General features: G+C 37.3%; 3 protein-coding genes and 1 long non-coding RNA gene across 4 annotated transcripts; all 4 read left to right on the top strand.

Annotated features, from left to right (window-relative positions):
- The first annotated feature begins 5,040 nt into the window (after positions 1-5,040).
- Positions 5,041-6,330, top strand: LOC110870008. Its single transcript, XM_022119204.1, has 2 exons — positions 5,041-5,949; positions 6,028-6,330. The coding sequence occupies exons 1-2, from the start codon at positions 5,041-5,043 to the stop codon at positions 6,328-6,330; spliced, it is 1,212 nt and encodes a 403-aa protein (XP_021974896.1).
- A 16,461-nt stretch (positions 6,331-22,791) lies between these two features.
- LOC110871121 lies at positions 22,792-23,944 on the top strand. Its single transcript, XR_002553493.2, has 3 exons — positions 22,792-22,910; positions 23,454-23,507; positions 23,816-23,944. It is a non-coding gene; the product is annotated as an uncharacterized LOC110871121 (long non-coding RNA).
- An 838-nt stretch (positions 23,945-24,782) lies between these two features.
- LOC110870007 lies at positions 24,783-30,657 on the top strand. The gene is made up of 3 exons (XM_022119203.1): positions 24,783-25,914; positions 30,167-30,220; positions 30,529-30,657. Exons 1-3 carry the CDS (start codon positions 24,783-24,785, stop codon positions 30,543-30,545), a joined length of 1,203 nt encoding a protein of 400 aa, XP_021974895.1. The 3' UTR covers positions 30,546-30,657.
- Positions 30,658-31,495: 838 nt separating this feature from the next.
- LOC110870006 lies at positions 31,496-40,855 on the top strand. The gene is made up of 3 exons (XM_022119202.2): positions 31,496-32,627; positions 40,410-40,463; positions 40,768-40,855. Exons 1-3 carry the CDS (start codon positions 31,496-31,498, stop codon positions 40,782-40,784), a joined length of 1,203 nt encoding a protein of 400 aa, XP_021974894.1. The 3' UTR covers positions 40,785-40,855.
- Positions 40,856-72,089: the final 31,234 nt, after the last annotated feature.

The raw sequence follows: 72,089 nt of genomic DNA on the forward strand, positions 1-72,089 counted from the left end.
GCAAGTGGAGCTCAAAATCCATTTAACAACAATGACTACTATCGGAAAGCAATTTATCATCAAGTTGCTCAACAACAACAACAACCACAAACTGCTCATGCTAGGAAGGAGATTGAAGAATCATCAAAGAGAGCTTGTATGGTGAATCGAGATGATAAAAATCGTCAAACGGATTCAGTTGGGACAAATATATTTTAGCTGATAGTAAGGCATGTCTAATAGATCAAGCTGATGAAAAGTTACCAGAAGGTTTTAGTTGGGAGAACTTTAGTTGGGATACTTATTGTTCGGAAAAGCAAATTTTGCAAGCCAAAGCTTTTGTTGCTAGAGTTGCTGAGGATAGTGATAATGATGATGATTATTATTCAAGAAGAATGGAAGAGCATTTAAAGTTAATGGAGGAGAGTGACAGTGATGATGAAAAAGCAAAAAAGAAAAAGAAGAAAGCTAAAAAACCAGTCAGCAGTGATGATGAAGAAGTTCCTGTAATAAAGTGAAAGGTAAAAGAAGTTCCAGCTTTCAAAGTTGATGCAGAAGCTGATGCACAAAAGATTCCAGTGAACTGTGAGAATTGTGAAGCAGTAAATGTAGGATCGAGTCGTGACCCAAACGAGTCAATCAGAAGAGCTCTCGTCTGTTTCAGAGGAGGAAACTAAGAAACATGCTTGTAAAACAGCTGAATTCACTTTAATTTGCCTTATATATTGATATAAACCAGTTTACAATCAAACGGCACTTCGGCAGCACTTCGGTACCAGAAACATGAACAGTTACAACTGATTTCGCATGGAACCTATTTATAGAGGAGCTAATTTCGCATGAAACATGTTCCAAACGGAATAATGATTCCAAACGGAAACTAATTCCGTACGGAATTACCACAGCACACTTTCATGCGGAATTACTCACTACATGCGAAATTACATTTTATCAAACAACGTGCCCTGATCTAACATACATACAAGACTCGATACAAGACGAAGTCGACAGACACATGCACCAACAGACTCCCCCTCAAATGTTGACGAGTCTTTAGTGTCGAGTCTTCAACGTCTTCAGTCTTTATCAGTCTTTGGGCTCTTTCCAGAATTTCGATCTAGCTCTTGCCTCACTTTAACTATCTTTCACAAATCTCCCCCTCGGATGATGCTCTATCAATTTCTGGCATTTCCAGGATCAAATTCCTAGCTTTTGCCTCTTCAAATTCTCTCTCTCTAACAGACTCCCCCTCAACTCATACTGGGATCGTAGTCTGGCTTGAACTGGATCAGGATCGCAACCTGGCTCTATATTCTCAATCAGAATCCAGGCTATCCTGCACATCCTCTACCCAAAACATAAAATTTACAATTTTAATCAATTTGGCAAACTGTAATCTTAGTTTACCACTGGTAGAATCAAACTTCAGAATGATTTATCATTTTAAGAATCTTGATGACCACTTGCAAAAACTACTTTCAAACAAAACTCTTCCCAAACCTGTTCGTCATGTTTTGCACTTGGAATTTTGAAAAACAGCTTTTCATCATCAGTTGTCTAAAATCTTTTTGACTTTTTCAAACTTTATGCTAAACCACACTAAAAATCTTTTTGAATTTTTGAGATGAAATGCAGTTCAGTAAAGAAATATTTACAAGCAATATTTTTGTGAGTTTGTGTAAGAGGATCATATCAGTTTATTAGAAAAATCACCAACACCGTTAAGCTTTAAACATTAGAGTTCTAAACAATTCACTTAGATTGTCAGTATACTGATCCACTTAAATTTTCACACAAAGTTCAACTATTTCGAGATACAAGATTAATGTCTTAAACACTTAAACTTATCCGCGTGTCCCACCACTTGAATATACTCCCGTTTCCAGATCACAATATTCAGTCTTACAGGTGAGTATACCTAGATGATATCTGTTAAAGGGTTAAATGCGAAACCGTGAGAGCTCAGGTCAGAACTTCCGTTCAGCAGAGAGATGACGACTCGACTTTCGGTGTGTTCCCTTTAGAGAATCTTTTCTTCAACAGCACATGATTAGCATTTTGCAATGTTTCATCATTTTTGTACTGAGGGCAACGCTATATTTCAAGCAAGCAGAAAGTATTATACGGGGACTAGGCCATTGCTTCCGCAAAATCAGAAGTCCCGGAATAATACCACAGATATCACTGAGTATAAAGACCTAGTATCTCAGAAAGATGGATCTTTCAAACAAGATTTTGGGGGTTACCCATATATTCAAGAAATGTTCCCCACGATATAAGCAAGCTTGAAATTTAGATTTATATCTCATCACAATCTACGAAAAGTGCAAAAACCTACTGACACATCCGCAGTGAGATTGTTTATCACATTTTTAACTTTCTATTTCTTTAGCATGTTGTGATAGTCCACTGATGTACTATCATTTCCTCTTTTTATAACAAAACTCATTTTTAATTTTATCATGTTTTTGGCTTTTTTCAAATTTTCAAATATGAAAGTGTTAGTGCACGATGTCTAAAGCCTACGTCTTAGTCTAGGTCATGTTTGTATAGGGTTTACAGGGGTCTAAAGTGTAATTATGTGTTATTTGATGTAATTCCACTTGAAATGACACTTTGTCATTTCAAGCGAAATCAAATGTTTGTAATTCCGCTTGAATGACATGTGTCATTTCAAGCGGAATCTGATGCCTATATATAGGTTATGTATGTCTCTCATTTGGCACGGAATCACAAGTTGTATACCGAACTGCTGCCGGATTTTCTAGTGAAATATTAATGAGAAACGTGTATTAAAGTGATATTCTCTGTTTTCTACTCAATTCTCTCTGATTCAACACTGTTTGTTTGTTTCCGCCACTCAAACAGTGGTGTATTGACGTTAATTGACTCACTTGATCGTCAAATCGATCCTACAATTGGTATCAGAGCCAGTTATGAGCCAATACACCTGAATCAGGGCATTTTTTCTACATTTTTTTTGGATTTCTGGACGTTTGAACGGACAAAATGGACTGAGTTTCTAGTATTGTGTGTAAAACTGTATTTTAACAAACCCTTGAGAGAATCAGATCAAAATTCGAACTAAAACTAATAAAAATGGACTGAAAATCTTATTCTGCTTGAACGAAATCGTTTGATTCCGCTTGAAAATTTGTGGTAATTTCAAGCGAAATAAGATATTCCGCTTGAAAAAATCTGATTCCGCTTGAAAATTGAAGTAATTTCAAGCGAAATAAGTGATTCCGCTTGAAAGTCATCGGATTCCGCTTGAGTTGGTTATTCCGCTTGAATAGTCACTTGATTCCGCTTGAAAGTACTGATTTCGCTTGAAACTTAATTCAGCTTAAAAATACCTATTCCGCTTGAAAACCTAATTCAGCTTGAAAATTATGGTTTTTTTGTGAAAGTCCATTTCGTTCGTGACATTTCGTTTGAAGTTCATTTCGTGTAGAAAGTGTTTTCACTTAAAGAGACCAGTTTTAAAACTTGAAAATTTTTTTGGTAAACTGATTTCTTAGTAATGGAAAATCAAGATTTTTATAACTTCTTTGCGGGCAGTGGAATGACCGCAACATAGAACCCAGCTAGTATTGTTCAGAACGTCAATATGGAGAATGAGTTGGGAACGATGCAGAAACCACCCAAGCTGATGAATCTAGATGAATATGCAGGTTGGTCTGGGAGATTCAAAAACTGGGTTCAAGCAAATCACTTTGAGTGCTGGATGAAGATTGAGAAGAAGTATGTTCCACAGGTAGATGGTTTGGGTTTGGAAAAGGGAATTGGAAGTTTGACGCAAACTGAACAAGATGACTTCAAAGCTGAGAAGAAGATGATAAGCATTCTTCAACAGGCAATCAAAGAGGATATTTTGGTGTTGTTGCAGCATGAGGATAATGCACAATCTATTTGGCAGTCGTTGCAATTAAAATTTCAAGGAAGTGTGTCCATGATCAAGAGCAAAAAGGCCTTGATAAAGAAAGAATTTAACATCTTTATTGGCATGAAAGGTGAAACTACAAAACAATTGATTGAAAGATATTGCCATTTAGTAGTGGAGATGAAGAGGTTGGCAATAACCAAGACTAATGAGGAGTGGATCGATAAATTAGCTGATGCATTGCCATATGACGAGTGGGGTACTTATTTAATGATGTTGAAGAACAATTCAGATTTTGTTAATCTGAATCTTAGTTCGTTCATTGAAAAGATTGAAGCTCATGAGTTAGAGTTGCTAAAGATTAAAAAGATGAATTCTGCAAATGTTCAACATGATGTGTCTCTTTATTATAAAGGCAGCACTCCAGCAACTACAAATCTAAGCCCGAAGATTCAAACAGCGTTCAGCGCAGATTCAACATCGGGTGCTTCATCTAGTACTCCAAGCAACAACAAGCCTTCACCCTTTGCTAGTTTTGAGCCAAACTTCAAAGCTTCCGAACAGATGTCACCTCAAAACTCATCTAGCTCAAACAATCAGGCATATGTTTTTGGGATTCAATGCAATACTGCAGTCAACATCAAGAACGGGAATGAGTTTACTGAAGCGGCTGCAAAACAGCATATTTCATTGTTAGCTTCCGTGTTGGAGTCATACGAGAGTTTAGTGGCAGGTAAGATCGGAAATCCTGATATGACCAAGGAGGACTACGATCAAATAGATCCGAAGGAGCTTGAGCTTATTGACATAAAGTGGGGTATGGCTAGTTTGGTGAGAAGAGCGTAGCGTTTTATGGAAATTACTGGTAGAAACAGTCTTTCTGGACCAGATCAGAAGCTCGGTTTTGATAAGTCTAAAGTGACTTGTTTTAAGTGCAAAGAAAGAGGGCATTTAAAAGAGAGTGTCCGAACAGAGAGGTCAACAATCACCAGAATCCTTTTACCAACGACTACTATAGACAGGCGATCTATCACAAGCCAAATGAACAACAAGTCGTTCAGAGACCTCAGATTTAGTACAAGCCAGAGAAAGCTCTCATAGTCAACCAAGATGACGAGAAAGTAGCTGAAGGTTTCAGCTGGGATAAACACATTCCGGGCAGTGAAGGAAGAGCTATGATGGCTGAGATTGTAGAAGAATCAGAGAGTGTTGTTGAGCCAGAAGTAGTTAATGAAGAGGTGTCTGTGGATAATGTGGCTGATCTTGAAGAAATTGTTGCTGAAGTTTATTATTATCAATCTGAAAAGGAGGTATTAGCCAGTTCTTTAAAATCTATCATGCCTCCTAAAGTGTTTGATTCTTTTGCAGGTTTCTTCGAAGAGCCAACAACTGGATTATGTCCACGGTATGAGGTGAAGAAAGATTCTGTTGAAGAGATGATCGATGTAACCAAAGAGATGACAAAAGAAACATTGAAGGAGATTGCTGACAGGGCTCTAATGGGGAAACTAAAAGAGGTAGACACAGAACGTGTAAAACCAGAGTCTGTCAGTACCGAGTCAGTACAAAAGGAGTCAGATGAGGAGTCAGGAATTGAGGAGGTCAAATTCGAGGGAGTGTCTGAGTCAAAGTCGGATGGTGTCGGTAAACAGGAAGTTAAAACTGATCATGAAGAAAAGATTGTTGAGAAACTTGATTCAATTTCTGAAACCCCATGCCAAAACTGTTCAAAGCCCTATATGGAGTGTCTTGAAAAGGACACAAAGTTTCAGGAATTGAAACAACACGCTGATATGATTAAATTTGATCTAAGTCAAGTTAAAGAGGCATATGATACACTGGCTAGATCTATTAAAATGATTCAAAAGGAAAGTGTTGAAAATGATAAAGCCACGAAATTATTAAAATCGACAATTTTTGATAAACAAGTGGAAGTCAATTTTCATTTAGACACGATTGCATCATTAAAAAAAGAGTTAGAGTTAACTAAAATTGAGAATGAAAGAATTGATAAAAAGTTAATGAGTTATGTTGCATCTTCTTATGTCATTGAGCAAATTGTTCCACAACAACCAAATGCAACACCGGTCTTTAATAGCGTTCCTCCCCCAATGTGGAATCATTACGCTCGGAAGTATCCAGATGGGGTGGAAGCTGCATTGAAGCTCAAACTGAGGACAATTGAGGATGAGTTGCCAGAAAGTATTGATGTTACATTCTCTCCATCCGACTCGGACAATGAGTCACAGGTCATCAAGACCGTTGTTGACCAAGTGTTAGACGAAGAGAGTGATAACTCTGAGGCTGAGTTCATGAAAACTCATTCGGAAAATTCTGTGTCTAATTCTGAAGAAGAGGGTAACTTTTTAGACCGATTCATACCAAAATCAGACAAAGTCGAGAATGATGATCCGATCATGGTGGTTTACACAATGATTGGAACTGACAAGCTTTATTCTGATTTTTAGTATCCTCTTCAGAATGCAAAGATTGAAAATGTTGAAAAAGTGTTCAAATTGGTCGAAATTGACATTGCTGAGGTGAACAACAAAGAATTCTTTTCAAAACCCAAAAAGTCATTTGTTAAGTCAACACCTAACAACTCGGGTAAGAAAGAGAAGGAAGGGAACAAATTTCGCATGAACAGAACTTCTTCATGTTCATCAGATCTTCATCAAGAACACCTCCGATTACGTCACGTTGATTAGATTTTGAGTGTTCTTTGAAGAGATCGAGTCGAAACTCTGTCTGGTTGTCGTCGTTATGTAATAAAACGTTGTTACGTCTTCGCGCACGATTATGGTTTGATTTATCGGTTTCCGAACGTTAAATCGAATTCACCGCAGATCTAGTGATCGTTTACAATCCGATCCTGTACTCACAAGTGGTATCAGATCTAGTGATCGTTTATGATCCGATCCTGTACGCACGTTGTTTAATTTCGAATCAATTCTATTCTGAAAAGAAAGAATTTGATGTCGAAAATTTAATGGAAAAGTGAAAAATATTTTTGGAAAGATGGGAGGGAAAAGGTAACAACAAGAAAAATGGAAACAATCTTAAAAACAAAGGAATTGGTTTTGAGAAGAAAATAGTTAAGAAAAATTTCAAGCCAAAGGATAACATGAATGATGTTTTCGTTGTTGGACCAAGTGTTGATGCTGAAAAGGAGTATATTTTTAGTCAAAAAGCCATTGATGATTTCAATGCGGCGAAGAAACTGAAAGAAGAGTCGTTCAAATCAACTTTTTTCGAGTATGACAAAAGAGTTTGCTATCGCTGCAATGAGATCGGTCACATGGCCAAACAATGCAAGAAAGTTTTTGAAAAACCTGTCTTTGAAAAACCTGTTGTGCAAAAACCTTGACCTAAATCTCCAACTGATAAAAAGGGTAAAAAACCTATGATTTCACCAATTCGCATTTTGAAGAGGGGTGAATCTCTAAAGTCAGAAGATAAGCCGAAATCGACCTTTGAGGTTGGCGAATCTTCAAAGATTCACAAGACTTCAAAGATTTATCCAAAAACGAAAGCTTTTGAAAATCAATCTTGGGTTGTGAAATCAAAATCATCGGTCGAGGAGAAAAAGATGGAGAACATTTTGAAAAATGAAACAAAAGGTTTTAAAGATGATGTAGAAAAGCTTGAGTTTGAACTTGATAAACTTCTTGAAGAGTTTCCACCGATTAAAAAGGAAGGGGTAAAACCAAAAGTAAAAACTGATGTTCCAAATGTCATTTTTAACTTGCCAAAGGTTGATGTGACGTGTGACATAGTTTTTGGTAGTGTTTCAGCTGTTAAAAAGTCACGCGCATCATTGTTTAAGTGAATTGCTATAATGTTTGCAGGGGTTGCCCAGGTCGATAATTTCAAAATGGATAATGGACAGCGGAGCCTCTAGACACATGACTGGAATGCTGGCGTTAATCTATGATGTGAAATCTAGTAATGGTGGATACGTCGGATTCGCTGGAAACCAGGGAGGAAGGATTGTCGGTCAAGGAACATTAACAAATGGAGTTATTTCGTTTGAGAAAGTGAACTACATAATTGAACTTGAAAACAACTTGCTCAGTATTTCACAAATTTGTGACAAGTCTTTTACCGTACATTTCACTAAAAATGAATGTCTTGTTTTAAAACCTGGGTTTAAAATCCCTGAGGATATGGTGCTGTTGCGCGCTCCACGAGAAAATGACTTTTATATTCTTGATATGAGTGTCGCAACACCAACAGATCATCAGAAACAATGTTTTGTGACAAAAACCAAAGCTACTGAAAAAGAGTCAATTATGTGGCATCGAAAGATGGGCCACATTCATGCTAGGAAAATGAATTTTCTTGTTCATAATGATTTGGTTGAAGGTGTGAATTTGAAGAATTTTCACTTGAATGATGAATGTGTAGCTTGCAAGAAAGGAAAGCAGATAAAGAAGTCACACCCACAGAAGCTGTTGAATTCGATCAGAGTACCGCTCGAGAGACTCCACATGGATCTCTTTGGGCCGGTTAATGTAAAGAGTATCAGTGGTGACCTATACTGTCTTGTGGTTACTGATGACTTTACAAGGTTTTCATGGGTAGTGTGCATGGAAAGGAAAGATCAGACGTTTGAGTCACTAATGTTTTTATTCAAGAAGATGGAGACGCTGTATAAGCTGCCGATCAGAAGAATAAGAAGTGATAATGGAAAGGAATTCAAAAATAATCGAATGCTCGAGTTCTGTAACAAGAAAGGGATTCTTCATGAATTCAGCGCGCTATACACTCCACAGCAGAACGGAGTAGCTGAAAGAAAGAATCGTACCCTGATTGAAACAGCTCGAACGATGCTTGCCGATTCCAAGTTACCGATATTCTTCTGGAGTGAAGCAGTTGCATCAGCGTGCTATACTTTGAACCGAGTGCTCACCATCAAGAAATATAAGAAAACATGTTTTGAGCTTTTACATCGTTATAAGCCCAATCTAAAGTTTTTGGAGCCGTTTGGATCTCCATATACTTTTATAGATGAAAATGGAAAATTCGGTGCTAAAAGTAATGATGGTTTCTTTGTAGGTTATGCGAGCCCGTTGAAGAGGGTGTTTGTGCCATGCCTGGGAAAAGTAATACAAGTTCAGCATGTAGATTGTCAGAAGCACACTGCTCCACCACAACTTCCTGGACAAAGATTCTTGTTCGATTACGACAAACTCTGGGAGTCGTTCCAACTACCGATTCAGCCGAGTGATGAGGAACTAGCAATTTTATATCAATATCAGCAGTCCATGTCACAAGAACAAGTGCCTAGACCGCTAGTAGTTTCTCAGCCCACCGGGGGTACAAACGATCATGAGGCAGGTCCAAGTGGAACGACACACGAACCACCAGAGGAACCAGCTCCAATATTTGACAATTCTGACGACTCAGAATCGGAATCTGGTCCGATTTTTGACGAGGAACCAAATGTTGAAACGACAGAAGCTGAGAATCACACCGGTGATCTATACATTACGAACTTGCAATCGGACGTTACTGTGCCTGACACTGCTATGCCACGAACATTGTCTTATCATCCTTTAGAGCAGATTATCGGTGACCTACAGAGTGGTGTGAAGACGAGAGATCAAATCAACCGAGCACTTACCTGTTTTTATTCATCTGTTGCTCCTTTACAGGAAGAATTCTCACTTAAATGTTTTATCTCGCAGATTGAACCCAGAACGTATAAAGAAGCTTTGACTGAAGACAGCTGGGTGAATGCTATGCAGGAAGAGCTGCAGTAGTTCGAGAAACTGGGTGTTTGGAGATTAGTAGATCTTCCTGAGAATCATAAATTGATAAAGACAAAATGGGTGTTCAAGTGTAAAAGAGACGATAGAGGAGTCGTGGTTCGGAACAAAGCACGATTGGTTGTACAGGGATTCAATCAGCAAGAAGGCATCGATTATGATGAGGTTTATGCGCCTATTGCTAGACTTGAGGCTATTAGGATCTTCCTGGCGTTTGCGTCCTGGAAAGGATTCAAAGTGTACCAACTTGATGTGAAATCTGCATTCCTGTATGGAAGAATCATAGAAGAAGTGTATGTGGGACAACCACCGGGTTTCACTGATCCGCTACACAAGAACAAAGTCTATCTTCTGGATAAGGCGCTCTACGGACTTCACCAGGCCCCGAGAGCCTGGTATGAGACGCTTTCCCAACATCTGCTGGCCAATGTGAAGCCGAGGAGGACGGCGATCTGATGTGATCTGCGTTACGTTGTCAAATTTTCTGTACAGTTTATTTTCTGCTTTCGATAAAAACAAAAACTCAAAAATATGTTTTTATATTTTAGGGGGAGAAAGTTTGCAGAAAAAATACAAAAACATGATAAAATTTGAAAAATCCAAAAACATTAGAAAAACTGAAAAAGAGTTTGTGTATAATAGGGGAAATGATAGTACATCAGCTAGACAGATACAGTACACTAAATAAATGTAATGTTTAATATGTGTTAAGCAGTCTCGCTGATGATGTGCCGATAGGTTTTTACAAAATTAGTTGATTTGTTTGGGATATAAACATAAATAATTAGTTGTTTTTACGTGGGGAACATCTCCAGGATATATGGGTAACCCCCGAAATCTTGTTTGAAAGGTCCCCCTTTCTGAGATACTAGGTCTTTATACTTAGTGATATCTGGGGTATTATCCCGGGACTTCTGATTTTGCGAAAGCAATTGCCTAGTTCCCGTATAATACTTTACACATGCTTTACTCATAAAGCCCCCCCTCAGCATAAAAAATGATAAAACGTTGCATAATGCTAATCATGTGCTGTTGTAAAAAAGATTCCCTAAAGGGAACACACCGAAAGTCGGGCCGTCATCTCTCTGCTGAACGGAAGTTCTGACCTGAGCTCTCACGGCCTCGCATTTACCCCATTACAGATATCATCTAGGTATACTCACCTGTAAGACTAAATATTGGGATCTGGATACGGGAATATATACGGAGGTGGGACACATGTAAAAGCTAAGATCTTAAAACACTAATTCGTATCCCGAACAGATTGAAAATTGTGTGAAAATTTAAGTGGATCAGTATATCGACAATCTAAGCGAATTGTTTAATGCTGAGTATGTAATCTAAGCTTAACGGTATTTGTGTCTTGTCGGAAACTGATATGATCCCCTAACACGCTCACAAAAATATTGTGTGTACACTTTCCTGCTTATCATTTTCTAAAATCCAAAAAGATTTTTATTTTCATCTTATTTTCGACAACGGACGTTGGGGATTAGATGATCAAAGTCTTATGTGTAGAACATGTCTGAATCATGAGGGTTGGGTAAGCAGAAGATTCTGAAAAATGACTGGTATGTGTTTGAAAGTTTGAAAAGTTCAAAAGTTCACTAATTTCAGTTTCAGAAAGTCAGCAAACTTCATAAACTGGTCAACCAAGGTCATTAACTTGGACTTGGTAGGCTGAACAGTTGACCAAGGTCATTAACTTGGACTTGGTTAACTGGGTGTGTCGGGAAAAAATTGAAAAAATTAAAAATTTGAAATTTTTAAAAATGTAATTTCGCTTGAAACGGTTGATTCCGCTTGAAAAGGCTATATCGCTTGAAAGGTGTTTCTGCTTGAAACTGCTTCAATGTTCATTTCAAGCGAAATCAGGTGGTCTATAAATAGCCAGCTGATTCCGCTTGAAAAATTCATTGTTCTTATTCCGCTTCAAAGGTTTGGTCAAAGCGATTTCGAGCGAAATCTCAAAACCTCTGATTTACAGCCGTTACTCTGTCCGATTGTTGTTAGATTTCGTGTTTTTAGTTGGTTTGCTCAACTATAAACATGGGAAAGGTGAGAAATCTGGTCGATTTGACCCAGATCTTGTTTATTATTGTTTGCCGGCGATGTTCAGAACTCAAAACGTAGATCTAGGGTGTGTTTGTTAACTAAAATGAACGTAAATCATATTAGTGTAGTCAGAATGTGTTGTAGATCATTTTTAGGGTAATGATTGAACCAGATCTATGGTTTGTACATGTTTGACGATGAACAGATATTTTGAACTTAGATCTAGGTTGATTTTGATGGTTATAATGGATAAAAATCATACCCTTGTGGTCGGAATTCACTGATGAACAAACCCAGTTAAATGATTTCATCATCAGAAAAGATTTGAAAATTTGTTCATGATTATGTTTGATTCCGCTTGAAACTGTTTTTTAAAACAGTTGATTCCGCTTCAAAGAGGATGTCAGTTCAAATAGGGTATTCCGCTTCAAATGGGTTTTCAGTTCAAACAGGGGATTCCGCTTCAAAGTTATATTTCGCTTGAAATGAATTTTTTTTAAAAACCAAATGAGTTCGCTTCAAACTGACTTAAGTGATTTCGATTCAAAATGTTATTCCATGTAAATGTGTGATTTCGCTTGAATGATGTTTGAGAAGAGAAATTTTTCAAAGTGTTTGATTTATTTATATTGTGTTGATTTTCAGGCTTCGAATGTGATTTTTGATCCATTGCACAACAGTTGTTGTGATTTTTGTGAGAAAAAGATTCCAAAGTTGTCTGATTTCAGGAGTATTCTGGAGTTTATGAGGAGAGTGCCAATTCAAAAAGCATTGACGAATCAACATCTGGCATTTAAATCTCATATCAAACGTTTTGGAAGCATGCAACATATGATGAAAAGAGTAAAGTGATCAATTCGGTTGTTAAGCAAAATAATGAAAAGAAGCCGATTATTATTTCAGAGGCACTTGTACGTGAAGTATTGAATTTTCCTGATGATGAAAACTCTCCGACGAAATTTCCTGAGAGGATGGTCAAAGGCTGTATGCTGCGGATGGGTTATGATGGTGCTCTAAATAGTGCTAATTACTTGAAGTCAAAGTTTACAAAGCCTTACAAGTTTCTAATTCATTCGGTACTACAGGCTCTAAGTCATTGCAAGGGAGGTTATGATGCTATGAGAGACTATCGGATGCACATGGTGACAGCTCTTGTATTGAACAAGAAGTACAACTTTTCACATATTATGTTTCATTATATGGCTGAGAACATTACGTCAAAGAGTAAGACTTGGGTGTATCCAAGATTTGTTCAAATGATGATAGATCATGCATATCCTGACCTTGAAAGAGATGAAAACAACGATCTGTTGGTGCTATCCCACATGAGTAATGATTCTTTGAAACAGTTAGCCAGATATCATCCAAATCATCCTGAGCCAAAGAAAAAAGCTGAATTTTTTGGTTTCATCAAATATCAGAACTATCAAGATCCAGATCCAGTCAATCATCAGAACTGGAGGAATGAGGAAGAGATGAAAGAAGCTGGTTATGCTAATGAGTTAAAGATACTTGAAGAATTCAAAGGAACTCGAAATGATTGGTTCGTAAAAGAACAGAAAAAGAGGGGCAGGAAAGCTACTCCTAAAGCACAAATAGAAGAGGGTTTGTCTTCTCAACCCAAAAAGCGTCAAAAGAAAGTTGCTAAAACTATGCTTATTGATGAACCTGATGAAGAAGAACCAGAACCAGAACCTGAAGTAGAAGCTGAAGCTGAAAATGAAGCAGAAGCTGAAACTGTAGTGAATGTGGGAGTTGATGTTCGTTTATCTCCTAATTTTGATAGATTGTTGAAAAAGCTTAATGTGTTTAATGCTCAGAAAGATAAGGCAGTTGGTGAGAAAGATGGTGACGATGGTGATAAAGATTCTTCAAGTTCATCCGATGAAGAAATTGATGAGACAGAGCGTGAAAAGAGAATTCAAGCTGAGATTGCTAAAGAAAAGCAGCTGAGAAAAAGGAGAAGAGAGGAGAAAGAAGATGATGTGTATATTCCATCACCTGAGGAAGTAATAGAATCTCAAACGCCTCCTTCTGGTGGAAGAAAGAAAGCTGGTGCAAGAAAGAAAGTTGTTACTCCAAAGATGAAAAAGCCATTGAAGATCTTGTTGAAAAAGAAGCCTACCCAAGAACCCAGTAAACCACCATCACCACCACCTGAACCTACACCACATCAATCACCAATACATTCACCACTTCATCAATCACCCCCAAAACATCAATCACCACCAAGACAACCATCTCCTATTTAATCACCACCACATTTTACACCACCACATCAAACAACATTCCAAGATCAACCTTTACTTACTTCACAACAAATATTCCAAACACCACCACCTTCACAACCACATGTTCAAACCACACCTGGTTCTTCAGGGTACAAAAATTTTCCAAACATTCCTATGAACATGGGTATGGGTCTTGATGAGATTGGAGATTTTGATTTTGTGAGTAATGTACAAGTCAAGAATGTAGAAAAGAAAGTTGATGTTGTTGTGGTTGAAAACAAAAGATTGGCAAATCGTGAGAAGATTCTCGAGATGCGTGTTAAGAAAGCTGAGTCTGATAACAAATCGTTGCTGAAGAAAATAGAAGTAGATCAGACTGAAATTGATATTTTGAAGGTTAGAGTAGCAGAGTTGGAGGAAGAAAAGGCACGCAGAGATGAACAAAACAAGCACCTTAAGTTGAAAAACAAAGAACTCGAGGCTGCCAAGGCGATGAAAGAGCATGAGCTGTATATGATGAATAAAGTGATTGAAAATATGCTCGGGAAGTCGATTGAACAGAGGTTTGAGGAGATAGAGGTTGAAGAGCTCAGGGAGAAACGCCAAGCTGAACTTGATGCCGAAATGAAGTATAAGGGAAAGGGTGTTGAAGGCTCTGAAGTTACAGAAAGATCAATAATTCAAGCTATTGATCCTGAGTCTTCTATTCAGAATCCTATTCCTATATCTCCTATATCAGCTATCTTTGAAGAAGATGTGTTACTTGAAGATCTTGGTAATGATGATGAGGAAGAGGAGGATGATGACGAAGAGGATGACGATGAAGAGGATGATGACAAAGAGGATGATGATGAAGAAAAAGTATTTTCTACAAGTAGTCATAGTGATGACGATGATAATGATGATGATGATGATCAGGGTGGTATAGGTGTTACTATTACTGAAGCATCAAATGAAAAGAATGTTGATGACTATATGAATGATGATGCAAATGAAGTATCAGAGGGAGCTGATGGAGAGGGGGAGCAAGTAGGTAATCAAAATGTGGATGAAGTTGAAAAGCTAATTCTTCGTATTGAGCCTGATGTAGAAGAGGGAGAAATCAGGCATACATATACTTTGGATGAAGTTCTGAAGATGTTTAATGTGAATGAAGACGAATTCAAGTTTGATTATGAGGAAGAGTTGAACGCGTTTGATATCAATCATCAACCTGAGTATGAGTACAAGTATGTTGAAGAGGCAGATGTCTATGATAGGGTTGAGGTTGAGGATTGTACTGATGAAGATAGTATGAATGAAGACACTTCTGAATTTCCAACTCTGATGGAATTTTCCAGTCAAGAGAATAGAGATGAGCTGAGGAGAAAAGTTGCTGAGATTTTAAAAGATAAGAACTTCGATGGTGCTACAAAAGATCTTCAGAAAGAAGAACGCAAGAAGTGGTTCGGAAATAGTAATGAAAGGAAGTTCAAGCGTCCTTTGAAGTTTTATCAAAGAGATAGAGATGTTTCGCTGGGAGATATCATTAGCTGGGGATTTCTACCTGAAGTTAATGCATATGTTATTAGAAGAGAATGCGGTGTACAGTACTTTGAACGTTTGTATGATGTTATGTCCCTACCTTGGTGGGATGTAGAGGAGTTGTCAAAGGTGAGAACCTTGGGGTATCCGGTGAGAAAGAATGATGCTGCTATGTGGGGTTTAATAAAGTTTGAAGCTCTGAAAAACTTCAAGCACTGGAAGCCTCATTACCCAAAGAAAGTAAGAAAAGTTAATCCTGAAACTGGTAATGAAGAGACGATCTTGAATGTAAAAAAGCCGAGAGTGATGAAGAACATACCAGTGCCAAAGATGGAACAAGAGTTCTACAAAGGTTTTATTGGTTGGGTGTACAGCTGTATATCGACTGAGGCTGTGATAACCTACAGAGCTGGGAATGAAGTCAGAGAGATCTTTGTTTATGACCCTATGTGGTTGGTAAACTGTTCGGCAAAAGATATTGAATGTTTATTTCTCAACAAGATCTGCTTCCAAGCTGAAGATAGAGAACAAGCTATGCAATTTCAGAAAGTTGTATCTGTTTGCTTCCAGAAGGGAATTAATTCTAAGAACAAATGGTCGTCAAAATGGTGGTCGCTTGAGGAAAAAGAAAAGTTGAAAACTGAAAAAGAAAGAAAGAAACTGGAAGAGAACAAAGGGAAGTGGATGAGGATGCAAGCGGAAGAAGAAATGAGAGCAAAGAAAGAAAACGAGAAGCTGAAAAATTTGCTAAGGGAAAAAGCCTAAGCCAAGAGAGGAAAAGTTCAAATCGCTGTGAAGACTTGAAGACCAGACTGAAGACTCCGGCTGTATCCAAGGGGGAGTTTGTTAGTGCACGATGTCTAAAGCCTACGTCTTAGTCTAGGCCATGTTTGTATAGGGTTTACAGGGGTCTAAAGTGTAATTATGTGTTATTTGATGTAATTCCGCTTGAAATGACACTTTGTCATTTCAAGCGAAATCAAATGTTTGTAATTCCGCTTGAATGACATGTGTCATTTCAAGCGGAATCTGATGCCTATATATAGGTTATGTATGTTTCTCATTTGGCACGGAATCACAAGTTGTATACCGAACTGCTGCCGGATTTTCTAGTGAAATATTAATGAGAAACGTGTATTAAAGTGATATTCTCTGTTTTCTACTCAATTCTCTCTGATTCAACACTGTTTGTTTGTTTCTGCCACTCAAACATTGGTGTATTGACTTTAATTGACTCACTTGATCGTCAAATCGATCCTACAGAAAGAAATCTGAAAAGAAATTGTACAAGCAAATTGACAACCGATAACGAATTGCTTTAAATCTCCATCCACTTGGCATAAACAATCAGAACTCCCTCTTTCAACAAACTATTTTCCCATTAAAATTTCAAAACACTTAAGTTTATTTTAATCAAAATGGTTTTTTCGGAAAATTAGTTTTGTTTTAACCACTTGTAGGTTAGGGGAAAACTCATCACATTGTCCATTTTTAACCATTCGAATGAAGATTACATCAAGTTCAAATTAATGACCTTGATTAATCACTTTGTCAGAACAAACCTCTGTACCACTTGTAAATAGGCACAATCAAAGCTGATTATGAAGAATGATGCCGATTCCTGCTCCACTCTTACCAACTTGGGAGCTCTGGCAAGTCAGGATTTTAGTTAGGAAAAACTTTCCCCCAAGCCTGACCAGCCTTGGGAGATTCAGGAACACATCTATCCCACCAACATTTTGATTTGTAAAATTCTTTAGCACCCTTTACTTTCCCATCAACCATCTTTCCATTAAACACCTTTTCAGCATCAAATTTCTTTTTACCAACAAAGAATTGATCTGAAATTTCAACCTTTCCAACTTTCGACTTTAGATTTTCCTTTAACAATGGAAGAAAATTTTCATTGTTCACCTCTGGAACGGAATTCACATCACTTTTCTCATTTTTCTCAACAAATGACTCCTCTGATTTTATGGAATCAGATTCATTGTCAGAATTACTCTCAGATTTAACAACCCATTTTTGCTTGTTCATATCACCTTTTCTTTTGTAAAACCATTTTGAACTTTCACCTTTTTCAGAAATAGAATTTTCAAACAGTTTATCCTTTTTCAAAAATTGTTCTGTCTTATCAACAAATTTCCTTCTTGAATCACAGTTAGAAGAAACTCCCTGTTCTTTGTAGTTGGACTTGGGACAATTCCAAGCTATATGCCCAACTTCTTGGCATTTGAAACAGGTTCTTCTGTCAACTCTTTTAGCAAACTTTCTCACATTCTTCTTCACTTCAGCAAGAAACTCCTGGTTTGACTGTTTCCAGAATGGTTTCTTCTGTTCATCCTCTGAACTTCCACCTGCAACCAATTTTGTTTTTGGTTTAAGATTTTTCTCATTTTTATAATTTTCTGGAGAAATGAAACCAAGACCTTTCTTTTTGAAATTACTGTTATGGTTCGGTTTCTTTTGAAAACCATAACCACAACCGTAACCCATTTTCCTGTTAACTCTTTGTTGAATTCTTGAAGAAGTGTATTTGTTAGGTTTTTCATCAAGATTTAAATCTTTTATTTCAGAAATGTTAATTTCTGTTAATTTGAAAACCTGTTTGATCATTTCAGTTTTGACACTTCTTATTGGAAATTCCTCATCAGAATATAATTTGTCTGAATCATTCAAAGTATAAGCTACTTTGATTGAACCATCATTCAAATTAGATTTTAATAATAAGAATTCCTTATTGTAAACCCTTTTAACCGGTGAACTCGGACTCTTTTCTGACGAACTCGAACTTTCAGACTTAGACTCCGGTTTTGACTCTTCATCCATATCCAACACCTGATCGACCACTTTCTTTAATAATTCAGACTCATGATCAGTGTCAGACGCTGTGAATGTGACATCAATATTGTCTGGTAATTCATCAATGATTTCAGACTTTAACTTGATGTTGAGAGCCTTATTTACACTTCCTCATTTGGCTTTCTGGGAGAATAACTCTCATAGATCGGGGGCGGACATCTGTTATACTTGACACTGTGTTTCTTACCAATATCAGTATCTTCAATCTTTTTCTCCTTGAATACCTCGAGACCTGCAACAGTAGGATAAACACGATCAATCAGATAATCACATGTTGTATAACTCAACAGTAATCGTTTACTCCTTTCACTCTCTATCTTCTCAAGTTCCAACTCCTGCTTTAGCTTAGCACAGTCTTCAATATACTCATTGATGATCTTCTGCTTCATCATTAATGTTGAACTCATTTTTTCCATTGCATTTTCGATTTCTGAATTCGTCTTTTTCAGTCTATCAACTGTTTTATTCAGAACATTGTATGACTCTTTCACATATTTTACATCAGACAATAAATCTTCTTTCACCTTTTCTAATTCAGCAATCTTCTTATCTTTCTCTTCACAATGTTTGCAAGACTCTGAACACTTCACACATGGTTTTTCAACTTCCACCACTCTTTCAACTATCTTTTCAACCTCGACAGTCTTTTCAACTTCAACGAATTTCTCAACTTCAACAATTTTTCCTATTTCTACGATTTTCTCTACTTCGACAACTTTTTCGACTTCAACTATTTTCTCCACCACTTTTTCCACTTCAACAACTTTCTCTACTACTTTCTCAGTTGCTGGTTCAACATTTGCTTCTCCAGCTTCTGTCTTTGCCTTTTCATCAGCTAGCATTTTTGCTGCTTCCAGCTCTCTCCTCAATCTGGCAATCTTCTTCTGATTCAGAATCTCAACTTTATCGGCAAAAAAGAAATTAAAATTGTCAAGATCTATGCCTTTTCTTGCTTTGTTAAGATGTTCTTCCTCATCATCAGTATCAACATCACTTCCTAGATCTGGAAAAATCTGGATTCTTTTCTGACTAGCCTCATCTTCACCCAGAATTCTAGCAACAAGACCTGAACCTGGTGGAATGTATTTATCCTAGCTGAAACCTTCTGCAACAAATTCATCATCTTGATCAATTATACCAAACAAAGCTCTTTTCTCTTCAATGGGTCGTGCATGAGCAGTTTGTGGTTGTTTATCAATTTGTGGTTGTTGATCAATCTGATGAAAAATTGATTTTTTATAATATTCATTCTTTCCATCTTGTCTTTCATTTGCTTCTTGGTTTTTGCATTCTCGTTTAAAATGTCCCTTTCCTTTGCAACGGAAACAGGTAACCTTTGATTTGTCAAAACCTAACGGAGATGTAGCCATTCCTCGAAACTCATCTCTACCAGTAATTTGTTGAAACTTTTCTGCTCTCCGACAAGCACTAGCCAAACACCACTTCACATCCATCAACTCAAGTTCCTCAGCATCAATTTGGTCATAATCTTCTTTTGTAAGCATCGGATTTCCAATCTTGTCAGCAATCAAACTTTCATAAGATTCCAACATAGCAACGAGTGATGCCATGTGTTGCTTGGCTATTTCTGGAGGCAATTTCTGACCATTTTGAATGTTCAAAGTAACATTGCATTGAAGATTTGCTGAGTTTTGCCTTTGAGAACTTGATGTTGTATGATTTGGATTAAAACTTGAAAAAGAAGACGAAGATCCACCACTTTGAGTTACATTACTACTCTTTGTTCCAGATGAACTGCCAGCACTGAAACCAGTTTGGATCTTTGGGCTGGGACTGGGAGTAGTCTCAAACTTGTTTCCTCTGTAATACAAACTGACATCTTGTTGAGCACTTGGATTCGTCATAATAGGTTTTCTGAATATCCAACTCATGCTCCTCAATTCTCTGAATAAATTGTGCCAAATTCATATCCTGAGACTTTCTCATGTGTTTCAAAATCATCAAATAAGTTCCCCATTTATTTTGTGGTAATGCTTCGGCTAATTTATCAACCCATTCATCATCATCTTTCTTAATGTCCAACCTTCCCATTTCCAATACCAGATGATAATTTCTATCAATAGTCTGCTTTGTTGTTTCATGGTCGAAAGCTGTAAACATATCAAATGATTTCTTCAATAACGCCTTTTTGTTTTTGATCATATCTGCGCTTCCTTTGAATTTCTGAATCAATGCTTCCCAAATCGACCTAGCTGTACCACTATGTTGGAGCAAAACGAAGATATCTTCTTTAATCGCTTGTTGAAGAATACTGATCATCATTTTCTCACTTGTAAATTTTAATTTGTCACTCTCTGAATAGTCACTAATAGCTTTTTCAATTCCACGTTCATTCTTTGGTTTTTCATAATCCTTTAACAATGGACACCAAGCATCAAATTTATAAGCCTGCACCCAGTTCTCCAATCGATTTTTCCATCCCTAAAAATCCACAATGTACATGAGTTTTGGCGGTTTCTGATAAGTTCCCGTCTCGTTCTCACTGTAAAGTGTTTCAGTAGGAGTAACTGGAGCCACTGGTGTTGCAAACGCATTGTAAAATTCTTCAGCCATAATTCGGTAACACGTTTATCAAAAAACAAATTCTTTTCAAACGAAATTACTGCTTCAAACGATATTACCTGCACAAACAACCTTCAAACGGAATTAACCTTTCACACGAGATTAAACTTTTCAAACGAAAATAACTAATTTCGTTTGAAGTTAAACCAGTTTCAAACGGAATTATCAATTCCGTGCAGAATTAGTTTCTGATTCAAGCGAAATTAACTTCACACCTTAATTCCGTGCGGAATTAAGTAACAATTCTCAAACGAAATTAGCCAATAGAGTAATTCCGTGCGTAATTAAAGAACAATTTCAAGCGGAATTAAGATGATGTCATCATTTTCGAACAAAATTTCATGCGGAATTAAGGATTTTATCAGTTTTAGATCCAATTAATGTCCAATTTTCTCAAGGCTTTGTTAAAACACAGTTTTGCATGTTATATGTGAAATTCAGATCATTTTAACCGTGAAAAGTTGTTCAATTAAGAAAAGAAGGTGTAGAAGAAAAAGAATGAGATGAAATCCAGCTGAAAATGGCAGAACTCCTCCTCCTGAGCTCTGATACCACTTGTAGGATCGAGCCGTGACCCAAACGAGTCAATCAGAAGAGCTCTCGTCTGTTTTAGAGGCGGAAACTAAGAAACAGGCTAGTAAAACAGCTGAATTCACTTTAATTTGCCTTATATATTGATATAAACCAGTTTACAATCAAACGGCACTTCGGCAGCACTTCGGTACCGGAAACATGAACAGTTACAACTGATTTCGCATGGAACCTATTTATAGAGGAGCTAATTTCGCATGAAACATGTTCCAAATGGAATTATGATTCCAAACGGAAACTAATTCCGTACGGAATTACCACAACACACTTTCATGCGGAATTACTCACTACATGCGAAATTATATTTTATCAAACAACGTGCCCTGATCTAACATACAAAATACAAGACTCGATACAAGACGAAGTCGACAGACGCATGCGCCAACAGTAAAGAAGCAAAACAGTACTTTGATTCACAACTTGAACAGATTGAAAGAGTCCTATGATGTTCTAAACAAGTCAATGAATCTGTACAATCAAACAAGTAGTGAACAAGCAACAGCCATGAAAACACTTAAAGGAGCGTTCATGATAAAGCAAAAAGTTGTCAACAATTACATTAAAAAATGTGCTGTTCTTGAACAGAAACTGGAAACCCAAAGGATTGAAACAGAAAGAGTAAACAGGTTGTTAAAAAGTTACTCATGTACTTCTTATGTCATTGACAGGATTTATCCAACCGTTGAAGGCATGAAAGCTTTTGAAAAAGAAACATCTGAAGAGAAGACTTCCGAAACAAAGAAGGATACTGTAGTAAAGATTTCTGGTAAGAAACAAGGTGTCAGTTACAACAAGTGTCCACCCCCTCTTGAAAATGGATGTTCGCCACGAAATCCAAATTCAAAAAGAGTCGAAAAGGCAACCAACTTACAGTGGGAGTCTGAGCCTTCAGTTAATTTGCCAGAAAATATTGATGTCACGTTTACATCATCTGACAGTGATCATGAGTCCGAGTTAATAAAGAAAGTGGTCGATCAGGTGTTGGATAAAGATGAAACCGAGGAGTCAAAGTCAGAGTCAAAATCAGAGTCAAAGTCTGAATCTGACACGTCAAGTTCAAAAATAAAAAATGTAACACCCCAAAATATGCAATTTATTTATGTTATTTGAAATGTCTAGACAAGTTATATTTAACCTAGTTAAGTAGTTATACTAGTAACTTGATAGGAAGAAAAGTTAAATGATAAATAAACAAACTAAGAAAGTGAAGGGACTAAACTTGTTAAAAAGAATAAAAGTTTTAATTAAAACAAATAAAGGAAAAAGGGAAAACACAAAACACACGTACTGGTGTGTTTGTGGGATCGATCAGGAGGGAGAAGCCAAGAACAAACCCTAACTTTCAGAAAATCACAAGATTAGGAAGGAATTAAGGGCCTAAATTGATGCATGAGCTCCAATCTTTAACTATCTAAGCTTGTTCAACACAAGGTAAGTCGAAAATTCTGAATTGATGATTTGTAGAAAGTGGGTTTTAACCCAATCATGAAATCATGTGGAAATCTTGTGTAATTATGAGTTAGGAATTCGTAATAGACTGAGGATTTTGTATAATTTTGATTGTTTGGATGATTAGGGTTCATACCCACTTGTTGTAGGAAAAAGATGAACATGATGAATTATGATGATATGTTTATGGAGGTGAATTGATACATAATCTGAATGTGATAGAGAAATTAGATTAGTTAAGATGGTGTAGGATGAAAGAAAGTCATGAACTTGATTGATTCTTGTTAGATTAGAAGGTGAATAAGTAGGGTTATGCAATAAATACTTGTACTTTGTGCTTTGTTGATAATGTGCACATCAAGTGTTTGACAAAATGCCTCAATGAAAATGCTAGTCATATAAGCCATAAACTTTGTGTGAATTGAACATGTTTATGAAGCATGAGTAAATTGTATGATGTTTTATCGATTGATATGTGTAAATGAGCATGAAACATGAATTAAAAGAATGAATGGTTATATGTAGGCGTTAAGGAAGAAAGTTCGAGTCAAGTGAAGCAACAAGGGGATCAAGACCGAGGTACGCTTCTTGTACAAATTTTTGGTTTCATTATAGATATGTGTTTATCAATAATGTGCTAATTCGAATCAAATATGGAGAAAGATGTATGCATAGACCCTTCTCTTGAAAGGGTCGAATGATGTTATTGTAAGTTTAGAAGGAATGGTATGAAGTTCCGTTGGAACATTTTACCGTGCAAGGATGAAAGAATGTAGCAAAGCACAAGTTGTGAATGTCACATTTGTTTCTAGCCCGTAAGTTAGATTCTTGGGTTAAAGAAAGTAATTTTTTTGTTCTAATGAGTTTTTGATGTTGTGGTCATGTAGGTAAATCTCATGTCTAGCTATCAAGCTCTGCCCGGTTCGAACACGCCTCAAGCCCGTCAAGCGTTCCGCATTTTGTAAAAGTCAATGTTTAATACTTTGTCACTTATGTTTTCGTCTAGTAGTTAAACCTAGTTTATTATGTTTGTCTTTTGAAAAACTTGTCGTAAGTACGTACATAAACTTAATGGTTTTGCAAGTAAAATATGGTATGTTTTGACGTGTATGTTGTGTCTTTCGAATGATTTTGGATTATGTAAAACAGGGGACCGCTCGTTTTTCAAACGGGTCATGCCCAATTTTCGTTAGAAAAGTACGTTGTTATTTAATAAATTAAAAAGAAAATTATGGACGTTACAAGTTGGTATCAGAGCGTAGGTTTGAGTGATTCAAGCATCAAATGCTTGAACTCAAACCGGAAGCTCATGTGAAGTGTGTGTTCGATCCGCGGCGCGAAGCAAGTAAGTACCTTTAAAGTTGATTTTGCATTATGAATGAGTTAGCTAGGGAATGATAGGAAAATCATTATGGGATGATGTGTAAAAGTTTGGGATGAAACGGACTGGTTCGGGTTAAAACGGGTTGGAAAGATGGCTGCAAAATAAGAAATTTATCATAGTATGCTGGGCGTCACCGTAAGCTACGGTGGCTACCGTAGCTTACGGTAGACACTGGGACAAAACTCCTCTGCCGTAAAGCAGTAGCTTTGCACCGTAAGAAAAATAATGCCACCGTAAGTTACGGTGACACCGTAACTTACGGTGGAGACTGTTTTCAGCCTACATCAATTGTGATGATTTGTTTAATGTTTTCTATCGTACGTGAAGTATTGTAAGCGTTATAAGAAGACTCTAAAGAATGATAGTATGCATGAATGTTAACTTTCAAAGGAAGTTATGTACTATTAGAATGATTATATGATGGAAAGGATGATTGAATGTTTGAAATAAGGAATGATGCTTATGTGTAGATGACAGATACGAATGAGGATGAAGCGACACGACAAGAACTGCTGAAAACTATGATCTCGGAAGAGATTGGAAGGGCAATGCAAGCAAGTATTCCTCATTTAGCCCAAGAAGTAGAAAGTCATGTGCTAGAAGTGGTAGAATCAATGATGGCGAGTAAGATGGACGAGTTAAAGGGAATGATTAATGTAATGCAAGAAAAGAAAGGAACTCGCAAGTGCACATACAAAGAATTTATGGCGTGCAACCCGTTACCATTCAAAGGAGAAATTGATCCTATAGCATGTCAAAGGTGGATTGCAAGTACGGAAGCGGTGTTCATAAGGAGTCATTGTGAAAAGGAGGATCAAGTGATGTTCGCCACCGGTTTGCTACAACTCCGAGCTAAGGATTGGTGGGATGTTTATAGTAAAGAGCTTGGGGAAGAAAAAGTTCAAGTCTTGACATGGCAAGAGTTCAAGGAACCTTTTCTGAAGTACCACTGTCCGCAATCTGCCATTGACAAGATCCAAGAAGATTTCTTACATCTTCGTCAGAAAGATGAAACCATTGATGAAATCACCAACGTTTTCCTTGACAAGCTGAAGTTCTGTAAAGATATAGCAGGAACGGAAAGAATGAAGATAAACCGTTATTACGGTATGTTGAAGGCTGAATATCGGGAGTTCATAATTCCCGCTAAATGTGAAACTTTGAATGAGCTCATTGACTTGGCCCGAGATAGGGAGATTGAAATAAGAAGACAGGCAGAAAGAGGTGAAAAGAGAGTATCTGAGAATGTTTCCAGCTCGATCCCTTCAAAGAAACCAAAATTTCAAGATCAAAGCAAGAAGGATAAGGCGAAGGGTAGTATTCCGAAATGCAAAACGTGCGGAAAGTTACACACGGGGGAGTGTTTGAAAGGGAAGAAGGGCTGTTACAATTGTGGTCAAGAGGGACACCCATACTATAGGTGTCCAAATCCTTCCAGAACGTGTTACAACTGTTTCCAACCGGGTCATATTAAGGCTGAGTGTCCCAAGCTTCAACAGAAAACCGATAAGGAAGCAAGAAAGGAGGAAGCCCCAAGAGCTAAGGGGAGGATGTTTCAGATCACAACCGAAGAAGCGAAGGACCACCCGAATGTTGTATCAGGTATATTCTCATTGAACTCGATGCCTACGTACGTGTTATTTGATACTGGTGCCAGTAGATCGTTTGTATCCAGTGAACTAGTGTCACACCCCTCTTTTAGAATCGAAAGAATGCATGTACCATTAGAAGTAGAGATAGCCGATAGTAAGAGTTATTTGTTGCACGAAGTTTGTAGAAATTGTGAAATAATCATTGAAGACGAGAAGTTTGCCATTGACCTTATTCCCATGATATTGGGGGAATTTAAGGTTATAGTTGGCATGGATTGGCTAGCTAAACATCAGGCCGAAATTCAATGTGAGAAGAAGGTGATTCATGTGTTAACATCGGGAGGAAAACGAGTAAGCATACAAGGGGAAAGGAATATCAATTTGAAGCTTTGTTCTATAGTCCAAGTATACAAGTACGTACGAAATGGAAGCAAGGCATTTCTAACTTATGTGGTGGATACTAAGCAGAATACCCCTAAGATAGAAGAGGTTGAAGTCGTGAATGAGTTTCTCGATGTTTTTCCAGAAGATTTGCCGGGGCTTCCGCCGGAACGTGAAGTAGATTTTAAGATTGAATTGTATCCCGATGCCAAACTGGTAGCCAAGGCTCCTTATAGGTTGGCCCCAACTGAAATGCGGGAGTTAATGGTACAAATACAAGAATTGCTCGACAAGGGATTTATACGCCCGAGTGTGTCGCCATGGGGAGCGCCTGTACTTTTTGTCAAAAAGAAAGATGGTTCGATGCGCATGTGCATCGATTACCGCGAGTTGAACAAGCTGACGGTGAAAAACCGATACCCATTGCCCCGAATCGATGATCTCTTCGATCAGTTACAAGGGGCAAGTTGGTTTTCAAAAATAGATTTGCGGTCCGGGTACCATCAGTTAAGAGTGCGAGATGAGGATGTGGCAAAAACGGCTTTTAGAACGCGATACGGGCATTACGAGTTGTTAGTAATGTCCTTTGGATTAACGAACGCGCCTGCCGCGTTCATGGATCTTATGAATCGAGTTTGTCGGCCCATGTTAGATAAATTCGTTATAGTTTTTATCGATGACATCCTGGTTTATTCCCGAAGTAAAGCCGAACATGCATGCCATTTACGTGAGGTTCTTGAAGTACTTCGCAAGGAGAAATTGTACGCGAAATTCTCCAAGTGTGCTTTTTGGCTTAGAGAGGTACAATTTCTCGGTCATGTGATTAATGCGGATGGTATCTTAGTAGACCCGTCAAAGGTGGAAGCCGTTATGAAATGGGTACCTCCCAAGAACCCAAGTGAAGTAAGAAGCTTTTTGGGTTTAGCAGGCTATTATAGGAGGTTTATCCAAGACTTTTCTAAATTAGCCTTGCCGTTGACCAAGTTAACCAAGAAGGATGAGAAGTTTTCATGGGGTGCAGATCAAGAGAGGGCGTTTCAAACCTTGAAAGAAAAGCTGTCGAGTTCCCCGGTACTAACCTTACCTGATGGAACGGAAGACTTGGTGGTGTTTACGGATGCGTCACACCAAGGGTTGGGATGTGTTTTGATGCAAAGGGGTAGAGTCATTGCCTCTGCTTCTAGGCAATTGAAGACACACGAAAGTAATTATCCAACCCATGATTTGGAGATTAGCTGAAGTAGTGTTTGCTTTGAAGATATGGAGGCACTATCTATACGGTACGAAAAGTGTTATTTATTCTGACCACAAAAGCCTTAAATACTTTTTCGAGCAAAGGGAATTAAATATGAGGCAACGAAGGTGGTTAGAACTTCTTAAAGATTATGATTGTGAGATCCTTTATCATCCGGGTAAAGCTAACGTAGTAGCCGATGCCCTGAGCCGAAAGGATTACCCGCCTCCAATTCAAGTAAAGTCCATGAAGATGGTAATTACACCTCGATTTCTCGAAATGGTTAAAGAAGCCCAAATCAAGTCACTAAGCGGAATGGATTCTAAAAAGGAAAGAACAAAGGGGTTTGTGGATAAATTCGAAGAAAGATCCGATGGAACTAAAACCATGTATGGTCGTATTTGGATACCTCGGTTTAGCGAAGCAAAGGGTGCATTACTCGAAGAAGCTCACAAATCCCGATTCTCGGTTCATCCTGGAGCTACAAAAATGTATTTGGACTTGAAGAAAAGTTATTGGTGGCCCGGCATGAAGCGTGATATTGTCAAGTATGTTGCCAAATGTTTGACATGTCTGCAGGTAAAGGCAGAACATCAGAAACCATATGGGAAGTTGCAACCGTTAGAGATTCCGGTATGGAAATGGGAAGAATTGACGATGGACCTAGTGACCAAGCTTCCTAAGACAAGGAAAGGTCACGATGCTATATGGGTGATCGTAGACCGCCTCACCAAGAGCGCGCACTTCTTACCCATTCGGGAAACTTTCTCTTCCGAAAAGATGGCGGAGATCTATGTTAACGAGATAATATCACGACACGGAGTTCCTGTATCTATTGTGTCGGATCGAGATACCTGATTCACATCTCGATATTGGCAAGGTTTTCATGAAAGTATGGGTACAAAATTACATTTCAGTACCGCCTACCACCCCCAAACGGATGGTCAGTCCGAGCGAACCATTCAAACACTTATCGACATGCTGCGAGCATGTGTGATAGACTTCGGGGGAAGCTGGGATGACCACTTGCCGTTGGTGGAATTTTCATACAACAATAGCTACCATAACGACATTCGAATGGCACCATATGAATTGTTGTATGGAAGGAAGTGTAGAACTCCAATTTGTTGGGGAGAGGTGGGGCAGAGAGAAATTGCACCCAATGAGGTAGTGGCTAAAACTAATAAAAAGATCGATCTTGTGCGAGCCCGTTTAAAAGCGGCTCAAGATCGACAAAAGGCCTATGCAGATCAAAGGAGGCGACCCATCGAATTTCAAATAGGTGATTATGTGTTATTAAAGGTTTCCCCATGGAAAGGTATAATCCGTTTCCGTAAGCGAGGAAAGCTAGGTCCCCGCTACATTGGACCTTTCAAGATTTTAGCCCGGGTTGGAAAAGTAGCATATCGGTTGGATTTACCGCCAACATTAGATGGAATACATGACACATTTCATGTGTCACAATTGAGAAAGTGTTTAGCGGATGAGACAGCATATGTGCCCCTTGACGATATCGAATTGGATGAAAAATTGAATTATATTGAAAGACCGATAGCTATCAAGGATTCCAAGGTAACACACCTTCGGAACAAAACTATACAGCAAGTCTTGGTGCAATGGCAACATCGGAAAGGATCGGATCTTACATGGGAAATTAGAAGACGAAATGAGGGAGCGGTACCCGACATTATTTGGTACGTGTTAAGGTTTCGGGGACGAAACCTCTTTTAAGGGGGGTAGACTTGTAACACCCCAAAATATGCAATTTATTTATGTTATTTGAAATGTCTAGACAAGTTATATTTAACCTAGTTAAGTAGTTATACTAGTAACTTGATAGGAAGAAAAGTTAAATGATAAATAAACAAACTAAGAAAGTGAAGGGACTAAACTTGTTAAAAAGAATAAAAGTTTTAATTAAAACAAATAAAGGAAAAAGGGAAAACACAAAACACACGTACTGGTGTGTTTGTGGGATCGATCAGGAGGGAGAAGCCAAGAACAAACCCTAACTTTCAGAAAATCACAAGATTAGGAAGGAATTAAGGGCCTAAATTGATGCATGAGCTCCAATCTTTAACTATCTAAGCTTGTTCAACACAAGGTAAGTCGAAAATTCTGAATTGATGATTTGTAGAAAGTGGGTTTTAACCCAATCATGAAATCATGTGGAAATCTTGTGTAATTATGAGTTAGGAATTCGTAATAGACTGAGGATTTTGTATAATTTTGATTGTTTGGATGATTAGGGTTCATACCCACTTGTTGTAGGAAAAAGATGAACATGATGAATTATGATGATATGTTTATGGAGGTGAATTGATACATAATCTGAATGTGATAGAGAAATTAGATTAGTTAAGATGGTGTAGGATGAAAGAAAGTCATGAACTTGATTGATTCTTGTTAGATTAGAAGGTGAATAAGTAGGGTTATGCAATAAATACTTGTACTTTGTGCTTTGTTGATAATGTGCACATCAAGTGTTTGACAAAATGCCTCAATGAAAATGCTAGTCATATAAGCCATAAACTTTGTGTGAATTGAACATGTTTATGAAGCATGAGTAAATTGTATGATGTTTTATCGATTGATATGTGTAAATGAGCATGAAACATGAATTAAAAGAATGAATGGTTATATGTAGGCGTTAAGGAAGAAAGTTCGAGTCAAGTGAAGCAACAAGGGGATCAAGACCGAGGTACGCTTCTTGTACAAATTTTTGGTTTCATTATAGATATGTGTTTATCAATAATGTGCTAATTCGAATCAAATATGGAGAAAGATGTATGCATAGACCCTTCTCTTGAAAGGGTCGAATGATGTTATTGTAAGTTTAGAAGGAATGGTATGAAGTTCCGTTGGAACATTTTACCGTGCAAGGATGAAAGAATGTAGCAAAGCACAAGTTGTGAATGTCACATTTGTTTCTAGCCCGTAAGTTAGATTCTTGGGTTAAAGAAAGTAATTTTTTTGTTCTAATGAGTTTTTGATGTTGTGGTCATGTAGGTAAATCTCATGTCTAGCTATCAAGCTCTGCCCGGTTCGAACACGCCTCAAGCCCGTCAAGCGTTCCGCATTTTGTAAAAGTCAATGTTTAATACTTTGTCACTTATGTTTTCGTCTAGTAGTTAAACCTAGTTTATTATGTTTGTCTTTTGAAAAACTTGTCGTAAGTACGTACATAAACTTAATGGTTTTGCAAGTAAAATATGGTATGTTTTGACGTGTTTGTTGTGTCTTTCGAATGATTTTGGATTATGTAAAACAGGGGACCGCTCGTTTTTCAAACGGGTCATGCCCAATTTTCGTTAGAAAAGTACGTTGTTATTTAATAAATTAAAAAGAAAATTATGGACGTTACAAGTTGGTATCAGAGCGTAGGTTTGAGTGATTCAAGCATCAAATGCTTGAACTCAAACCGGAAGCTCATGTGAAGTGTGTGTTCGATCCGCGGCGCGAAGCAAGTAAGTACCTTTAAAGTTGATTTTGCATTATGAATGAGTTAGCTAGGGAATGATAGGAAAATCATTATGGGATGATGTGTAAAAGTTTGGGATGAAACGGACTGGTTCGGGTTAAAACGGGTTGGAAAGATGGCTGCAAAATAAGAAATTTATCATAGTATGCTGGGCGTCACCGTAAGCTACGGTGGCTACCGTAGCTTACGGTAGACACTGGGACAAAACTCCTCTGCCGTAAAGCAGTAGCTTTGCACCGTAAGAAAAATAATGCCACCGTAAGTTACGGTGACACCGTAACTTACGGTGGAGACTGTTTTCAGCCTACATCAATTGTGATGATTTGTTTAATGTTTTCTATCGTACGTGAAGTATTGTAAGCGTTATAAGAAGACTCTAAAGAATGATAGTATGCATGAATGTTAACTTTCAAAGGAAGTTATGTACTATTAGAATGATTATATGATGGAAAGGATGATTGAATGTTTGAAATAAGGAATGATGCTTATGTGTAGATGACAGATACGAATGAGGATGAAGCGACACGACAAGAACTGCTGAAAACTATGATCTCGGAAGAGATTGGAAGGGCAATGCAAGCAAGTATTCCTCATTTAGCCCAAGAAGTAGAAAGTCATGTGCTAGAAGTGGTAGAATCAATGATGGCGAGTAAGATGGACGAGTTAAAGGGAATGATTAATGTAATGCAAGAAAAGAAAGGAACTCGCAAGTGCACATACAAAGAATTTATGGCGTGCAACCCGTTACCATTCAAAGGAGAAATTGATCCTATAGCATGTCAAAGGTGGATTGCAAGTACGGAAGCGGTGTTCATAAGGAGTCATTGTGAAAAGGAGGATCAAGTGATGTTCGCCACCGGTTTGCTACAACTCCGAGCTAAGGATTGGTGGGATGTTTATAGTAAAGAGCTTGGGGAAGAAAAAGTTCAAGTCTTGACATGGCAAGAGTTCAAGGAACCTTTTCTGAAGTACCACTGTCCGCAATCTGCCATTGACAAGATCCAAGAAGATTTCTTACATCTTCGTCAGAAAGATGAAACCATTGATGAAATCACCAACGTTTTCCTTGACAAGCTGAAGTTCTGTAAAGATATAGCAGGAACGGAAAGAATGAAGATAAACCGTTATTACGGTATGTTGAAGGCTGAATATCGGGAGTTCATAATTCCCGCTAAATGTGAAACTTTGAATGAGCTCATTGACTTGGCCCGAGATAGGGAGATTGAAATAAGAAGACAGGCAGAAAGAGGTGAAAAGAGAGTATCTGAGAATGTTTCCAGCTCGAGCCCTTCAAAGAAACCAAAATTTCAAGATCAAAGCAAGAAGGATAAGGCGAAGGGTAGTATTCCGAAATGCAAAACGTGCGGAAAGTTACACACGGGGGAGTGTTTGAAAGGGAAGAAGGGCTGTTACAATTGTGGTCAAGAGGGACACCCATACTATAGGTGTCCAAATCCTTCCAGAACGTGTTACAACTGTTTCCAACCGGGTCATATTAAGGCTGAGTGTCCCAAGCTTCAACAGAAAACCGATAAGGAAGCAAGAAAGGAGGAAGCCCCAAGAGCTAAGGGGAGGATGTTTCAGATCACAACCGAAGAAGCGAAGGACCACCCGAATGTTGTATCAGGTATATTCTCATTGAACTCGATGCCTACGTACGTGTTATTTGATACTGGTGCCAGTAGATCGTTTGTATCCAGTGAACTAGTGTCACACCCCTCTTTTAGAATCGAAAGAATGCATGTACCATTAGAAGTAGAGATAGCCGATAGTAAGAGTTATTTGTTGCACGAAGTTTGTAGAAATTGTGAAATAATCATTGAAGACGAGAAGTTTGCCATTGACCTTATTCCCATGATATTGGGGGAATTTAAGGTTATAGTTGGCATGGATTGGCTAGCTAAACATCAGGCCGAAATTCAATGTGAGAAGAAGGTGATTCATGTGTTAACATCGGGAGGAAAACGAGTAAGCATACAAGGGGAAAGGAATATCAATTTGAAGCTTTGTTCTATAGTCCAAGTATACAAGTACGTACGAAATGGAAGCAAGGCATTTCTAACTTATGTGGTGGATACTAAGCAGAATACCCCTAAGATAGAAGAGGTTGAAGTCGTGAATGAGTTTCTCGATGTTTTTCCAGAAGATTTGCCGGGGCTTCCGCCGGAACGTGAAGTAGATTTTAAGATTGAATTGTATCCCGATGCCAAACTGGTAGCCAAGGCTCCTTATAGGTTGGCCCCAACTGAAATGCGGGAGTTAATGGTACAAATACAAGAATTGCTCGACAAGGGATTTATACGCCCGAGTGTGTCGCCATGGGGAGCGCCTGTACTTTTTGTCAAAAAGAAAGATGGTTCGATGCGCATGTGCATCGATTACCGCGAGTTGAACAAGCTGACGGTGAAAAACCGATACCCATTGCTCCGAATCGATGATCTCTTCGATCAGTTACAAGGGGCAAGTTGGTTTTCAAAAATAGATTTGCGGTCCGGGTACCATCAGTTAAGAGTGCGAGATGAGGATGTGGCAAAAACGGCTTTTAGAACGCGATACGGGCATTACGAGTTGTTAGTAATGTCCTTTGGATTAACGAACGCGCCTGCCGCGTTCATGGATCTTATGAATCGAGTTTGTCGGCCCATGTTAGATAAATTCGTTATAGTTTTTATCGATGACATCCTGGTTTATTCCCGAAGTAAAGCCGAACATGCATGCCATTTACGTGAGGTTCTTGAAGTACTTCGCAAGGAGAAATTGTACGCGAAATTCTCCAAGTGTGCTTTTTGGCTTAGAGAGGTACAATTTCTCGGTCATGTGATTAATGCGGATGGTATCTTAGTAGACCCGTCAAAGGTGGAAGCCGTTATGAAATGGGTACCTCCCAAGAACCCAAGTGAAGTAAGAAGCTTTTTGGGTTTAGCAGGCTATTATAGGAGGTTTATCCAAGACTTTTCTAAATTAGCCTTGCCGTTGACCAAGTTAACCAAGAAGGATGAGAAGTTTTCATGGGGTGCAGATCAAGAGAGGGCGTTTCAAACCTTGAAAGAAAAGCTGTCGAGTTCCCCGGTACTAACCTTACCTGATGGAACGGAAGACTTGGTGGTGTTTACGGATGCGTCACACCAAGGGTTGGGATGTGTTTTGATGCAAAGGGGTAGAGTCATTGCCTCTGCTTCTAGGCAATTGAAGACACACGAAAGTAATTATCCAACCCATGATTTGGAGATTAGCTGAAGTAGTGTTTGCTTTGAAGATATGGAGGCACTATCTATACGGTACGAAAAGTGTTATTTATTCTGACCACAAAAGCCTTAAATACTTTTTCGAGCAAAGGGAATTAAATATGAGGCAACGAAGGTGGTTAGAACTTCTTAAAGATTATGATTGTGAGATCCTTTATCATCCGGGTAAAGCTAACGTAGTAGCCGATGCCCTGAGCCGAAAGGATTACCCGCCTCCAATTCAAGTAAAGTCCATGAAGATGGTAATTACACCTCGATTTCTCGAAATGGTTAAAGAAGCCCAAATCAAGTCACTAAGCGGAATGGATTCTAAAAAGGAAAGAACAAAGGGGTTTGTGGATAAATTCGAAGAAAGATCCGATGGAACTAAAACCATGTATGGTCGTATTTGGATACCTCGGTTTAGCGAAGCAAAGGGTGCATTACTCGAAGAAGCTCACAAATCCCGATTCTCGGTTCATCCTGGAGCTACAAAAATGTATTTGGACTTGAAGAAAAGTTATTGGTGGCCCGGCATGAAGCGTGATATTGTCAAGTATGTTGCCAAATGTTTGACATGTCTGCAGGTAAAGGCAGAACATCAGAAACCATATGGGAAGTTGCAACCGTTAGAGATTCCGGTATGGAAATGGGAAGAATTGACGATGGACCTAGTGACCAAGCTTCCTAAGACAAGGAAAGGTCACGATGCTATATGGGTGATCGTAGACCGCCTCACCAAGAGCGCGCACTTCTTACCCATTCGGGAAACTTTCTCTTCCGAAAAGATGGCGGAGATCTATGTTAACGAGATAATATCACGACACGGAGTTCCTGTATCTATTGTGTCGGATCGAGATACCTGATTCACATCTCGATATTGGCAAGGTTTTCATGAAAGTATGGGTACAAAATTACATTTCAGTACCGCCTACCACCCCCAAACGGATGGTCAGTCCGAGCGAACCATTCAAACACTTATCGACATGCTGCGAGCATGTGTGATAGACTTCGGGGGAAGCTGGGATGACCACTTGCCGTTGGTGGAATTTTCATACAACAATAGCTACCATAACGACATTCGAATGGCACCATATGAATTGTTGTATGGAAGGAAGTGTAGAACTCCAATTTGTTGGGGAGAGGTGGGGCAGAGAGAAATTGCACCCAATGAGGTAGTGGCTAAAACTAATAAAAAGATCGATCTTGTGCGAGCCCGTTTAAAAGCGGCTCAAGATCGACAAAAGGCCTATGCAGATCAAAGGAGGCGACCCATCGAATTTCAAATAGGTGATTATGTGTTATTAAAGGTTTCCCCATGGAAAGGTATAATCCGTTTCCGTAAGCGAGGAAAGCTAGGTCCCCGCTACATTGGACCTTTCAAGATTTTAGCCCGGGTTGGAAAAGTAGCATATCGGTTGGATTTACCGCCAACATTAGATGGAATACATGACACATTTCATGTGTCACAATTGAGAAAGTGTTTAGCGGATGAGACAGCATATGTGCCCCTTGACGATATCGAATTGGATGAAAAATTGAATTATATTGAAAGACCGATAGCTATCAAGGATTCCAAGGTAACACACCTTCGGAACAAAACTATACAGCAAGTCTTGGTGCAATGGCAACATCGGAAAGGATCGGATCTTACATGGGAAATTAGAAGACGAAATGAGTGAGCGGTACCCGACATTATTTGGTACGTGTTAAGGTTTCGGGGACGAAACCTCTTTTAAGGGGGGTAGACTTGTAACACCCCAAAATATGCAATTTATTTATGTTATTTGAAATGTCTAGACAAGTTATATTTAACCTAGTTAAGTAGTTATACTAGTAACTTGATAGGAAGAAAAGTTAAATGATAAATAAACAAACTAAGAAAGTGAAGGGACTAAACTTGTTAAAAAGAATAAAAGTTTTAATTAAAACAAATAAAGGAAAAAGGGAAAACACAAAACACACGTACTGGTGTGTTTGTGGGATCGATCAGGAGGGAGAAGCCAAGAACAAACCCTAACGTTCAGAAAATCACAAGATTAGGAAGGAATTAAGGGCCTAAATTGATGCATGAGCTGCAATCTTTAACTATCTAAGCTTGTTCAACACAAGGTAAGTCGAAAATTCTGAATTGATGATTTGTAGAAAGTGGGTTTTAACCCAATCATGAAATCATGTGTAATTATGAGTTAGGAATTCGTAATAGACTGAGGATTTTGTATAATTTTGATTGTTTGGATGATTAGGGTTCATACCCACTTGTTGTAGGAAAAAGATGAACATGATGAATTATGATGATATGTTTATGGAGGTGAATTGATACATGTCACACCCCGATCTCCACGTGTCACCGGTGGGCCCGGTGTGGGGTACAGTGACGTGGTTGGCATCGTCATAGACAAACAACACAATATAATAATGCACAGCGGAAGCAGAATAGATACATTTCAACTTTAATTAAATGTAATAATAACATCATAAGTAGTTGAAACGAATCCACAGGCGGATCAAATAAAAATAAGATAAAATTGTTCAACAGTTTATTTTGTCGTCCGAGCTTGCGAGACTATAGTGGACGCTCTTAGGAAACAGCCAGCCTAGTTCGTATAGTACCTGCACTTAACCTTTTGGGAAAATACGTCAGTTTACACTGGTAAATACAAATCGACTGACTCATTTTGAAAATGATTGAAAATTGATTTAAATGCACATGGCATAAATATTTTTATTAACTTGGGATAATTATGCAATATAAACTTGTGAACGAATTACATGTTACTCGTACATTTGGTGGCCCGGGATCTGCTGTCCGGGCTAAAGATTAAATGACACACCACATTAAAGAGTTATACACGCCGGGTGTACGCCTACACCCCGTGCTCTGGTCGTGGCCATCTCGTAAGATAATGCCAAGGATATCCGGGACACGGTCAATAACCCCCCAAAGCCTAAAGTAAGAACAAGATTGTTTAAACGAGTCGCACAAACTATTCAAGACTGTACACCCATAGGGTGCAGGATTTGTGCGCTCGATCAAGCGGTATTTTAAATACCGTACCCCAAGCCCGTATAGGGAAAATAAGTCAAAATGTATTTACCTGAGCAAGTATGAATCACAAATGGTAAGTGTACGTAGCTTTTACTAGGCCTCCTAATCTGGAACAAAGGTTTATAATAACCTATTAGATTCCTAACGGGTCTTTTATTTAAGCTTAAGCTTTGACCGGTTAGTTTTAAGGATGATACGGTACAAGCGCACGATTAAGCGAAAGACCGGATAGAATGTGATTTAGACCCGACAAGTTTGAATACTTGTGTAATATGGGTATACTAAATACATTCTGGATTTTGAGACAAAAATGATAACGTTTGACCCGTTTCGGTCAATTTACGCAAACTAGTTACGTAAACCGAACCGAATGCTAAAAGGGCGTTACGGGTAGCCAAAAGAGTCAAATGCAAGTTCCCTGAGATAATATGCTTTAAATATGATATAATATCAGTAAGTTATGTTCTATTATGCCCCGACTAATTTCAAACTCAATTTATGCCTTAGAAGGGCATTTTGGTCATCTAAAAGATTATAAAAGAGTCAATTTAGAAATCTGAGTTTCGGGTCTGGTTTATACAGTAAATATACTTCACTTAACATATTATAACAGTAGGGTATGACCCATATACCAAACTTATCATTTAAAATCAAACTATGCACCGTAGGGGTATTTTAGTAATTTCACAAGGGCTAAAACTGCCAAAACTGGAAATCTGAGTTCAAACATTTATACTTACTGTTATTATATGAAAATATACTAATTACATCAGTAGGTATGAGTTTTTTATGTTTAAAATGAGTATAACGCTTACTATGCGTTAGAAATGTTAAAAATGCGATCTAGGGCCGTTTCCGGGTTTTCAAAAGAAAGCTGAGATTTTTATATTTCCAGAATGCTCAAAATAATTTATTTAACATATAAAATCAGTGGAAAAAGGTTTCGGGTCAAAAGGATGTATAAAACTCATTTTATGGCTTAAACGGTCAAAACCGGCATTAACCGAATCGACTAAGCGATCTAAGATACGATCAGCCAAAAATTAAATAAAAATCATCAAAAATCCCAAAATATTATATAACATCAGTGGGTAAAAAGTTTTGTATCAAAACGTGGCCTGAAATAGGTTATACGCGAAATGCGCCGTTTATGTAACTTTAAGATATAGTTTTACGATATCGGCCATAACTCAAAATCTGGACCACTAACTGATCTCAAATTTTCGGTGCAAGTTTATATATTAGAAATAAAGATTTCTACTCTTTTACTTTTCCAAAAATCACGTTTTATATCAAAAAGGGCAAAATAGTCAACTTTAAGCATAAATCGGAAACATGCAAATGAATCGGCTAAACATAGACTCAAGCAATAAAAATTCCAGAAAGTTTAACCAAAATAAATGTAGTAAAAAATAAGCTCCAATACAGATCTCAAACATGCATGTACGGATCCGAATCGATAGTCTACGAAAAAGTCGTTTTACAAGACTTTCGGTTCCGATTCGTATTTATACTAAAGATTGTCGAGTTGTTTATGATAAAACACATTCTTATGTTCATTATAAGTTATTTATGATGATCAAACTGATTGCATGTCATCTACATTATCATTTAAGCTATTTTTCGCAAAAACGATTTCTGTTGACCTTTTAGAAACATCTTTGACTCGACAATTAGCATGCATAAAGTGGGAATCAGAGAATACCCTTTTGAGGGTTTGTTTCCCATATAAATACCAACATATATGTGGTTTCAATTTGAGAAATGACAGAGTAAAACTCGTTTAATCGAAAAGTCAAAGTATAAGAACAACGGTTTTGACTTTTACTAATAATCAAGGCAAGAACGAATTAGAGACTGATATAGAAGCTTACAAAGGTCCTATTGATGCTTAGTTAACACTTAGAGGCTGCCTTGACGATCAGATTGCTCCTGGAAAGCCTTGAGAGTTCTTGCAAGTTTGCTTTGTTCTTGTTACAAACACAAGTGCCTAAAAATGTGATCAAATGATCTGATTTATGGAGAATTCAGAGGTTGTAGGAAGGCAACAGGTGTCCCAACATGCAAGGCCATCTATTGGTGAGAAATGGAGGTGATGCAAGCTGTTATACACTCACAAAACGGACCAAAAAGCTCAATTCGCGAATTCTGGACCTGGGCAGGCCTCGCGTCACGCCTAGGGTCCTAGGTGTGACACCTAGCCCCATCTGATCCTCAAATCTCTTTAATATTGAAGTTTTGGTCCTTGGTCTTCGTATACGAGGTTTCGGCTAGTTATTTTGACTCGTAAACCCCCAAACTTGGTTTTTAAGAACCTTGGGACATTTACCAACATGGTAATGTCCTCGGATAACTTTGCGCTCAATCGAAAAGCCATGAAATTCGACGTTGACGCTTTTAGTCCTTCAAGTACGGTTTTGGCCATAACTTTCTCATACGTTAACGAAACTTCATGAAATTTTTACCACACATTCTAATGAGTATATTTTAGCATTAAAAAGCTTCGGGTCTGCCAAAAGTTCACTCAGAGGTATAAATTCAACATGTTGACACTTTTGGCCCCTATAGTTTGTAATTCCTCACTTTTGTGCAATTTCCGCGTCGTATGATCCATGAACCATCCGTTTAAGGTTATAAACATTATGTAGGGTTATCATAGAGTCTATTTATCCATTGTTGACACTTTGGACCCTTACGTTCCATAGTTTTCACTGTTTCTCACTTTTAGTCCCTCTAAAGTTTGTTTTCACATTCTGGAACCTTATGACACGTGTCAAGACATTATTGGATGAAATTTTTCGAGGTGTTACAATACATAATCTGAATGTGATAGAGAAATTAGATTAGTTAAGATGGTGTAGGATGAAAGAAAGTCATGAACTTGATTGATTCTTGTTAGATTAGAAGGTGAATAAGTAGGGTTATGCAATAAATACTTGTACTTTGTGCTTTGTTGATAATGTGAACATCAAGTGTTTGACAAAATGCCTCAATGAAAATGCTAGTCATATAAGCCATAAACTTTGTGTGAATTGAACATGTTTATGAAGCATGAGTAAATTGTATGATGTTTTATCGATTGATATGTGTAAATGAGCATGAAACATGAATTAAAAGAATGAATGGTTATATGTAGGCGTTAAGGAAGAAAGTTCGAGTCAAGTGAAGCAACAAGGGGATCAAGACCGAGGTACGCTTCTTGTACAAATTTTTGGTTTCATTATAGATATGTGTTTATCATGTGCTAATTCGAATCAAATATGGAGAAAGATGTATGCATAGACCCTTCTCTTGAAAGGGTCGAATGATGTTATTGTAAGTTTAGAAGGAATGGTATGAAGTTCCGTTGGAACATTTTACCGTGCAAGGATGAAAGAATGTAGCAAAGCACAAGTTGTGAATGTCACATTTGTTTCTAGCCCGTAAGTTAGATTCTTGGGTTAAAGAAAGTAATTTTTTGGTTCTAATGAGTTTTTGATGTTGTGGTCATGTAGGTAAATCTCATGTCTAGCTATCAAGCTCCGCCCGGTTCGAACACACCTCAAGCCCGTCAAGCGTTCCGCATTTTGTAAAAGTCAATGGTTAATACTTTGTCACTTATGTTTTCGTCTAGTAGTTAAACCTAGTTTTATTATGTTTGTCTTTTGAAAAACTTGTCGTAAGTATGTACATAAACTTAATGGTTTTGCAAGTAAAATATGGTATGTTTTGACGTGTATGTTGTGTCTTTCGAATGATTTTGGATTATGTAAAACAGGGGACCGCTCGTTTTTCAAACGGGTCATGCCCAATTTTCGTTAGAAAAGTACGTTGTTATTTAATAAATTAAAAAGAAAATTATGGACGTTACAAAAAAGGACAAACGGGTTTACAATAAAGAATTCTTGTTATCAAAATCTAATTTGAATGACGAAACATTCAAAGTGGCATATACTTTGAATGATTCTGACAAATTATATTCTGATGAAGAATTTCCAATAAGAGGTGTCAAACTTGAAATGATAAAAAATGTTTTCAAACTAACAGAAATTAATATTTCTGAAATAAAAGATGTAAATCTTTCTGAAAAACCTAAAAAATACACCTCAAGAGTTTAACAAAGAGAAAACAAGAAAAAGGGTTACAGTTATGGTTCAGGTTTTCAAAAGAAACCAAACCATAACGGTAATTTCAAAAAGAAAGGTCTTGGATTTATGCCACCAGAAAATCATAAAAATGAGAAAATTTCTAAAACAAATACAGTGTTTGTTTCAGGTGCAAGCTCGGAAGAAGAGGAAAAAAGTTCATTCTGGAAGCAGACCAACAGAGAATTCCTTGCGAAGAAGTAAGAAGAAATGAAGAATGAAGTTGTTCAACAGAAAGAGACAAGAACTTGTTTTCAATGCAAAACAGTTGGACATATTGCCAAGAATTGTCCTAAGGCAATTCAATCAAAACAGGAAGTGTCTCGTAAAATGAAAGAAAAGATTGTTGAACATGAACCACCAACCAAACCGTTTATAGTTTTCAAAAACTCAAAGTTTGAAGTTGGTGAATGTTCTAAAAGATTTTACAAGAGAAAAGCAAATCTTAACAACCAAAAATGGGTTGTTAAGAAATTTGATGATAGTTCTAGCGATGATTCTGATTCGTCAAAATCAGAGGAGCTATCTTCTGGTGATGAATCTGATTCCACAAAGTCAGAGGAGCCACAGGATGAAGCAAAAGGTGAAGAATCAGTTCCGCCAATGGATTATGCAAATTTTCCACCATTGAGGGCTGAAAATTTTAAACAAAAAGTTGGTAAAGTTGAGATTTCAAATCAATTCTTTTCTGAAAAGAAAGAATTTGATGTTGAAAAAGCCTTTAACTCCAAAGTGAAACATATTTTTGGAAAAATGATTGATGGGAAGGTAAAAGGGGTAAAGGAATATTATGAGAAGAAGATGAAAGGAAAGAAACTGAGTGTTGGTAAGTCGAAAACTCCCAAAGGCTGTTAGGCTTGGGAGGATCTCTTTAACTGAAAAACCTGACTTGCCGGAACTCCCAGGTTGGTAATTGGGGAGTAGGAATCGACATCTTTCTTGAGAAATTCACAGGTAGGTAACTGTGATATTTCGATTTACAAGTGGTTAATCAGGGACATTAAGTTGTACTTGATTCTCTACTAGTGGTATTTGTTGTTAAAATCTTAAAATTGTTAAATTTTTTTCAAGTGGTTGAGAAGAACAAAGTGATGAAGTAATCCCCAATCCTACAAGTGGTAAAATCAACAAAACTTATTTTCCGGAAAAACCATTTTGATTAAAACAAACTTAAGTGTTTTGAAATCATAATGGGAAAATAGTTTATTGTAAGGGGGAGTTCTGATTGTTTATGCCAAGTGGATGGCGAATTGAAGCAATTCACAATAGTTGTCATTTTACTTGTACAGTTTGTTTTCAAGTTTCTTTAAATGATTTTGAATTTTAGGGGAAGTAAGAAATTTCAGAAAATCCAAAAACATTAAAAAATTTGAAAAATCCAAAAACATGATAAAATGAAAAAGAGTTTTGTTGTAAAAAGATGAAATGATAGTACATAAGTGGACTATCACAACACGCTAAAGAATTGGAAAGTAAAAATGTGATAAACGATCTCACTGTGGATATGCCAGTAGGTTTTTACACATTCAGTAGATTGTTTTCGAGATATAAACCTAAAAATCAAACTTACTTAAATCGTGGGGAACATCCCTCGGATATATGGGTAACACCCGAAATCTTGTTTGAAAGATTTTCTATTTCTGACATACTAGGTCTTTGTGCGTGGTGATATCTGGGGTATTATACCAGGACTTCTGATTTTGCGGGAGCGATAGCCTAGTCCTCTTATAATACTTTGCATATGCTTTAATCTTAAAGCTAACCCTCAGTGCAAAAAATGATGAAACATTGAAAAATGCTAATCATGTGATCTTGAAGAAAAGATCCCCAAACGGGACACACCTAAAGTCGAGCCATCATCTCTTTGTACGAACAGAAGTTCTAGCCTGAGCTCTCACGGTCTCGCATTACTTATTTACAGATATCATGAGTGTACATTCACCTGTAAGACTGAATATAGAAGTCTGGATACGGGGGTATATTCTGAGGTGGGGCACGCGAATAAGTTTAAGTCCTTAAAACATTACTCGGAACAATTGAACTTTGTGTGAAAATTTAAGTGGATCAGTATACTGACAATCTAAGTGAATTATTTAGAACTTAAAATGTTTAAAGCTTAACGGTGTTAGTGATTTGTCTCAAAAACTGATATGATCCTCTTACACAAACTCACAAAAATATTATATGTAAATATTTCTTTACTGCATTTCTTTAAAATCAAAAATCAAAAAAGATTTTGAGTGTGTTTTAGCATAAATTTTGAAAAATTCAAAAGGATTTTCGACAACTGATGTTGAAGAGCTAATTTTCAAAATTCCAAGTGTTGAACATGATGAACATTTTGTGAGGGGGAGTTTGTGTATAATAAGAAAATAGTTTGTGTATGTTTACCTACAAGTGGTCATCAAAAGCTTTTATATGTTAAATCATTCTGTTTTTACAAGTGGTTCATCAGAGATTAACATTGTAAAATCATTTATAAATTGGTTAATACCTGCAAGTGGTTTTAATTCATCTGTTAAATTCATCTTTTATAAGTGGTAAGCAGAGACCATAAATTTGTGAAATTTTAAATTTGTGAAATTTATTGTGAGGTAGAGAATGTGCAGGTAAGCCAGGTTTCGATTCCTAAAGCAGAGTGTGTGCCAGGACATGATCCGGATCCCAGCATATTGATAGGGGAAGTCTGTAGATGAAAAGAGCCAGATTCTGATCCTGGAAGATGTGTTCACGCAAGCTGATGATGCTGATGAGTTTAAGGAATCAAGAGATCTGATCAAGAGAATTAGAGTGAGATAAGAGCCAGGTCGAGATCCTGGAGATGAAGAAGAAAGAGATTGAGGATGCTTTACATTGTTAGATATTTCAGAAGAGTTCGAGAGGACTGATAAAGACTGAAGATTGGAGACTCGACACCAAAGACTTCGTCAACATCCGAGGGGGAGTCTGTTGGTGCATACGTCTATCGACTTCGTCTTGTATCGAGTCTTGTATTAGAATAGATAGATCAGGGCATGTTATACGAGAAATCTGTCAAATATAGGTTAGAAGGTAATTTCGCACGAAATTATAAATTGGTAATTCCACACGAAATTACTTGGTGATTTCGCACGAAATTGTAATTTCGTGTGAATGTAATTTCGTTCGGGAAATTCCGTGCGAAGTTAGCTGTCCTATATATAGCTGAGGTGCTTTGTCATTTGTAACTTTCCGGCTTGAGTACCGAACTGCTGCCGAAGTGTCAACTCGTTGTAAAACGTTGTCAAATCAATCAAAAGACAGTTTAAAGTGAATATCTAGCTGAATTGACTTGATACGACTGTTTCGGCCTTTCGTATCGAGCAAAAACTCTTTTGATCGACTCACTCGGGTCAGAAAATGATCTTGCAGTTTATCCTTGAAGCGACACTCGCCCTTATGACCTTTTCCACAAATCTTGCAACTAGGCGACCCGCCTTTTACATCAGATTTATTCCCAGTTTCATTCGTTCGTGCCTTCTTGGTAGGGCTTGGATTAACACCATATGCCCTTCTTTCACCCTGCTCCAATTGCTTTTTCAATTCAATTTCCCGTTCCCGAGCAACGTTTATGATCTCGGTAAGGGTCTCGTATTTTGAAGGAGTCATAAACTCCCTATACTCGGCGCTCAACATGTTATAGTAGTAGTATATCTTCTGTACTTCATTCGTCACCAATTCATTGCAAAACTTCATCTTATCCATAAACGTTGTCGTAATCTTGTCTATGGTCTCGCCCTTGTGCCTAAGTTGCATGAACTCTTCTTTGATTCTCCGCCTTGGGACTATGATGTTTAAGAAATGGCGTCTTAAACTCCTCCCATGTCATGGCCTTAGCCGCTTCGCTTCCAATCTCTTTCTTTTTGTTATCCCACCAGTCTTTCGCTTGACCCCTTAATTGACCCGTAACATAGGCTACGTAGTCATCTTCGTCACAACGGGTCCTCTCGAAAACCCCTTCAATATCACTTAGCCATCGTCGGCATACTATTGGGTCAACCTCCCCATTATATATTATCGGTTTACACGCCATGAATTCCTTGTATGAACAAGATTTTCGTCCTCCGGACTTTTCCTTTGCTAGACTAGAGCTATCTTCTAATTTCTTGATTCTCTCGTCTACTATCGATAGAACCGTGTTTTGAATTTTATCAATAAAACCCGACAAACTATTTTCGATCGCCTTTCCAACCTCTTCGGCAATCACTTCTCTCATTTGTTCGGTGACTCTTAGCACCGCATCATCATTACCTCCATCCGCCATCTCTAATACTGAAATGTTTACATTAATTGTTAAACATTTCATTTATAACATATGATTTACTTGTTTTGATTTAATCAAGTTCATAACTTGATTCAACCGTTCTTGTTTCATGCATTTCCCGTGTTTGAGTGAGCTTACACACTCTTTTCGTGCATATTAATTCATGTTTCATTTCTATATTCTCTAAATCTACTTAAAACAATTAACTCTTACCGGATGCTTGATCAAGCTTGAACTGAACACACTTTATTGACAACCTTCAGCTCTGATTACCAACTTGTAAGACCCGACTTAATATAACTAGTTGAATGATACCAAAAACTTGCATTTAAAACAAAATTTAGGAGTTTACAAAAACTTTCATGATTTTAAGACCTTACATGGTCATAGTATTCAAGTCTTCATAATACTAGTTAACTTTTAAAACCTAGTTTCAAATGTTTACACATTACTAAAACAAAATAGACAAAATGCGGAAGCTTCATTTGGTGCGTTCGGTTCTTGGTATTTGTTTGATCGCCATCCGGACTTCATCTAACTTCACCTACGGTCAAACCACGTAAATAATTAGTTTTAACTCTTTGATAATCAAGAATAAACAAGTTCCATATTCAAAAGTATAAAAAACAAACAAAATTTACGCTGTAAGACAGTCGCACTGCGCGACGGAGTTCAGGGTCGGCCGTCGCGTGACGCCACCACCCTCGCGTCGTGTGACGGATGTAGGGTCTCCCCGTGGCGCGGCGCCAGTGGGTATTTTCGACAGAATGTTGTTATATTGAGTTGCAATTTCGACCCAGCACCATTTTTCTAAGTTCCAAACTTTAAATCGGCATAACTTTTGACTCGGGCGTCCGTTTTAGCCGATTCTTTTTCCTACGTGACCGTAATTTAATTACGGACACGTTTATCAACATGATTTGCATAAAAATATCATTTCAAAAATAGTTATCCTATAATTCGTCTCTTGTTTATTCGACCCATTTGTCTACAAGTTCCACAATATGTATTATTATCATCTTAAACTTTAGGCCAATGCACCCGTTTCTACGTTTACCAAATATGAGGTTTTGCTCCCCCCCCGGAGGGTTGCTTATGCAATAACTATCATGCTTAATTCCAAGGATTTAATCATGCTTTTCGAAATCAATTGACAACCCAATGTTCCGAACTATATTCCCTCTACAAGGGCTCATGCTTTTACAATGAATTAGCGTGTCTGTTACACGGCCTACGCTTAATATATGACCAATCACAAGTGATGATTATTAGTTTATATGTTTGTAACCCAACTTGTTTTGACCCGTTTGGATGTCGAATGGGTGTTACCATTACAAGACACGTCCAAACTCTATTTCTAGCATATATTTTGACCCGTTTTACTTGTCTAAGGCACTTTGTCACTCCCGTGACTTAACGGGTTTTCCTTGTTTACCAAATTCAATATAACAAAGTAAGACTAACAATTAAACGTAATGTAGCGAAACTATAAGTCGCGTACCTTCAAAGTGTGCCCTTCGAACGTGTTTCACCTCCGGCTTGTCCACTTGATGATCCGGATGCTTTACCTAAAGAGTTCCATTCACCATCAATTTAGAACTCTTTTATAATCAATAATGGACAATTCGTTTTGATATTCAAATCTGTGTTTTTGTCCGATTTTAACATTTTATTCATCACTTAGGCGTTTTATCAAACACCTAGCGGGTTAGATTCTTACATAATCATTGCGGAGTACTTGATATGTTATTTTCATCTACATTTACTTTGATTAGGCGATATGCACTAAATTTCAACATCAACAATACCGAATTTAACACATGAATTCAGTTTTCACTAGAATAGTATTCACAATCCTAGTGTTTATCTAGTCTCTATAAAATCAATAATCACCTACAATGGTGATTAAAATCTCTAGAATCATCATACTAAATTTTAACAAGAATTATTCTAGGGTTTTATCCCTAAACATCATGTTACTTCTAATTTCACCCATGCATCAAGTAATCAAACTGAATTTTCGTTTTTCACATTTAACCTAGAATTTAAGATGCAACAAAATACCACAATTTTGCATACCTTTTGATCCCTGCAACGAGGTGATCACTAATTCATGTTTGAAACTTGATTTAGAGCAGATTAGAGGCTTCAATTTGTGAATTTTGTGAGGATTTTAGGGTTTGAAGGAAACCCATGGTCGCCCTCTTCTTCTGATCGATCCCAGCACACCCAGATGTGTGTGTTTGGTGAGTTATTTCATATTTGATCATCAAGGTTTTAGTTTTTATTAATTTGGTCCCTCAACTTTTGTCTAACTTATAGTTTAGGCATCTCAACCTTAATAATAGTCCCTTCAAGACTCTTAACTAACTGGGTTATAAATTCCTAGTTAGTTTGTTCTTGTTTATTTAACACTTTATTATCCTGATTTTAAATTTTATAAATTTCGGGGTGTTACATCAGGCAGATATCAAAGCCATTAAAGCTCAACTGCTTCAAACTACTGGCACTGCTCCTCCTTCAATCATCTATGTTGAAAATCCTGTTGATGTCAAAAAGTAGGAGAAAACTAAAGGGAAGAAGGGAAAAGAAGATGGTTATACATGCCAAAAGATCGAATGTCCAAACTTGTGGTAGAAATCCCAAGGCCAAATGGTTCCAAAAAGGTTGATGAGACTCAAAATGCATTTGCTGCATTAAAGGCAAACATGAAAGGATCTAAAAGGTTAGAGGAGGAGAAGAAAGTTTTGATGGAAAAAGAAGAGCAGGGTACTTGTCACACCCCGACCACGTAAAACGACAAATCGTGGCGGAAACGCCGGGGAGTGTTGTAACAGAATTATTGTTTCAAACCATGGATACGAAGAGTTTCATTTCATTAAATATTAAACATTGTCTTAAGTTAAACAAGCAAATCAAACATAGACTAATATCATTATTAAATCACTAAGGCCTCGTCCGGTCCTAAGTGAGCATGCTTCCTATTCGTTATCAACACTAAGCAACTTCACCTGAAACATATGTAAAAACAAAGTCAGCAAAGAAATGCTGGCGAGTACATAGGTTTTGCGTGAGTGTCAGATTCATGGCTCGTTTGCATGTCGAAATAACTCGTATAACTTCGTTAATCGACATTAGAAATCTTGTTTTTGTAAAATATTTGTATCGTAAAATGAATAACCGAATCAAAATAGTTTGGTTATAATTTGTAAACCTCGAGACCATGAATCTTTACCCAAAACATTTGCTTTTCGTAAACCAAATCGTAAATCATTTTCGTAATAAAATTCGTATAGTTTATATCGTTTCGAAAACCTCGTTTGTGTGACATCGCTTCCAATCGTTTACCCAGATCGTTTAATTAGTTAAACATCTCTTTAGTCGTTTAAATCATTCTCGTTTTAGATTTTGAAACTACTTTTGGTCGTCTCGTTAACAACATTCAAACCTTTGTGACTCGTTCATGTTTCCACTTGTTCTCGTATTAACAAACCACCAAAGGGTAAGTTAACAATCATCAGATTCGGTCGTTACCCACCTAACCCACACATAACCATGGGTCCAGTCTGATAACGGGATTTGTCGGATCCTATGGTACCATCACCTAATACTGGTCGGTTTGGCCGAAATTAATGAATGTCATTTGTTATGTAAATACAACCAACAAGCTCGTTCACATTATCGAAATCGTTATTAGTTTGATATAAACCATCTTACTCGTTGTGAAACCATCGTTAAAACATCGAAATCGTTTTGATACATATGAATCACCCCAAAACAATTGAAAACAGGAAAATAGGGGAACTATGTACTCACCTTCGGGTGCGTTTTTAAATGTTAACACAATCCCTCAAATTGTTTATCCGCCCTAGATTAAATAAGAATGATTTTAAAAATCAAAAACCCACACTTTGGCATGCAATTACTACTTATGTCACTTCTGTTTTAATATACATGAAACTGGACTGTTTTCGGACATTTAAATAAAATGGTTAACTTATTCCAAAAATTCCCAAATTTTTACAGAACGTCTTACACGAACCAAATATTATTGTGTAAAAATATCGGGGTCTAGTTCATTACCATTATTTTATAAGAATTCATTTTCCGGGACTGAAGTCAGATTTGTTACTTTCTGACCGCAGTCTACAGAATAATTCACTAAAAATTAATCGCAAGTCCGATTGACGTAATTCCAGTTGGAGGGTCACGGCGACAACAGTGACCATCTACAGTATAAGTTTCATGATCTAATCCTACACAGAATCCAGGTTATGACTGAAAACAGGACGCACATTTTCAGCAGAAAAATTTCAGCTTAAGCTGCTGTTACGGAAAAACACTTTAAAAATAGTAAACGGGGTCCAAGAATTACGATTCCGGTGTCATTAGAACCGTATTTTATAATAGCACATTATAGACTTAAGAAAATAAAGTTTTTGTTAAGTTACGATGGAGTTACAGCCAGTTAAAGGTGGCTGGAAAAGCAGATCAGCATGTTGTTTTCAGTCTTTTATCATCATAAAGTGCGTTCGATTGATTTCGTTAACATGTTTAGCGATCAAAACAATAATTACAACAGATTATTACTTATTTACATCAGATTTATCAGCAATATCATATTTCATTCATCATTTTAACTACTTTAACCATACTCTATCTTTAGTTAGTTACACTTCAAGACTTGTTTATGTTCATTAGGATTTCCATTCTTTTTTATCTCTAACATCATTAACTACATAAAAACATGAACAAGATGAAGATCTAAGGAACTTACTACTAGCACAAGGCTAGGGGTGTTCGAGTGTAGAAAAGTGGTGGATAAAAGAAAACGAGATCGGTCCTTCGACTTCCGAACGCACCAAGCTTCGTTGTGTGTCTCCTTGCACCCTTGTATGGTAATAGAATGGATGGAACAAGGTCGAATGATGGTGGTAGGGTGGTGGTTGATGGCTGCCGATTTGGGGAAGGAGGGAGGAGATGGAGTGTAGTGTTGAGTGTGGAATGATGGAGTTATGGTATGGTGGTATTTATAGACCTTCCATATAGCATATTCCTAGCATATTCCTAGCATATTCCTAGCATATTCCTGGCATATTCCTAGCATATTCCTGGCATATTCCTGGTATATTCCTAGCATATTTCTGGCATATTCCTGGCATATTCCTGGCATATTCCTGGTATATTCCTAGCATATTCCTGGCATATTCCTGGTATATTCCTGGCATATTCCTAGCATATTCCTGGTATATTCCTGGCATATTCCTGGCATATTCCTGGTATATTCCTAGCATATTCCTGGCATATTCCTGGTATATTCCTGGCATATTCTTGGCATATTCCTAGGTTTGCTGCGTTGCCTGTGTTTTGCAGTATAAGCACTGTGTCGCGTATGAACACACGGTACGCGCTTAAACTTGAAAAAATAACGTTTTTAAGCGTTTTAATTTATTTTTCAACACGATCCTGATTAAAAAAAGATTTTAATCATAATAGAATATTTGTGGGATTTAAATATTATCCGGGCGGTCACCAACGTTCGTTTCGCAGTTTTGTCGTAATTAGTTCTTTAGTTCAAACAAACATGTTTTCGCCATACCGAATCCTTCGAAACTTATTTCTAAGTTATGTAAGGGATATTTAGGGTATGTTTGGCTTACGTCACAGTTCCGGAGTGTATGTTGCTTTAAACTGATTGCGTTTAAGCACCAGTTTGCGTATAACCTTCCAGAAAGTAATTTAAAGCTTGAAATTGGTATCGAATCAAATTGTGAAATTAATAAACACAATTGCACATATAGTAACACCAAAAAAACACATAATAACACCAAAGCATATTGTTTTATTGATAACGGACATTGTTTTACATAATATGATGATTATATATCACAGTTGTCACAGTCTCCCCTACTTTAGGAAATTTCGTCCCGAAATTTTACTTAGAGGAATCTTGTGAAAACAAATGCGGATATTTCTCCTTCATCTGGTCCTTATGTTCCCAAGTAAACTCGGGGCCATGTTTGGATTCCCAGCAAACCTTGACCAAATGAATCCGTTTGCCTTTCAACTGTTTGTATGTACGGTCCACTATCTCCACAGGTTTCTCGACAAAGTGCATCGTTTCATCGATTTGAATCTCGTCGAGAGGGACGTGAAGATCAGCATCAGCTAAACACTTTCGCAAATTGGACACGTGAAAAGTCGGATGAACATTTCCAAGCTCTGGAGGTAGTTCTAGTCGATAGGCAACCTTTCCAATTCTTTCAACAATCTTAAATGGTCCAACATATCGTGGTGCAAGTTTTCCTTTCTTTCCAAATCTCACCACTCCCTTCCAAGGTGACACCTTGAGTAGGACACGGTCTCCGACTTGAAATTCTACGGGCTTGCGTTTCATATCCGCATAACTCTTTTGACGGCTTCTAGCTGTCACAAGATTATCGCAAATTTTCTTGATTTTGTCTGTTGCTTCCAGAATGATCTCAGGTCCAGTAAGCTGAGCTTCACCGGTCTCATCCCAACAGACAGGTGAACGACATTTTCGACCGTAGAGAGCTTCGAATGGTGCCATCTTAATGCTAGCATGATAACTATTATTGTATGAGAACTCGATCAATGGTAAATGAGAATCCCAATTACCACCAAAGTCTATCACGCATGCTCTAAGCATATCCTCCAAGGTTTGAATCGTCCTCTCAGATTGACCATCTGTTTGGGGATGATAAGCAGTGCTTAGATTCAGTTGGGTTCCCAAAGCAGATTGCATGGTCTTCCAAAAATGAGATGAAAATCGAGCATCACGATCAGAAATGATATCCAAGGGAACACCATGTCGTGATACAATCTCGTCTACATAGATCTTGGCAAGCTTTTCAGCAGAGAAATCCTCACGGATTGGTAAGAAGTGAGCAGATTTTGTCAAACGATCAACTACGACCCAAATAGCATCGTGACCTTTAGACGTACGCGGTAACTTGGTGATGAAATCCATTGCAATGTTCTCCCATTTCCAAACCGGTATCTTTGGTTGTACAAGCAAACCAGAAGGTCGTTGATGTTCCGCCTTGACTTTGAGACAAGTTAGGCATTTCGATACATACAAGGCAACATCTTTCTTCATACCAGGCCACCAATACTAGGTACGAAGATCCTTGTACATTTTATCAGCACTAGGATGGATAGAATATCGAGACTTGTGAGATTCGTCCATTACTAAGGTGCAAAGATCGTCCTGATTTGGAATCCACAAACGATTCTCAAAATAGAGCAAACCATCGTCTTTCCTTTCGAGTTTAAGCTCAAGTTGGAGCGGTAGCTCATACTTCAATAAGTCTTTGATCATACAAGATCGTTGAGTTTGAAGGACGCGAGATCGAATATCAGATAGGGTTTGAACAGAATGAAGCTTGACTCGTTCCTTTCGACTAAGCGCATCGGCTACGACATTCGCCTTGCCCGGGTGGTAGCGGATCTCGCAATCATAATCGTTTAAGAGTTCAACCCAACGTCATTGCCTCATGTTCAGCTCCTTCTGATTGAGAATATGCTGGAGACTTTTGTGGTCTGTGAAAACCACAAACTTCGTTCCATAGAGGTAGTGTCTCCAGATTTTAAGTGCAAAAACTACAGCTCCTAACTCAAGATCATGAGTCATATAGTTCTTCTCGTGAATTTTTAATTGTCTAGACGCATAAGCTATGACTTTACCACGTTGCATAAGAACGCAACCAAGTCCTAGATTCGACGCGTCACAATAGACAACAAAATCATCGTTTCCCTCAGGCAGAGATAGAACAGGAGCATCACAAAGCTTTCGTTTCAGTGTTTGGAACGCTTCTTCTTGCTTAGGTCCCCACTCAAAAGGCTTATTTTTCTGAGTCAAAGCAGTGAGCGGAACCGCGATCTTCGAGAAATTAGAAATGAATCGACGATAATAACCAGCAAGACCAAGAAAAGAACGAACTTCTGTTGGTGTCGTTGGTGTATTCCAATCCTTAATTGCAGCAATCTTGGATGGATCTACATGAATACCCTTCTCATTGATAATATGACCCAAGAACTGAACTTCCTTAAGCCAGAATTCACACTTGGAGAATTTAGCAAAAAGTTGTTCCTTCCTTAGGAGTTCCAATGTCAAACGAAGGTGTCGTTCATGATCGGCTCGAGACTTTGAATAAATGAGAATATCGTCGATGAACACAATGATGAACTTATCTAAATAAGGTTTACAAACCCTATTCATTAAGTCCATGAAGATAGTTGGGGCATTCGTCAAACCAAAAGGCATGATAGTGAACTCGTAATGCCCATATCTTGTACGGAAAGCAGTTTTGGGAATATCTTCTTCGAAAATACGAAGTTGATGATACCCAGAACGTAAGTCGATCTTGGAAAAACATGAAGCACCTTGAAGCTGGTCGAAGAGATCATCAATTCTAGGTAGGGGATATCGATTCTTGATGGTAAGCTTATTAAGCTCACGATAATCGATACACATTTGAAAAGATCCATCTTTCTTTTTCACAAAGAGGACAGGAGCTCCCCAAGGTGAAAAGCTCGGACGGATGAATCCTTTATCAGACAACTCTTGAAGTTGTTTTGATAACTCTTGCATTTCCGACGGTGCAAGACGATAAGGCGCCTTCGCAACCGGGTTGGCATTGGGTACAAGGTCAATATGAAACTCGACTTGACGAACTGGAGGCAACCCAGGCAGTTCATCAGGAAACACCTCTGGATAATCCCGAACAATCGGAATATCCTGAATACTCTTGCTCTTGCCTTTCTCCTCGGTGACATGTGCCAGGAAAGCGATATATCCTTTTCGCAAATAACTTTGAGCCTTCGTACACGACATAAGCTTCAAACCACCTGATGGTTTCTCGCCACGAACTTCCAGAACATCACCAGATGGAAGAGGAATACGAACTATCTTATCGAAACAAACCACCTCAGCATGATCCCCACGATAATATCGAAACTACCAAGTTGCATCGGTGTGAGGTCGATGGGAAAAAGATGGTTATCAAGGTTTAACTGACAATCACGGATAACAGAATCGAGAACAAGAGGTTTACCAGTAGCAACTTCGACAGTTAAGGGTTTCCTTAGTTTAGTTCTAGGTGTCGCAAGCAAAGGCTCAAAAGATAATGAAACAAAACTTCTATCGGCACCAGAATCAAAAAGAATAGATGCAGGTCGATTGTTAACAAGAAACGTACCATTGACGACGAGGTTGTCAGCTCGCGCCTCGTTTGTTTTCAGATTGAATACTCGTCCACGAGCGGGATTCGCATTTGCATTGACATTGACATTCACGTTCGGATTTGCATTCGTATTTGCCAACCTCGGACAGCTGTTGCGGAAATGACCAAACTCTCCACAATTGAAGCACGAACCCGGTGGGAATCTAACAGCATTCCCCTGTACCTGGAGCTTGATTTTGAACAATCTGATTCTGACCAAAACGACAGACGTTGGCCAGATGCCCAAGCTTACCACACGTTGTGCATTGCCTACAAGCTTGTTGTGCAACGTGATGACCGTTGCAGCGAGCACAATGGGGTGCGGTACCAGCATATGCTTTCTTAGCAGGAGGTTGAGCTCCTGGGTTCTGAGGGTTCTGAGCAGTTTGTGCAGTTACTGCAAAGTTCTGAGCACCCTTTCGCTTCCTCGACTTCTTCGATGACTCACCCTTCTTACCCTTACCCTTTTCCTTGTCTTTAGCAGAATCAGTTGACTTCTTCTTATCACCTTTGCAGGTAAGTTTATGCTTCCTGACTTGCGACTCAGTCATGGTAGCAGCTAACTCGATCGCTTGGCGAACAGTAGTAGGATTAACACCAGTCACAATGTCTTGTATGGAATCGGGTAACCCATCGATATACCTCTCTATCGCTTTCTCCAACGGGGTAACCATAGTAGGACACAAAAGACTGAGCTCCTCAAATCGATCCGTATACGCACGGTTTTCTCCCCCATCTTGTTTTAGATCGTCAAACTCTCGTTCCAAAGTTCGAATTTCGTGACGGGGACAAAACTCTCTCATCATGAGAGCTCGAAGCTCTTCCCAGGTTTGTGCCAACGCTACTTCAGCACCCCTATCGCGCATCACTCCGTTCCACCAAGTAAGGGCACGCTTCTCGAACACACTTGATGCAAATTCAACCTTACGCCCATTCGGACATTGCACATGTCTGAATGTGTTCTCGATACTTTCGAACCATTGGAGGAGTGCAGTCGCACCTTGTGTCCCAGAAAACTTTAGCGGCTTAGCAGAGTTGAAACTCTTGAAAGTGCATTGTGCATTGTTATCGTTATTGTTGTTGTACAGCTCGTGTATTTGGGTCACAACGCCTGGGAGCACAGCAGCCATTTGCTGAGAGACAAGGGCTGCGATTTCTTCAGCGGTAAAAGGTTGTGCATCACGTCGAGGACGCATCATCTAACAAGGAAATATGGGAAACGTGTGAGGTCGACAATTAGGAAAAACAAAAGAGGTTTTGAAAATATCGACGAAATATAAGGAAGGCGATCATTTGTTCGTTACCTCGTACAAACAAACAACACGCAGTGACTAATCAAAGTAATGAATCGAAATAATGTATCGCGAAGACATGCTCGCCTATAAGTGAACACTCACCCCAAGAGTTCCCAGGTAAGAGTGACTGGTCTGATTATGTGGATTTGTACGAACACTCTAGCCTTAGACAGAAAACTCAGGGTACAGGCATTCACTCTTCCAGTTTGCACGTGTTCACATTATTTAGACCCAAACTTAGACGAGATTTTGAAAACTCAGAAGGCACTATGCCAAAAATGAATCAAAATGGGAGGGTTCAAAACCTAGTAATTAATCATCCTAGAACGGACGATTAATTTTTTTGAAGCAGATTCAGATTTCGTTTTTTTCTTTTTTTTTTCCTAAATGCAAATCAACTTGCGTTGGGGTCCTAGAAAGTTATAGTCTAGGTCGAAATTTTTACAAATAACCTAATTCTCTATAACCATTGGCTCTGATACCAACCCTTCTGTCACACCCCGACCACGTAAAACGACAAATCGTGGCGGAAACGCCGGGGAGTGTTGTAACAGAATTATTGTTTCAAACCATGGATACGAAGAGTTTCATTTCATTAAATATTAAACATTGTCTTAAGTTAAACAAGCAAATCAAACATAGACTAATATCATTATTAAATCACTAAGGCCTCGTCCGGTCCTAAGTGAGCATGCTTCCTATTCGTTATCAACACTAAGCAACTTCACCTGAAACATATGTAAAAACAAAGTCAGCAAAGAAATGCTGGCGAGTACATAGGTTTTGCGTGAGTGTCAGATTCATGGCTCGTTTGCATGTCGAAATAACTCGTATAACTTCGTTAATCGACATTAGAAATCTTGTTTTTGTAAAATATTTGTATCGTAAAATGAATAACCGAATCAAAATAGTTTGGTTATAATTTGTAAACCTCGAGACCATGAATCTTTACCCAAAACATTTGCTTTTCGTAAACCAAATCGTAAATCATTTTCGTAATAAAATTCGTATAGTTTATATCGTTTCGAAAACCTCGTTTGTGTGACATCGCTTCCAATCGTTTACCCAGATCGTTTAATTAGTTAAACATCTCTTTAGTCGTTTAAATCATTCTCGTTTTAGATTGTGAAACTACTTTTGGTCGTCTCGTTAACAACATTCAAACCTTTCTGACTCGTTCATCGTTCCACTTGTTCTCGTATTAACAAACCACCAAAGGGTAAGTTAACAATCATCAGATTCGGTCGTTACCCACCTAACCCACACATAACCATGGGTCCAGTCTGATAACGGGATTTGTCGGATCCTATGGTACCATCACCTAATACTGGTCGGTTTGGCCGAAATTAATGAATGTCATTTGTTATGTAAATACAACCAACAAGCTCGTTCACATTATCGAAATCGTTATTAGTTTGATATAAACCATCTTACTCGTTGTGAAACCATCGTTAAAACATCGAAATCATTTTGATACATATGAATCACCCCAAAACAATTGAAAACAGGAAAATAGGGGAACTATGTACTCACCTTCGGGTGCGTTTTTAAATGTTAACACAATCCCTCAAATTGTTTATCCGCCCTAGATTAAATAAGAATGATTTTAAAAATCAAAAACCCACACTTTGGCATGCAATTACTACTTATGTCACTTCTGTTTTAATATACATGAAACTGGACTGTTTTCGGACATTTAAATAAAATGGTTAACTTATTCCAAAAATTCTCAAATTTTTACAGAACGTCTTACACGAACCAAATATTGTTGTGTAAAAATATCGGGGTCTAGTTCATTACCATTATTTTATAAGAATTCATTTTCCGGGACTGAAGTCAGATTTGTTACTTTCTGACCGCAGTCTACAGAATAATTCACTAAAAATTAATCGCAAGTCCGATTGACGTAATTCCAGTTGGAGGGTCACGGCGACAACAGTGACCATCTACAGTATAAGTTTCATGATCTAATCCTACACAGAATCCAGGTTATGACTGAAAACAGGACGCACATTTTCAGCAGAAAAATTTCAGCTTAAGCTGCTGTTACGGAAAAACACTTTAAAAATAGTAAACGGGGTCCAAGAATTACGATTCCGGTGTCATTAGAACCGTATTTTATAATAGCACATTATAGACTTAAGAAAATAAAGTTTTTGTTAAGTTACGATGGAGTTACAGCCAGTTAAAGGTGGCTGGAAAAGCAGATCAGCATGTTGTTTTCAGTCTTTTATCATCATAAAGTGCGTTCGATTGATTTCGTTAACATGTTTAGCGATCAAAACAATAATTACAACAGATTATTACTTATTTACATCAGATTTATCAGCAATATCATATTTCATTCATCATTTTAACTACTTTAACCATACTCTATCTTTAGTTAGTTACACTTCAAGACTTGTTTATGTTCATTAGGATTTCCATTCTTTTTTATCTCTAACATCATTAACTACATAAAAACATGAACAAGATGAAGATCTAAGGAACTTACTACTAGCACAAGGCTAGGGGTGTTCGAGTGTAGAAAAGTGGTGGATAAAAGAAAACGAGATCGGTCCTTCGACTTCCGAACGCACCAAGCTTCGTTGTGTGTCTCCTTGCACCCTTGTATGGTAATAGAATGGATGGAACAAGGTCGAATGATGGTGGTAGGGTGGTGGTTGATGGCTGCCGATTTGGGGAAGGAGGGAGGAGATGGAGTGTAGTGTTGAGTGTGGAATGATGGAGTTATGGTATGGTGGTATTTATAGACCTTCCATATAGCATATTCCTAGCATATTCCTAGCATATTCCTAGCATATTCCTGGCATATTCCTAGCATATTCCTGGCATATTCCTGGTATATTCCTAGCATATTTCTGGCATATTCCTGGCATATTCCTGGCATATTCCTGGTATATTCCTAGCATATTCCTGGCATATTCCTGGTATATTCCTGGCATATTCCTAGCATATTCCTGGTATATTCCTGGCATATTTCTGGCATATTCCTGGTATATTCCTAGCATATTCCTGGCATATTCCTGGTATATTCCTGGCATATTCTTGGCATATTCCTAGGTTTGCTGCGTTGCCTGTGTTTTGCAGTATAAGCACTGTGTCGCGTATGAACACACGGTACGCGCTTAAACTTGAAAAAATAACGTTTTTAAGCGTTTTAATTTATTTTTCAACACGATCCTGATTAAAAAAAGATTTTAATCATAATAAAATATTTGTGGGATTTAAATATTATCTGGGCGGTCACCAACGTTCGTTTCGCAGTTTTGTCGTAATTAGTTCTTTAGTTCAAATAAACATGTTTTCGCCATACCGAATCCTTCGAAACTTATTTCTAAGTTATGTAAGGGATATTTAGGGTATGTTTGGCTTACGTCACAGTTCCGGAGTGTATGTTGCTTTAAACTGATTGCGTTTAAGCACCAGTTTGCGTATAACCTTCCAGAAAGTAATTTAAAGCTTGAAATTTGTATCGAATCAAATTGTGAAATTAATAAACACAATTGCACATATAGTAACACCAAAAAAAACACATAATAACACCAAAGCATATTGTTTTATTGATAACGGACATTGTTTTACATAATATGATGATTATATATCACAGTTGTCACAATACTTCTAAACCTAAAAGAAGACAGCCTACCAGAAAAGTAAGTCAACGCAAAACCACACCTTCCAAAACCAACAAACAAACTCCTCAAATTCCCAAAAGTTCTTCTCATCAAACCTCCAAACCAACAGATGTTAAAACTCATGTTATATCAACAGTTGTTGGTACTTTAATTGTTTCAACAGATGTTATCTCAACAAATGCCATCACTACTACATCAACCCACACTCAATCCACTTTCATACCAAAAACAATATCACCACCACAAAAACCAGCTACCAAAAAGCAGAAAACAACAGTTGACACATCAACTGTTGTAGTAACCACAGTGGCTGGAAAACCAGTTGTTTCAACAGCTGTTAATCAGATACCAACTACTTCAATCTCTGACCCTGAACCCATAAATACACCACCAACTTCTCTAAAGCACAAAAGGAGAAAGATAACAAACATTGTACTGGAAGATGACACTTCCCCAACTCTAACTTCTACACAACCACTGTCCCTTGTCACCATTCCAAACCCTGTTCCATTATCTTCAGTTCAACTCTTCAATCAAAACACTGCCATTGACCCTGCAGGAGTACAATATCCTCTAGATCTTCCAGCAGTCTGGGAGGAAATCAAATCCTTCTACTCTGAAGATGATCCCGAAAAGAGGAAACTCCCATCTGTTCAAGGTTATCCTTTGCCAAGAAATATAAAAGAATATCTCAAAATAAAAGGGCCAACAAGCAGAGGATATATCTAAAAGAGATACAGAGGGAAAGTCTGACAAAGAGATTCAAAGAAATTATCAATACCTGCTCAGTAAAGTTAGAACTTTAGAGCAGTTCTCAAAAGTCTTTTGTCAGAAATTATCAGAAAAAGATGATAAAAGCATGAGAAATTACTATCTTGAATACATAATAGCATACAAGAAGTATAGGGCAGAAAAGTATCAATACAAAAAATGGACCATCAGTGAACTGTAAGAGGAGACAGTCAGAATTCAAAAGATGATTCAAGACAAGGTAAAGCAAACTCCTCCGGTTTGGGCCAATTACAAGAAAAATGTACCAGAAAGGACCTTGAAACTGAAAAGAATGAAAGAAGAGCTGATAACTGCTGATTATGGGTCAAGGAACCAGGTTACAAGGTGGAGAGAAGAAAAGGTGTTTGCTACCTACAAAAAGTTGGAAGAGTTAAGGAAGACAGATCCCACTGCTCCTAAAAAGCCTGATTATCCGGAAGCAGTGGTTCCAGTCAAACAACAAAATTACCAATCAGGAGACCCACTGCTCCACATGCTAGCATCCTTTATCAAAGAAGGAAAGAAAAGCAGATGGATGAATTAACAAAAGAAGACAAGGCTCAAGAAGATTACATCATCAAAATGGTTTTTCAGACATTTACGGAAGAAAAACAAGACTCAGCAGAATCTAAACTTTAAGTTTTTATACTCTAAACGTTAAGTATTTACTGACTGGCTTATTTATTTATTTTATTTATAAGTCTATATAAATATAACTATAATCATCGTTTATATTTGTTATGCATGGTTTTCTAAGAAATCACCCGTGTTTGCCCAATCTAAACTTTAAGTTTGTTAGACATCTTTTATTAACTTTGTTAAATATCTTTTATATTTACTTATAGTTGTCTTTTAGCTATAATAAATAACACGTTTTGGTAAAATATCTATACACATATCTATATGTTCTGTCAATATGTGTTATGCATGGTTTTTTAAGAAACGGCCTGTGTTTGCACACGGGTCTTACCGCTAGTACTATATAATAAAAGAAACCATTTTTGGGACACTTGTCATCATATTAGCCCATGTCTTATGGATAATTATTATTTTAGTTTAACCTCTTCTAATTAATTATAGATAATCCTCCTACTAAATATTATTTAGTTTAATTATTAATTTTATATTTATCTATTTACATCAAATTCAAACTTAGTTATCTAATTTGATATTAGAGTAAATTACGATTTTAGCTCCTATGGTTATATCACTTTTACCCTTTTAGCCCAAAAAGGAATTTTTTTAACATCTGAGCCCTCAACGTCTTTTTTCTAACCCTTTTGAACCCCAACGTCATTTTTTCTAACCCTTTTGGCCCCTAAAAGTAAATGGATGGGGTTAGTGTTTGGGCCAAAAGGATTAGAAAAAAAGACGTTGGAGGCTCAAATGTTAAAAGATTCATTTTTTGGCTAAAAGGATAAAAGTGATATAACCACAGAGGCCAAAATCGCAATTTACTCTTGATATTAACTATATATTTGAACGTTTTGTTTAGTTTGGTATTAAATAGATTTTACGAAACTTAAAATACAATTAACTAATATTAATTTTCATTTCTACATTTACAAGTTCTAAATAAATGGTTAAATTTATTGAGACTTCGTTACATTTACAAGTTTTAAATAAAGGGTTAAATTTATTGAGACTTTGTTAACAAATTTTTACTAAAATATAATAATATATTTATATCAATCTAAATATATATCTATACTATACTATATAATAAAACATTAATGGGATACACCTATCATTCATTGTAAGCATTTATTTTAAGATTTTCTCGGTTCACTTCCAAACTTATCTTATATTAATTAAATAAATAAATGAATAATGAGCTAATATTAAATTTCATCCTACTTCAAATTTTGAATACCAATCTTCTATTTTTCTAATAAAATATTATTCTAAAATTTAAATTATTTATTTAAGATATTTTCAAATAAAACAAACCATTTATTACGAAAACCAAACTTTGTATTAATATATCAATTTTATTACATAATTTATAAATTAATTTGTCGGATTGGTACCAACATTTTATCACTCAAATAGTTGCTGATTTGCTTCTTAAATAACATATCTTCTTTTCAAGAATCATCTTCACAATCACCATATCCATCGTGTATCGAGTATTATCCATTAGTATATTGAAATATATGACTTTTATTATTGGTATATAAAATTAGATTTATTAATCCGTGTAATATACGTAGTTTTTTAAAGATATACCTCTTTTATTATTTACTATACAAAATTACATTTATTCGATCCGTGTAATACATGAGGTTTTTTAAGATATAAATTTTTATTATTTGATATATAAAATTAGATTTATTCGATTCGTACAATACATAGGGTTTTTAAAGATATATATTTTTTTATTATTTAGTATAGAAAATTACATTTATTCAACCCGTGTAATACACATATTTTTAAAGATGTAACTTTTTTATTATTTGGTATATAAAATTTCATTTATTCAACCTGTGTAATAAATGAGGTTTTTTAAAGATGTATGATTTTATTATTTGGTAAACAATATTACATTTATTCAACCCGTGTAATACACATGGTATTAAAGATATAACTTTTTTATTTGGTATATAAAATTATATTTACTCAACCCGTACAATATGGATCTTATAGATATAACTTTTTATTATTTAATATATAAAATTATATTTATTCAACCCGTGCAATAAATGAGGTTTTTAATGATATATTATTTTATTATTTAATATATCAAATTCATTTATTCGACCCGTGTAATAAACGGGGTTATAACCTAATAATCTTATGTTCACATCTCCTAGTGTATACGGGCCGTATAAGGTTATATGGCCCGTATAGAATGATTTTGCACAGAAATAAATGCAGTGAAATCTTTTTTTTGTTTTACATGTATACGGGCCGTATAACATTATACGACCCGTATACATGTGTATACGAGCAATATCATGTTATACGGCCAAATATGTTTATTTTTTGAGGTTTGATCAAGTTTTTGGGTTTTAAGATCTGGTATATAATTTTTTTGTGTAAAACTGAACAACAGTTTAATAAATTTTAGTAATTCTTTAGATAACGTTTTCAGTATCCAGAGTTTGTTGGTTTGTTTGTAGCTAGGGTTCAGAATGCTTGAATATGGTGATGTCAGAACACTGTACACTGCATGTAAACAGGGGCGGACCCACCCCCATGCCAAGGTGGGCGGGCGCACCCCCGAGAAAAAAAAAATTAATGTTAGTTTCCGAAGAAAATCATGTCCGCACCCCTTGTAATTTTACGTCCACACCTGTTGGACTTTTTCGTTCGCACCCCTTGGAATTTTTCGTCCGCACACCTTAGGTAAAAAAATATTATGGATTTATATTATAAATTTTTTTAGTAAAGTCTGATTTTTTTTTAAACAAAAACTACCTACGTTGAACTTATACACTTATACTACCCAAACCCAAACCAAATCTATTATATAAACTTATACATTAGCCCACTAACATTCCTAGACCATTAACCAACATAACTAAACTAAAACAATTAAACTTAAGCCCAAAACCCCTTCAATTTCCCTCCCGCTCGTGCGTTCTGCCTCCTGCCAACGAGAATCATCATCAGCGAACACAAGTCAGTCAGCAACAACACTGCACTCTGCAGCAACGATCACAGCCGGTATATCGGTTATTGAAGCTTGTTCTCGTATTACCCGTCGCAACCGTAACCGTTGAAAGATGTTTTTCGGCAATGAAGAATGTGAAGACCGAATTGTGTAATCGGATTGCGGATGAGAATTTAAGTGATAGTTGGGTATGTTATATAGAGAAAGACTTGCTTAAGAAAGTAGCTTTAGATGATGGTTTGGATAGATTTCAAAAAATGAAAACCCGTAGGGCGACGTTTTAATTATGTTTGTAACAAGGTTTGATGTGTTTGACAAATATATAAATTTAGTTTGATGTTCTTTTGTCTTACAAGACCCGACCCGACCCGATACAACCGATTTTTTTACTTATGTACCTAGGGGCCTAAAAATTTTAAAAATGTTCCGCACCCCCATGAAAAAATTCCTGGATCCGCCACTGCATGTATACACAGTAGCTTTGTGATGCAAGGATCTTCAAATGTGATATGTACGTTAAATTTCATTAAATGATACTATTATTTGTCTTTTAAGTACCGAATGGAGTCCTTTCATCGTCTAATCATATCAACTATGTAAGAGAGAGAGAGACCTTTAAGTACGGATCCTACAACTGCATTTGGAACAAGAAGTCCAACAATTAGTTCATTATCTGTTGTTGTCTCGATGCCCACAACACCTAGTCGTTGATGGCCTTCGCGGGCCTGTTGTTGTTTAATAAATTTTAGTAATTCTTTAGATAGCATTTTCAGTATCCGGAGTTTGTTGGGTTGTGCGTAACTAGGGTTCAGAATGCTTGAATATGGTGATATTAAAAAAGGAAAAACACTACCGTAGGTGAACCCTCTAGAAGAAATCGCAGGCTGATACATAAAAATACATATAACGAGTTATCGTCTTCTGAACCCTAACAACTGTGTAACGACCCAAAACTCGGGTCTAAATATTTTATTTGGACATTTTATTAGGTTGTCATAAGTAAGTAGGATTTATTGGTTAAGTGGGATATTTCACTAATAACCAAGCTATCTAACTTGGTTAGATAGTGTTGGCTATCAATTGAGAATGGAAAAACAATGGGGGTTAAATAAATAAGAAAGAACATGAGGGACCAAGATTGCCAAATTGGAATCTGAATTTAATTAAAACAAAAATCTCACACACACTAGGTGGTGTGTGCGTGAGATCGATCAGGAGGAAGAAGGAAAGGGTGAAAACCCTAGTTTCCAAGAAAGCTTCAAATTGACAAGGAAATTAGGCTCAAATCCGACGCATGAACTCGTTTTCTTGATGATCTAGCCCTAGCAAACATGTGGTAAGTTGTATTTTATGATTTGATGATCTTGCTATGAAGTGGGTTATGGTCAATCCATGAAATTGTATGAAATTGATCATGTAGATGTGTTAGAATCACAATATAGAACATGAACTATGCAAGATTCTAAGTAATTTGATGATTTTGGATGAAACCCACTTGTAGTAGTGAAGATGATGATATGGATAATCATGCATGTTCATTAATTGTGTAAGATTGATGTATGATGTTGTATGTAATGAGTAATTGTCAGTTAATTTGGGTATAGTATGAAAATTACATGATTCTAGTGGAATTTGATGATCTTGATATGAGTTAGTAAGAATATGCAAAGAATGCTTGTACATAATGTTTTGTTAGTAATACACCCGCCAAGTGTTCGATAAAACGCCTAAGAGAGCAAAATTGTGAAATTTTATGAAGGTTGTGGGTAATTATGTATAGAAGGTGCTTATGGTGTAGCCGTTAGCAAAATAATAAGTTAAGTATGCTTAAGGTGAAGCCCATATGAGAATTCGGATTTGAATGTATGGTTTGGTAAAATTTATAAATTAGGAACTTGTACCTTATGCTCCAACGATGTGATGCTCGCCATGTAATTGATGCGCTTGATTTATGGTGATTAAGAGTGAATGTGTACGAATGTGAAATGCGTAGTTTATTGATAAGTGATAATGTTGGAGTTATGTCGTGTACATATGTAAGATGATAATTTTGATTGTGTGAATGTTGAACAATGCGGTTGTCGAATGTAGAGTTATGAAAGCATAAGTATGTGTATATTGTGTATGTGACTAGGTGATCATGTAGTTGTATGTGTTATACAACATTATGTATGAAATTAATATGATGTCATTATTATGGTCTAAGTGGTTGACAAATCATGTCGTATGCGTGTTAGTGAAAGTCAATGTAGATAAGAGTTGGAAAAATGTATGTTAATATGAATGAGCATGAATACTAACATTATTATGGCATGACGGCATGAAAGAATAGGAACCACACTAGCATGGACCAAGCATGGAAGGCTAACTGGTCAAGATGAGGCAAGGAAGCGGTTATGAACACGGATGCACAAGGTAAGTGACTCCCGACTCACTTCGTAGTATACATAAGAATTTTATTGTTTTTGAAGGAGGGGAAATTATGTATGATATACAATAAATGAAGGTATTAAGATAAGTAATGACCTAGATAGTCGAAGATAGTTTGTGGGACCAAACGGGTCGAATAAATAAGTATGAGTGAGGAATTGGTAATAAAATGTGTAATGATTAAGGACCCGGGCAAGGGTTCTTAGGCTAATACGTAAGGAATTGTTTTACGGATGTTTAGGAACCAGTTTCAAGTGAAACGGATGCAAAACGAGCAAGTTATGCGAATTTTAGTGTGAAAATGGAGTGCTGATCTGGGCACCACCGTAGCTTACGGTGCCACCGTAAGCTACGGTGGGAGCTGGAACCTTATTTCTGCCGTATGGCAGTTTAAAGCTGCCGTAGGGTTTTGGAGGCCACCGTAAGCTACGGTAGCCACCGTAGCTTACGGTGGAGGGCTGATGCAAATGTGTAGTTTATGAAGTTCCTTGTTTTTCCTTTGATTTCGGACCCGTGAACTCATTCCAAGCCTCGTTAAGCATTTATAATGTTCCTCAACCCTCCCAAACGGTTATGTAAGTTACGGGTGAGTATGGAACTCCTTCTTAAGACCCGAAACATACCCAAATGACACTTAAATTGCGTTTATGATGGGAGAGTAAGGTAGGGATGTGGGAGCGAGTATGCGGGGAAATGAATTAAGTATTGGTTATGCATGTAAAGATTTAACTTTATTCCAATACGTTTAACAAATAAATAAGCAGGAATAAGAGTGAGTATGAATACGAAGGTTTGTATTTATGATACGGCAGTAATTCATGGGGAATTAGGTAAGTGGTATGTACGAGTTAATAGGTATGGATGAATGTATTCATGTATTTATGTAAGCATATGTACGTGTGAGTGAGGGTATACACATGGGTAGTTATGATTTGAATGTATTCATGTATTTATGTAAGCATATGTACGTGTGAGTGAGGGTATACACATGAGTAGTTATGATTCGTTTTATGTATGCATGCAAGTGTGTATGTACATCTGTATGCCAGTAGGTAAGTTCGTATGCTCGTATGCCTTCAATAAGATTGAGTATTGACGTTAATGACAGTGTATCTTGAGAATGTAGAATAATGCAGGTAGAATGTTGAAGTCTCACTAGGAAGTGGATACTCAGACGGAAATGCCTAAATGCAAAGGATTACGGAATGGAAAGTGAAAGTCTATGAATATTGTTATATTCATAATGTGTACTAACGTTGAAATTGTATGGTAAGTGTAGGTTGTACGAGTCCCGAAGGATTACCGAGGCGTGGAGATCGAAGACCGAGTCACAAGTTAGATTGTACGGGAATGCTTGGATAGCTAATTTAGTACACATAGTTTATGTTTTGAAATGTAAATGGGTTCGATTGTTGTATTCATTGTAAATGTGTCACCTTAAGAATGAACTTCAAGTATGTTAAGACATTCATAATGAAAGAAATTTTATGGTACGTATTTTCCGCTGCGTCTTTTCAGTTAAAGCGTGTTAGGGTGTTACAAGTTGGTATCAGAGCCCAGGTTTTGAGAGAATCAAGTAGAAGGAGGTAAATACTTGAACTCAAACCGGTGTGCTCTCGTGACCAAGGACCCATACAATCTAAGACTCGATCAAGATCTAAGGGCAGAAGCCAAGGTAAGTATGTGCTTAAGTATGTATTTGAAGATAACTAACAGTATGTTATGTGTAAGGTCAGCATGATTGCTTGGAAAGGATGATTTGTAAATGTGGTCTAGCGCCGGCACCAAGGTATGTAATATGACATATTGACCGAGGTACGTAGATTTAGCTTATGGGTACATGAAATGGAAGAATTAAGCAAGAGAAAGAAAATTTTAAATGAAATATAATAATGATATGGTAAGGAAGTTTTGGAAATGTTACACGTGCCGAAACTCAATTCTACGGACATAAGGTGGCGATTTCGCGAAGACACGAAATTAGTATGTGGATTGTGTACCTGGCCAGTACACAAGAAACGTATGACGTTCGTGAGACCGTGATAATTGTTACAGGTGTGTCCGTTAGAATTAGGTTGTAGGTGAACGTGGGGGTGAAGAGAAATGTAAAACTTTCAGAAATGAAAGTATGAAAGATATGTTAGAATCCGCGGGACGGATTCGAAACATGAAAGAAATGAAAGTATGAATGCTGCGTTAGAATCCGCTAGACGGATTCAAGGAATGAAAGGCTCGAATGGAATGTTTGAATCCGCAAGACGGATTCAAGGAATGAAATGCAGGAATGATATGCTTGAATCTGCGAGACGGATTCAAATCGTAGAAGGAAGAAAATGTGTAAATGGTAGGTTAGAAACCGTTAGACGGATTCAAAACATAGAAGTAGTAAAAAGGTATGGATGTTACATTTGAATCCACAAGACGGATTTAAAACATATAAAAGATAAAATTTACCCACATCAGAATTGTGTCAATAATTGACCGTAGTCATGTCAAACGAGTTCTATGAGTAAATGCAAAGTAAATGAACAAAGGAATGATCGTAATGGACACACACAAACCTAAGTTTTAAAATGAAAGGAAGAAGTTTTACAACCCGTTATGTGTAAATGTGTTAGTAATCGATCCGTAGGAGTCATAATGTAAGGCGGGCTACTACCCGGACAATGATTTAAGTATGAATGAGAAGGGTAAGCTTGGTCATGAGTACCGAAATAACGTAATGAATGATTTTGCAAGTAAGCATGAATGGAAAGAAGTACGAACGTATACCTCGATGCATATACGATAAATAAGAAATGTTAGTTGGCCTTGAAAGATCAAATTATGAAGGTTGGCGAACTAAGTAACTAGAATGAAAAAGTTTCGTGTGAGAAATGAAAAGTACTAACTGTTAAGTTTCTTGATGATAATGTTAGAATCTTTGATGTGATGAAACCAACAGAATTGGTGAAAGGATGCGTTCGAATGGAGGCACATTACATGGATGAATGGAATCTAGCCTGGTATGGCTAGTACTCGTGAAGAATGTGGACAGATCTGATTTACAGATCGTTGTAGTATGGAATGAAATCGAGGTAAGTAAAGTGTTTTAATTTATGACGGATAAGTATGAATTAGTAAATCGAAATCGCCCTGCAAATTGAGTGGTGAAAGGAGTATGGTATAGTATGGAATGGTTAATTCCTTATAATTAACATAAGGAGAGAACCATGTCATTGAGAATTACGTTTTATAAGTTATTAGCGAAACCTTCGGGTATGGGTTAGACTCTCGTATGAAGAACCTGTATGATGCGCTTGTGTAGGCAACTTTAGTGATGCATGAATTGAGAAGAATAGTAATGTAGGACAAATGAGGTAAGTTGAAGGTAAAGTATGAGAAATATGGACTTACTAGTAAGGAATGGTGTTGAGATTATGTCAAATTTCTAGTTTTTGAATATGATTGTCAACTATAGTATTTCGAATATGTTAGTATGAGTTGAAATGGTGATACATGTGCATATATGTAATTAGTTGATCATGTACTTATGTATATGTGTGTCTTTCACCATGATTATGAAATGTAAATGGTATCATTGGTATGGCCGACTAGGTTTAGATGAGTACATGATCATATGACGAAAGTATGTAGGTAAGATAATTGACTTTCTGAAAGTCAACAATGTATGAATAGCACGACTTGGTCTTTGGATGCACTTTAAGAGTAGAGACGACTAGTATCGTTAAGAAATGCTAACCTTGATGCTCGGCTTGTTGGCCATGTTCATTTGAACAAGACATTGTAGAAAAGATACGCATGGCATAAATAACAAAAGTGACCATGGAAATAATGCCTAATTTTCGTGTTAAGTATGGATAAGTGGGTTTAAGAAGGGTGATTATAAGTAAGAATTGGTATATCGAAAGTCTATGATATGCGTATAATGATATGTCGACCCTTCTATAAAGGTGAAATGTAAGTAGAAAGGACTTTAGTAACGGGATGATAGGATTTGCTCGTGGTGAGCAGAATGAAACAAGGAATATGATACAATAATAGAATGAAATAAATCACAAAAGTGAAAATGACACTGGTAAGGGCTCTGGATAAGTTTCTGACCTTTCCTGTGTTTGTGAAGGTAAAGTTTGCTTAATTTAAGAAAGTAGGGACAATGCGTACAAGTATACTCAATTATGAGTAAAAATTTTAGCCAAGATCTTGAATATATTCGTATTATATTACGCACTCTAAATGAGTACAAAGAAAAGAGGGTAAGAGTAAGAATGAGCAAGGTTTCGGGGACGAAACCTCTTTTAAGGAGGGTAGATTTGTAACGCCCCAAAACTCGGGTCTAAATATTTTATTTGGACATTTTATTAGGTTGGCATAAGTAAGTAGGATTTATTGGTTAAGTGGGATATTTCACTAATAACCAAGCTATCTAACTTGGTTAGATAGTGTTGGCTATCAATTGAGAATGGAAAAACAATGGGGGTTAAATAAATAAGAAAGAACATGAGGGACCAAGATTGCCAAATTGGAATCTGAATTTAATTAAAACAAAAATCTCACACACACTAGGTGGTGTGTGCGTGAGAGCGATCAGGAGGAAGAAGGAAAGGGTGAAAACCCTAGTTTCCAACAAAGCTTCAAATTGACAAGGAAATTAGGCTCAAATCCGACGCATGAACTCGTTTTCTTGATGATCTAGCCCTAGCAAACATGTGGTAAGTTGTATTTTATGATTTGATGATCTTGCTATGAAGTGGGTTATGGTCAATCCATGAAATTGTATGAAATTGATCATGTAGATGTGTTAGAATCACAATATAGAACATGAACTATGCAAGATTCTAAGTAATTTGATGATTTTGGATGAAACCCACTTGTAGTAGTGAAGATGATGATATGGATAATCATGCATGTTCATTAATTGTGTAAGATTGATGTATGATATTGTATGTAATGAGTAATTGTCAGTTAATTTGGGTATAGTATGAAAATTACATGATTCTAGTGGAATTTGATGATCTTGATATGAGTTAGTAAGAATATGCAAAGAATGCTTGTACATAATGTTTTATTAGTAAAAAACCCGCCAAGTGTTCGATAAAATGCCTAAGAGAGCAAAATTGTGAAATTTTATGAAGGTTGTGGGTAATTATGTATAGAAGGTGCTTATGGTGTAGCCGTTAGCAAAATAATAAGTTAAGTATGCTTAAGGTGGAGCCCATATGAGAATTCGGATTTGAATGTATGGTTTGCTAAAATTTATGCATTAGGAACTTGTACCTTATGCTCCAACGATATGATGCTCGCCATGTAATTGATGCGCTTGATTTATGGTGATTAAGAGTGAATGTGTACGAATGTGAAATGCGTAGTTTATTGATAACTGATAATGTTGGAGTTATGTCGTGTACATATGTA

Source organism: Helianthus annuus, chromosome 8, assembly GCF_002127325.2.
Source record: "Helianthus annuus cultivar XRQ/B chromosome 8, HanXRQr2.0-SUNRISE, whole genome shotgun sequence".
In the NCBI taxonomy this organism is placed as follows: domain Eukaryota; kingdom Viridiplantae; phylum Streptophyta; class Magnoliopsida; order Asterales; family Asteraceae; genus Helianthus; species Helianthus annuus.

What these genes read in the sequence shown, in the direction of transcription:
- LOC110870008 (XM_022119204.1), top strand. Translation starts at nt 5,041, where the DNA reads ATGGCTGAGATTGTAGAAGAATCAGAGAGTGTTGTTGAGCCAGAAGTA. An exon ending in AACAACCAAATGCAACACCG is followed by an intron (nt 5,950 to 6,027) that starts GTCTTTAATAGC and finishes GCTGCATTGAAG; the next exon opens with CTCAAACTGAGGACAATTGA.
- LOC110870007 (XM_022119203.1), top strand. Translation starts at nt 24,783, where the DNA reads ATGACAGATACGAATGAGGATGAAGCGACACGACAAGAACTGCTGAAA. An exon ending in CCACCCGAATGTTGTATCAG is followed by an intron (nt 25,915 to 30,166) that starts GTATATTCTCAT and finishes GGTTATATGTAG; the next exon opens with GCGTTAAGGAAGAAAGTTCG.
- LOC110870006 (XM_022119202.2), top strand. Translation starts at nt 31,496, where the DNA reads ATGACAGATACGAATGAGGATGAAGCGACACGACAAGAACTGCTGAAA. An exon ending in CCACCCGAATGTTGTATCAG is followed by an intron (nt 32,628 to 40,409) that starts GTATATTCTCAT and finishes GGTTATATGTAG; the next exon opens with GCGTTAAGGAAGAAAGTTCG.